The sequence below is a fragment of the Phocoena phocoena genome, chromosome 1, assembly GCF_963924675.1.
Source record: "Phocoena phocoena chromosome 1, mPhoPho1.1, whole genome shotgun sequence".
Classification (NCBI taxonomy): domain Eukaryota; kingdom Metazoa; phylum Chordata; class Mammalia; order Artiodactyla; family Phocoenidae; genus Phocoena; species Phocoena phocoena.
Genome location: NC_089219.1, coordinates 47,391,686 through 47,463,774, shown reverse-complemented (window position 1 = coordinate 47,463,774; position 72,089 = coordinate 47,391,686). Strand labels below are relative to the sequence as shown.

The 72,089-nt window shown below is 42.0% G+C and overlaps 1 pseudogene; it reads right to left on the bottom strand.

Annotated features, from left to right (window-relative positions):
- Nucleotides 1-33,881: 33,881 nt before the first annotated feature.
- On the bottom strand, nt 33,882-34,410 carry LOC136133105 (ferritin light chain pseudogene; annotated as a pseudogene).
- Between the last annotated feature and the right edge of the window lie 37,679 nt (nt 34,411-72,089).

Here is a 72,089-nt window from a genome sequence, read left to right as displayed (position 1 = left end):
CCTGGGCAGAATCATTCATCTGAGGTCAGGTCTCAGGTTAGTCATGGAGCATGTTGCTCTTGCGTTGGGAGCTGTATCTTCAGGGCCTGCACATGTGTGCCTTGCTAATGATTCTGCCCAGGATCCAGGAAACTGGGGAGCAGACAAGTGGAAGCATGGGAAGAGGTGGGCAGGGGGGCTTTCCTCAACAGCACTTATGATATAACTGCATCTTAGTTGTGTTCAAGGCCATTGACAAACTGTCCCCATTCTCACCTTTCAAGCTCATCTCCACACTGTTTTGTTTCAGCCTCATTTGGATACCCTGTATCCCGGGTCCTCTACACACTAGCCTGTTCCAGGAAACAGGGTGTCTTGACATCCTCCCGCCATCCTAATCCTTCCTGCTGTGACAAACAAAGACCTGATTAAAAATTTCTATCTTATTGTTAATTTGGATTAAGCCTGACCAAAGCATCACTATGTGTTGGTTTCATCTGAAACTGCAAAATCTTTCCTGGGGCACATTGAACTTAGATGAAGCAATCACCACAAAATAAAATCGACAATAACTCAACTGCATATGCTGATCTCTGTTATCAAACCCAGAAAGAAAAAAAAGTGATGAAAGAATCAAAGTTTCTTGTCAAAATTGGATCTGTATTCTTTGATGTGAGAAATAAGATTTGATTGAAATAATAACCAGAAAGTAAAATATGCAATGACAGAAGCTACAATTAATAAAATAAGGTAAAGACAGTGAAATGAATCAGTGAATCAAATCTATGTATGATTGAAATGAAGATTTCATTTTGAAGAACATAAAAGTTAAAATAGAGAAATTAAGCACAGTTTTACTTTAATTAGTAATGATTTAAGTGTCCTCTTCTATAAGTAATGTACATCCTTGGGATAAGTAGGGTCAGAATATCTGATGAATCAAAAGTCAACATCTGAAGGGTCAAAATAAATTCCATTTTTCCCAGCACAGTGGTTTGTATGAAATATTAGATGACACATTTCTCTAGAAGCTAATACGATCCTGGCTGGATGTTCCATTTTACATCCTCGTGAAGTGGTCATGCAGCCCTTAATGAATTTACCCTCTGCTGGATGGGATGACCTGTATTTACCTGAAATGATAAGGTCTTTTTCAGTGCTGTGAGCACAAGTGAATAGAATGCAAACACAAAGTGAGCACAGGCTCTTCTGCGTGCTCCAACTCCCAAAGTGTGTGGGCCAAGTCATTCTTCCTGGCACTTTTGCTTTAGAGGCCAAAGGAAGTAGCTTTAACTACTAAAGGTGCTAAAAGTACCTAAATCTCATATATATAAAATCGGCCCATAAAACTTCCTTCTAGAAAGCACCTCCTTGTGTGTGTGTGTGTGTGTGTTTGTATGTGTGCGTGTTGTCTTTTCATGTTCTTTTTTATTTTATTTTAGTTTATATGGGAGTATAGTTGATTAACAATGTTGTGTTAGTTTCAGGTGTACAGCAAAGTGATTCAGTTATTCATATACATGTATCTATTCTTTTTCAAATTCTTTTCCCATTTAGGTCATTACAGAGTATTGAGCAGAGTTGCCTGTGCTATACAGTAGATCCTTGTTGGTTATCTATTTTAAATATAGTAGTGTGTATATGTCAGTCCCAATCTATCCCTCCCCCACACCCTTCACCCCTGGTAACCATAAGTTCATTCTCTAAGTCTGTGAATCTGAAAACACCTCCTTTGAATGTCCTTTGGTGACTGTAATCATTCGCCAATCATTGACTAAGTAGGACACTGGAGGTTAGATGTAATTCATGCCTCCAAAGAAGACAAGACGCAGTCATTCACACACATATAGTGCCATGTGCTAAGTTAATAATAATCTCTACCTAATATGCAGAGGCTGTGGTAATCATCTTTGCCAGAAAAGTGTCAGAAGGGGGTGATACTTAAGCAAAATTGTCAGTCAAAGGGATGAATGCATCCGATATGTTGAATAGCATGGACTGCGTGGAGAGGAAATGACTTTGAGTAGCTGGGGGGTTGGCAGATGGAGAACAGGGTCTGGAGATGAGGGCTTGTGGAAATTATGGTGGTGACCATGACCTCTCCTTCCCAGATCACAGTGAGCTCATGTGCCCCAGTCCAGCCCTGAGGCCCAGGCAGGGGTGCTCTCACAGGTTGGGTACCCACTGGTTCCCTGAGGGCTAATGAGTGTTTTGAGATGTTGCAGAACTCTCTGAATAGCCTCTCAGGGTCGCCAAGTGATTTGGAATTTGAACTTGAGGCACAAGTGGGCATAGATCACATTCTCTCCGTGACTGTCTCGACAGCTGGTGGTCAAATGTCCAGGCTCAGGAAGGCATGGCCTTAACTCAGACCTCAGGCTGGTGGTCTTCAATCTGAGGTTTATACGCCCTTGGAGGTACCTACAGACTTCTCAAGAGATGTGCAGGCATAGATAGTTCTAGAGGAATCAATATCTAGCACTGCAATTTCCATGTGTGTTCTTTCCCAGCATTGATCTTCCCAAGGGCATCCGTACTGGCAAAGATTCTCCCCACTTTCCTAACTCCCTTTTCATAATCTCCATTCTCAACCCCCATTTAAACACCTGTTGCCTTATGGTTTCAGGAAACTAAATCAACTAAAAAAATTACACACACACACTTGACAGAAGTACTGGATGGTTGATAAAAGACTAGATTCTAGCATAAGAATCTAATACATTGGGATAAAATTCTGTGGGTGAAGTGAAATAGAAGGAAACAGGAGTTTGAATTTTTCATAAAGAAACAAAGAGTAATGTAAAATTTCCAACTGTTAAAGGAAAGCATGTTTATACATTTTTAGATGGATTGTGGTGGGTTTGAAGTCACTATGGTATTTAGACTAAACTGGGTACATGCAAAAAGCATAATGTAAGAGTTTTATTTTAAAATGTCAATATTTATAGCATGTTGTTTAAAGTTTTGATGAAAAATTTCAGATGTCAACTTAAAATGTGTGAGGGGGTACAGAACTTTTATAAAATTGTTTTAAGGGTACAGGAGGAAAAAGTTTGCAGACCACTGCTCTACCGAGCCTGCCTGGCAAGGCATTCCTGGCCTGGGGACTGGACTTCGTTCTGTGGGCTAGCAGTGTTCCACTCATTCTCCGTTACCCTCAGGAGTAGTATCAGGAAGCTGGGATCCAGAGCCTCATTCAGGGTCCCTTCCCCCGTCTCCTTCCTGGGGATTGGTTCCCACATTCTCAGGAAACTTCACACACAAAAGCCTTCATTCTGCATGTTTTCTCCCATTATCATGTTCAAAGCCCATTAGAGAGATTAGTGGTTCCTTTGACTAGATCCCAAATTCTTAGCAGCAAAGCTTTAGGTAGAGAAAGCTACATCTTTATGTCTTTAGGAATAAAACATAACAGTGGCCTTGATTATCGCTTTGAAGAGAGAAAAAATGCTTTTATTTCTTTAAGAAGTGTTACCCTGATTCCTCCCCACAAGGGTTGGATATACTGTTCTAACTAAGTGCAAATAGCAGATGCAATAAGAAGGTCCCTGCAGGTCACTGCTGGGTAGAGAAAGAGAGTACTCTGTGATGTCACCCACCACTTCAGGGCTGTGTGATCTCAGGCAGCTGTCTTAACCTTTCTGAGTCACAGTTTCACATCTGTAAGGTGAGATCATAATGTGATCCTCTTATGATTTTTGTAAACGTTACCTGAGATATTTATGAAAGGTGTGAAATGTAGTAGGTGGCTAATAATGATTTTGAGGTTTGAAGTGTTCTTCCTTATACTGCATGTGGGGAAACAAAGCGGAAGAGGATAAGAGCACATTCTCAAGAAATTTGCGATCTAGTGAGTCACGCAAGCCTAGCAGGCAGTTAGAGCAGAGCAGTGGCGCTTACAGGGGCAGAGGCACACGGGGGCTTTGGTGGCAGAATATGAAGAGGATTGCAGATCTGGCATTCGGGTAGGAGATGGTTTCTTAGAGATCCTGATGTCTAAGTGAGGAACTGAAGGGCAAGAAGGAGCTGGCTAGGCACAGAAGGAGAAGGGCCAGTGTGGGCACAGGGGAGTCCCGAGCAAAGGCCTGGAGGCAGAGACTTTGGTGTGGGTTGGGATGGGGTGTGGCGATCAGGCTGGAGAGGCTGCTGAGAAGGGGCCAATTGCCATGACAAGGTGCTAAGACTTACTTTCTCTTCCTAAGAAGGAGCCATTGCAAGGTTTAATCTGGCCTGATTTGTGGTTTACAAACCTCCCGCTTTAGGGAGGAGTAGGTAACTGGGTGTCAGTCTGGAGATCAGGGAGACTGGGAATTCTTCTCGTCCACAAGCCTTTCAAGCGCACAGAGAATGTTTTCCATACCTTTGTAAATTCAGGGCCCAGGACAGTTCCTGTCATGGAGTAAGAGTTTGATGAAATGCTTGTTGAATGAACTAGTCAATGATTCTGTGAACTAATGTCCCCAGTTTTATATTAACTAGGCCAAAAAGTACTGCTGAATATAGTTTCTCATCAATGTCCACTTTGATTGTCCCCTCAATGCTCTCAGCACATTCAGGCCTGTAAACATGACAGCAGATAAAAGTGATCAAACTGCCTGCTAGTTAGCTCAGAAATTGCCCTAAGCATCCCATGCCCACTCGAACATTGAACCGCCACTGACCTCTGGTCTCTGTCTTCTTCGTCCTCGTAATTTCTTTGCTGAGCTCTATTTAGATTGATGGCCACCTTCCATGGTCTGATTTACCTGCCTCCATTCTGGTACTTGCGGAATGTGCCTTCCTCTTCTTGCAAGGCCATTCCCACTTACCCAAGGAAGGTGATCAGACCAACAGCACACAGTTTGTAACATGAACAGGACAGACTGATAAAACGCCAGCCAAAATGGAAACAACAAAAATCCCTTTTCATTTCATTTAGTGTGGCGACCCTATTATGGGTACAATATGATTTCTTTGAAGCTTTGTGCAATTTTGAGAGTTAGGACCCCCTGAGCTACTCCACTTTGGGGAATTTTATCTCGGACTTCCTTCAAAAGTCTAGACTTCAGGGCTTGTAATTATACTGCAGGACAGTGGGAAAGCAGTTGAGGAGGAGAAACCAATGAAAAGGATTCTTATCATAAGCTCCTTCTCTAATTTGGGGAAACAGAAATCTCTGCATGTTTTCTCAATAAGCACTCCATCAGAAGCCTTCTTATCCTGACAGGCTTCACTCTTTCATAAACACAACAAGAATAACCCCTGCACGCTGGCCTATCATAGTCAAGTATGAAAATGTGAATTCCACGGGTCACTGTTTTTGCAACCGCCAGATGTGGATGAAAGGAGAAGGGTGTTTTATTGTGTTTTCTCAAGAAACAGAGAAAGGTCTGTCCTGAGATGGGTCTGCTTTCCTCCCACACAAGTGGCCACCATGTGGCCAGAGGACAGCTAGCTAATTTGCAAGATTAAGCTTTTCCAAATATTTGGAATTGGTCTATTCTGTCTTCAGCTAATAAAATGGATTTCTGCTCCAAAATGGATTTAGGAAGCAGACACAAGAACTTCTAAGGGCTTGTTGGCAAGTTACCTGTTAACAGGGTCCATATGTCAAGTGGATGTACAATGGGTAGGCCTTATATGGATTGTCTCCTACTTGCCCTCCCAAGGATGCCTACCTTCATGCAGAGGTTCTACTGAGGGCAACTGGAAGCCAGTGCCGGCTGATGTTGAGAGATGCTCAGGACGTAAGCTTCTGCCCTCTGTCACACACCCACCCTAGAAGTGCATAAAGAACAAGTATACATTAAAAAAACCAAACACCTACCCACCAAATGAGAAATCTAAATTAACTGCAAATATCTTTATTTGATTCTATGATTCATTCTTTCATTTAATATTGAGTGTCTACAGTGTGCCAGAGATTCTGTTAGGTTCTAAGGAAATAGATGAAGTAAGACTGTGTCTTACTGCCTTAAGGGAGGTGGTAGTTTAAGGTGATAAACATCTATAATATAAAGTACTATAAAATATAAGCTGTTAAAGGAGTTTTTGGAGAAGGAGGTCGAGAGTTTTTGAGAGAGGCAGGGAAATTCACTGTGTAAGTAGCCCTTACTTACACAGTGTTTAACACAGAGTTTGTGTTAAAGAATGAGGAGGAGGTTTCCAGCTGGGGAAGTGTGTTCAAGGCAAGAGGATAACCTCTTTAGAAAGAATGCTGTGTTTGGGGAGTGACATGTTCACGTGGTGGATTGTGAAGTAGGAGGAAAGTGAGAGGTGGTCCTGAGGAAGTGAGAAAGGCCAGAGCCCTGTCACCAGGAATATTAGTCATGCTTATGCATTTATAGTTGGCTCTGCAGACAATGGGGCGGGGGCACGGTGGGACACTGAGGAGTGCTGAGTAGGAGAGCACGATGGCCATTTCATAGGGTAGAATTGGTTTGGAACTGAGTTAGATAATATGTATTCAGTCCAGGGAATGAAGCATACCTGCTGACAGTGAGCTGTAATAAAGGATAATGAACTTTCATATGGTAAGATGGGGTTCTTCCCTTTGCCTCTCATATCTACTCTGCATCCTTCTCCTCCATACTCTGTGCCCCAAGGCGCTGACCTATATAGACCATATCAGTGGTTTCCTAGCCCTCTGGTTCTAGCTGGGTTCTGCTAATGCAAGCCCAGGCAAGATGTGGAAAGGAGAGAGTAGAGTGAAGTCAAGCGGACTTATTCTCCTGGCTCCCTCTCTTTGGGGTTACCTTGGGCTGATTTGTCCCTTGATGGAAGTCACAGTTTCTCTCCACGTGACCCTTTCCTATCAAGATCCGGTAATCTCTCTGTGTCCTCACTCCTTCAGGTGTATGGATGTTAAAAGCCTGTTGGCCCTTGGGTATGTGTTAGTCTTTATAGTTTCTCCACAACCTGCCCACACCTTCCTAAATAATTCCTTCATTAATTTCTCCTTGAATTACCCAAAATTGAGTGAGTCATCAGTTTTGTCGTGGGACTCTGACTGCTACTGTACTAGGTAGCACAACAGTAGAAGGGACAGAACAGTTAGCTCTGTCCAGGGCAGGGAAAAGGGAACCAAGAAGGCTTCAGAGAAGAGGTAGGATTTGAGCCCTGTCTTGAAAGAGGAGCTTGAGTTTCCCAGGTGTCAAGAGTGTGAAAGACATCTGGACTGAAAAAATAGAATAAACAAATGAGTGGCCGAATGAAAGAGCAGGGTGTACAAAGGGAACCATGGTTGATTGGAGGGGAAGGTGCCTGGAAAGTGAGGTGAGATGCAGCAGATGAGGAGGCGAAGATAAAGTGGGTCAGAGAGGATGAACTTTGAATGCTAGCTTAGAAGTGTATGCTTTGATCCCAGAGAAAAGGGACAAGAATGGTGGTAGCACTGGGAATTGAATTAGATGAAGAGTGATAGAAGGACCTGAGAGTGTTTAGTTTGGAGAAAAGACTAGGGAGTGTGATTATTGTCTTCAAATATGTGAAGGATCTGGATAAAAATATGCCAATATGAATCATGGGTTTGTATATTTTTGGCCCAGTAATTCTATGTCTAGGGATTTAGCCGAAGGAAAGAATCCAAAGTTTTGCTGTATTATTTATAATAATCAAGAATTGAAAACAAACTAAATGATAAGTAAAAAGAGGGTTGTTAAATAAATTATGGCAGATCTTTACAATAGAATAACATGTGATTGCTAAAGTGTCTAAAAAATTTAAAAGCATGGGAACATACCTTTAACATCATGTTAAGTAGAAACGTAGGGTATGAAATATTTATACAGAATGATCTCAGGGACATAAAAATATATGAACAAAATGAAGATGTAAAAATCTTACCCATAGTTATTGCTGTTGATGAGTTTGTGGATGACAGATATTCTCAGGTGTTCCAAAGATCATATCTAAATAGGATTTGGATGTTGGTAGTAACACTGAGATATATACATAGCCTCTAGAGTGAAAAACATTGAATGGGACCCTCATTTAAACACACATGTTATGCTGACTGTTCACTACTACCTCCATCTAATTTATTGAGCATGTAATGTGTACTAGGCATGTTTTCCTTCTACATCATGTCTCTTCATCCTCTCAGCTCTGTAAGGTAGGCTTTATTTTAACTCACATTAATCAAATGAGGAAACCAGCTGAGGGATAAGGTCAAGCAACTTCTCTAGGGTCAATTGGCAAGTATGTTTCCGAGTTGGGATTTGAACCCAGGCTCCCTGACTCCCAACTGTTATGCTATCCTGCTGGTCCATTACTTTCATATAGTCCTATCACTATATGTAGTCATATATCATTGGCCAGAAGGTGTTTTTGCAATAATGATCTACAATGCTCACAATGGTACATCTTCTTGCTAATGCCTTATAAGTGTTGACTGCATTTAAAGGAGTTGACCCAAAGGGATAAAGTCCCATAGGAAGAGAAGGGGTCAGAGTAAATGCAGTAAAAACTTGTTTAATAAAAATGTATAGCTAATATTCATTGAGACCTTATCTTGTGCCAAGCAATGTTCTAAGCGTTTTACATGTATTAAGTCATTTAATCCTTATAAACACCCTATGAGTTCAGTAGTATTATAATCTTCATTCTGCATACGAGGACACCAAGTTTAAATAACTTGCCAAGGCCACACAGCTAGACAAGATATACAGCAACAAGACAGGATATATAGCCCACTATGTTCCTTACTACTGTGCAATACTGCCTCTGTATATGTGTGTAATGAAGTAAATTAAAACAAAAAAATCTTAATGTCCATCACCAGAATTCCTCTCAGGGAGATAACTGTCTTTCTTATGAAACTATCTTGATAAACTACTTGGGAATAAAGGTGTTATGAGGAACTTAAGCAAGAAAAGAATAGGCAATCTTCTCCTCCTCAGAAAGTAAGAGGTATTTGTTTTGCTCTAGAAAAAGAGAAGGGAGGGGGAGGTGCAGAGATTCAGTTCCCTTTATCTTTTCCACTTTGTATTGCTATGAATATTGATACTCAGTGAGACATAGCACCTTTCCATATCTTAATGACAATTTGTCTCTTCCTTCATAACTTGCCGTTTCATTCCTTTCCCTTTTGATTTTGGATTTGATTCTTATTTAAATGTAAAATAGAGTTCTCTCATGGCCATGAAGAGAGGTGATTATCCAAATATCTTAGCATCTCACCTATATAATAACTGTCTTTGGCTCCCCCATCTAAAAAGATAGGGAGAAAGTGAGTGAGAGAAATCATGACAGACAGTAGTGTTTGCCAAATTGTTTTCTGGAAAAATAATTCTAGGGGAAGTTAATGGATGGAGTAAAGGGCTCAAATGAGTTGGAAAATGCTGCATTAAATAAAAAAATAATGGTTTCTAAATTGCATCTAAGCTACAGGACTTTTTATAGCATTTTTGGTGTTAATAGGGAATTAAAACTTCTCTAGAAGGGGGAAGAGGGAGTTAGATAACGTTTCCCAAATACCTGGGACCCCATGCCCTTTGGACAACCCTGGTGGGGAGAAAGGAATATAGGCCAGGATGGCTAGAGGCGTGCTCTCTTAGTTTGCCACTAATGTGTTTTATGACCTTGGGTAAATTCCAGCCATTCAACCATTGGTAAAATAAACAAGGATATGTTTGAGATGGGGGTTGAAGGGTGCCTAAGATTTTGATAGGAGCAAAGACTTTCCAGGTTGAGGTAATTGAATGGGCAAAGTACAAGGCACTTTCCTACCCAGTGATAGGAAACCAAATAATTCTGGCCCTGTTTTGTAACAACTCTACCATGTGAGGAGGAAAGGCGACAGACGTATTTACTTCTGAGAAATGGACTTTCAACAAGTTCTTTTTATTTCTGTTTCAAAGCCCCAAAACCCACCTGCCTTTTCCTAAGTGATCCTGCCCACATAGGTAGACCACATCATAAAAATTCACATATGAAATAAGAAACCTCACTACTTCAGTCACTTTGACAGCCAGACTTTGGGCTTATGGAGAAATTACAGATGAATGTCTTTAAAATCCAGTGAAGGAATTTTATGATCCGTTACTTGAATGGCAGGTCTAGAGTTTTCATACATGGCTTATTTTAATTATATAATACATCCAGGAAAGCTTATTAGAAAAGAATTTGTTTTATTAAGAAAAACTTGTATGAATCAGAACATTATTTAGATTGCTAATTGTAAAATAAGTTACTCACTTACAAAAATATCTTGAATTTGCAGCCAATTTACATTTCAACTAACTCCAGTTTCCTCTCGTTTGTATCTGGAGCAGCGTCAGGGCTGCAGAAGTGGGTAATGAAGTCCTTGTGCTATCAAGGCGCTCACAGTTTATGTGGAGACAGACTAGAACATAGCTCAAGATACTAACACAGTGCCCCCAAAGCTCCTTTAGTGTCCCATAACAAAAAAACTGCAGATCCCAAAGGAAAGAATGTCTTGCTTGGCCAAGATGCAGATGACTTCACAGAGATATCTGAGCTGCCTTGTAAAGCTGAATGGGACTTTGTCCTTAAAAGGAAGGACATAAAGGCATTACTAAGTCCAAGAGCCTTCCCTGACCTCCATAACTAAATCAATTTCTTCTACTATGACTCTCATAAACAATATTCTGCCCCACTGTAGCATGTACAACCTCTGACATTTCCATTTTGTGTACCACTTTTTAGTTAATGTCTACCTAGCTAATCTAGTTAATCTTAGACTACATGCCTACAAAGGCAGGGACCACGTCTTTCCTTTTTTCACTGTTCAGAACCCAGGCCTGAGAGGCTCCTGTTCAGTAAATGTTTTTCTTTTTAATGTCTTTATTGGAGTATAATTGTTTTACAATGTTCTGTTAGTTTCTGCTGTAAAACAAAATGAATCAGTTATATGTATACATATATCCCCATATCCCATATCCTCTCCCTCTTGCACCTCCCTCCCACCCTCCCTATCCCACCCCTCTAGGTGGTCACAAAGCACTGAGCTGACCTTCTGCTATGCAGCTGCTTCCCACTAGCTATCTATTTTACATTTGGTAGTGTATGTATGTTAATGCTACTCTCTCACTTCGTCCCAGCTTACCCTTCTCCCACCCCATGTCCTCAAGTCTGTTCTTTATATCTGCATCTTTATTCCTGTCCTGCCCCTAGGTTCATCAGAACCTTTTTTTTTTTTTTTTAGATTCCATATATATGGGTTAGTATATGGTGTTTGTTTTTCTCTTTCTGACTTACTTCACTCTGTATGACAGACTCTATGTCCATTCACCTCACTACAAATAGCTCAATTTCATTTCTTTTTATGGCTGAGTAATGTTCCATTGTATATATGTGCCACATCTTCTTTATCCATTCCTTCTTGGATTGGAAGAATCAATGTTGTGAAAATGACTACACTACCCAAAGCAATCTACAGATTCCATGCAATCCCTATCAAACTACCAATGGCACTTTTCACAGAACTAGAACAAAAAATTTTACAATTTGTATGGGAACACAAAAGACCCAGAATAGCCAAGGCAATCTTGAGAAAGAAAAACAGAGCTGGAGGGGTCAGGTTCCCTGACTTCAGGCTATACTACAAAGCTATAGTAATCAATACAGTATGGTACTGGAACAAAAACAGAAATATAGATCAATGGAACAGGATAGAAAGCCCAGAGATAAACCCACACACATATGGTCACCTTATCTTTGATAAAGGAGGCAAGAATATACAATGGAGAAAAGACAGTCTCTTCAATAAGTGGTACTGGGAAAACTGGACAGCTACATGTAAAAGAATGAAATTAGAACACTTCCTAACACCATACACAAAAATAAACTCAAAGTGGATTAAAGACCTAAATGTAAGGCCAGACACTATCAAACTCTTGGAGGAAAACATAGGCAGAACACTCTATGGCATAAATCACAGTAAGATCCTTTTTGACCCACCTCCTAGAGAAATGTAAATAAAAACAAAAATTAACAAATGGGACCTAGTAAATGTTTGTTAAATGAATGAACAACATGAACAAAGACAAAGAAATAGAAGATGAGGGCATTTTAGGAGACTGAAGAGTGGTTCATTTAGCATGGCTGGAGTAGGATGCAGAGTGGGACAGGAGAGTGGAAAAAACTTCAGCAAAAATTTATGAGTTCTTAGCTACCAGTTTGGAACTAAAGTAACCAGGTGAAAGTGAAAGTTATCCAACCAGCATTTCTTAATACCCAGTAGGATTCTTTCCCCTCCAACTCCTCCCCCAACTCCCCATTAATCTATTGTTCTGTATGTCCTTTATTTAAAAGTCATTGTTTACTCTAAAGACAGGTGAGCAGGCATCTGAGCCTTTTTTGGATTTTTTAAAACTCCTTTTGGGTCAAAGACATCTCATTTGGTGGTCTACTCATTCAAAGTAAAAAGGAGCTTTGGGGTAACAAAATCCTTTTTAACCTTCAAAGTGAAGTTCATATACTGCCTCAATAGCATCCTTGAACCTTAGGGCTCTAAAAGGGACATGAGCTGAAGAAATTGAGGCTCAGGTTGAGGAAGTGATTTGTCAGGGGCCACATAGTCAGGAAGGAGCCACGCTGAGACTGGAACCCAGATGTGTCTGACTCGACTTCATCTCATCAGCCCCTACTTTTCTGAAGCCACTTGTCTTTCATTCAGCAAACTTCTGCACTTCCAGTCTTCCTGCCCCAGAAGAGTTTCCTGTTTCACCTCCAAAGCTATCAGCAGTCCTTAGGGCCCTGCCAAACATCTGGCACTTGACAGGGATGTTCCCTGCTTCCCCCTCTCTGCAGGGTGCTGAAGGGGGTGGGTCATGAATTATGCCTTGATTCTCTCCAGCCACGCAGAGTGTAAATAAACAGGAGCGGGGAAAGCACATGTGTAGATGGATGGTGAACCTTATGTGTCCCTCTCTGAGCGGCTATCTGCCCGAGAGCCCGGGCAGCTTTTCTCTGTAGGAGCCTCAGACATTGCCTCTCTCCTTGGTGGGGATTCCTTGAGCCTCTGCCACACTCTGTGCCCTCAGTTTCTACCCCTCATAAACCTTGTCTTAACCCTCCTATGATATGGAACTGCTTATGCATCCCATAACATGCCTGTCATGTTATGACATGACATGTTCTGTCATATGCCACGTTTTCCTTTCTGCTATGTCCCTTGTTGGGAATTTTCTCTTTTGATTTGTGGGCCTTTAAGAAAGCTCAGTTTAAGAGAAACTTCCTCTGTGAAATGTCCTTGATTCCTTCAAACTTAAGGGCTCCTTTGTTTGTTCTCATTCTGCCCTTTCAACCAGTTTATACTTCTATTATAGCATTTATCTTATTGGATTATACCTGTCCATCTCCCCCACGAGGAATAGAATAGCTAAATTACAATTTGTTAAGCACTGACAGTGTGCTAGGAACTGTGTTAAAAATTTCACTCATGTTGCCACAGTTAGTCTTTGGAATAACCTTGTGAATTTGGTACTCTAATTTGGGTTCCACTCAAAGTGAAGCCTGATACGAGGATCTGGGGACTGGTACAGGTATCCCAAGAAGAAAGAGTGAGGGAACAGGGAGAGGGAGACAGGGAAGGAGGAAAAGGCAAAATGAGTGTGTGTGTGTTCTTTTTGTTTTTTTTTTGCAATACGCAGGCCTCTCTCTGTTGTGGCCTCTCCTGTTGCAGAGCACAGGCTCTGGAAGCACAGGCTCAGCGGCCATGGCTCATGGGCCCAGCCGCTCCGCGGCATGTGGGATCTTCCTGGACCGGGGCACGAACCCATGTCCCCTGCATCGGCAGGTGGACTCTCAACCACTACGCCACCAGGGAAGCCCGAGTGTGTGTTTTGAGGTCATGCTTGTAGGCATTGGGGGTTCAATTCTGTCTCCTAGAAAAGTGGGAGGTTGGGACATTTACCCACCAGCCACCATGCCTTGTGGATTGGGAGCAGTCCTAGAATCCGGGGGGTCATAGGTGCTCCTACACTCTGGGCTGAGTTTACCTACACAGGTAAGTAAATTAAGGCAATATTAGAGAAAGCTCTGGGGGAGGATGCTGAAAGATGGGAAATACTTGCTTGAGGTAGGAAGCTGACAGTACAAGATGATTCTGAGCTTGCATGGAAATACCCATTACAGTTGCAACTGAAATTAGGGGTAGATCAACAGAACATGATGAAAGTACTAGAGACATCTGTTATAGCCTATAGTCACATTTTACAAATGAGAGAACCAAGGCCCCTGACTCTGAAGCTTGGGCTCTTCACTGGTATACCAAACTCTGAGTGCCCTCAGGGTATGGAGTATGTCTCTTTAATCTCTGCAGCTTCGATGCCTAGCAAAGTCCTGGCACCCTCTGGAGGCTTAGTACATGATAGCTGAATAAATAATGCATTGCCTGGGTAGTAATTTTGGGATTTGTAGAGTTGGTTCTTACCTCAAACATTCATCCAACTTATGGTAAGCAACTCAAGGATCATATAGCCAGTTAGGAAAGGCAGACAGTAAACAAGTGTTTTTCAAAAATCTAATGAGTGTCTTAAAAGTAGAACTAGGTGTTATGGGAGCATAGAGAAGGGGTTCCCCTAGTTTATGGGTCAGGAAGGCCTTTGGGAGGAAATGAAGTCTAAGCTAATACTCTAAGAATAGAGAAGTTATGGGGGAGGTGGGTGGGAGGAGGAAGAACATGCAAAGAAAGTTCGAGAAGCATGGAGGGATTGAGGAACCAAGAGAAGACAATATGGCTGTAGTTGTAATAACCAAGCCTGGAGAAGTCAGTGGGGTCAAATTGTGGGGGACTACTTTTTAAGTAAAATTAGGAAAGACCATTCTGTTTATGATAGGAAAAAGTGATTGGAGGAAAGCAAGACTGGAAGTGGGAAGACCAGGTATGGGGCTGTTGCAAATTTCAAGAGGAAAGATGAGAGTAACTTGGTTTCGTGCCACAGGCATGGCAGGGTTGGCAAAGGGGATGGATTTTGGAGATATGTACAGTCAACCCTCAGTATCTGTGACGGCTTGGTTCCAGGAGCTCCCTGAATATCAAAATCTGCAGATGCTCCAGTCCCTTACATAAAATGGCATAGTACAATGAGTGCAGTAGGTCCTCTGTATGTGGGGGTTTTGCATCTGTGGTTGTGGAGGGCTGACTAAACAAAGTTGAATAGTTAGGACTTGGTAATTGTCTAGAGGGAGGTGAAGACAGGGTGACACCAAAGATGATTCCCAAGAATGTTTCTTGAGCACCTAGATAGGTGGTAGGTGGTAGTGTCATAGGGAGCGTTGAAGGACAAGGTTGGGAAGTGGTAGGTGACAGGATCTATCTTAACCATGCTTGAACTTAAGCAGCCTAAGAAATATCCTGGTAGATAAATGGCCAGTACACAGGCTTGAAGGTCAGGGGTCAGGACTAGAGTTAGGAAGCAAAATTTAAGGATGCATTCACTCTCAGGGTCCGACTAGTGCAGGGTCAGTACTTGAGAATGAGTGTTTCCTTAGATTTTTCAGAAAATTAAAAATTTCCTGGGCTTCTTGCTTGCGTCACTCTGGTCCTATCCCTGTCTGAGTCAAAGGAGAGAGGTTTGGGCTGGAATTATGAGTTTGAATGATATAAGTATATAGGTGATGGAGTGGACATTTACCATTGTTTAGCTTCCCAGCATTGATTTCCACTTCCTCACAGGACTTAATTTCATTTTGGGGAATTAGTTTCCTCCTTCGTGTATCTTGGACTTTGTGGGAAACAGGTATTTGTCTCCCACAGTAGAAACCCAAGAGAGCTCTGAGGGAGCATGGTCTGAATATTAGAGCTGGATTCTAAAATCCACAGTACTTGGTGTAAATCCTAAGCTAATGGCTCTAGCTAAACAGTTAAGCAAGATGTGCAAAGGAGAAAATGAGTGAGTGTCGTCCTTTTAAGTTTATTAACTTATCTGTCTGTCCTTTAGTGTCCCTCTTGCCAATTCATGATACTAACAGTAGAAAATATTCCTCTTCTCTACAGTGTGTTGTGTGAGGATTTGAGGTCAGTACTGGCTGCAGAAATTTTTGTTAGTATCAGGGAAGTCCCTGGAGCTGTTTTAGGGCTGGGGGTCTAGGGATCAATTATGGGAGGGGGTCAGGCAGAGTCTGAGAATAAGACAGACACCATTGGAAGCAGAACAGAGACAATGAAAGAAACCAGGTTCTTGGTGACATTGTTGGAAACTGCTGAATCAAGTCTCACCTGAGATTAATTGTGTTAGTAAGTTGGAGGCTAGGCTGCTATTTATATACTCTCCAGCAAAAGGATTTAAACAATATAGAAGTTTATTTCTCTCTCACATAACAGCCCAGAGGTAAGTGGTCTAGGGCTGCCGGAGTAGCTCTGCCATTCTCAACATGTGGCTTCCATTTCTAGGTCCCAAGTGATTGCTTCAGGTGACCCATTTCTTAACCCAGAGGAAGAGCAGAAGATACGTAGAGTGATCAGCTTCATTTTTAAGAAAGTGACCTGAGGACTGTACTCATCTCCTTCATTTACATTCCACTGCACGGTCAGCCTCTGGAGTGTGTGTGGGACAGACGGTCACAACCTTTCCGGCACGGGACACAGGGAGTTCTATTACTAAAGAGAAGGATGGGAGAATAGATCTTGGGAGTATTGATCAGTTTCGCCAAAGCAATTAACTCTTTTTTTCCCCCCCTGAAGCCAATTTGAGTTGGGATTTCTGTTCTTTGCAATAAAAATATGTATTTTATGAGATAGGATCTGTCTCTGAACCTTTGTCCTCCCCATCATACTGTTTCTCTGTGCCCTTGAAGGGACATTCCGGTACTGTGCTTCTTTGAATGCAATTGAGTTTAATTTGTTAAGGGAGGCAGAGGAAAGGAAATCACCTGGAATTACACTCTGTGTGAGCTACTGTTCTTGGTTATTTACACACTTTATATACTTTAGTCCTTTCATTTTCTTTCTTTTTTTTTTTTTTTTTTTTTTTCAGTATGCGGGCCTCTCACTGTCGTGGCCTCTCCCGTTGCGGAGCACAGGCTCCGGACGCGCAGGCTCAGCGGCCATGGCTCACGGGCCCAGCCGCTCCGCGGCACGTGGGATCTTCCCGGACCGGGGCACGAACCCGTGTCCCCTGCATCGGTAGGTGGACTCTCAACCACTGCGCCACCAGGGAAGCCCCCTTTCATTTTCTTTATCTCCAGGTTGCTGGTGCAGAAACTGAGGCTGAGGGAGGTATATACACCGTACAAACAATACATAGGTACTAGTGTTGCAATATAGCCTCTGTCTGTAGGATTTGAAAGCCCCTGTTCTTGCCACTCCATCCCACTGTGTCCCGTGGTGTTGAGGTGCATGACGGTATCAGAATTAGTGGGGACATGAGGGGTCAGGAAAGCTTGGCAGTGGGGAGTGACAATGGGGTGAGTACAGGGAATAAGAGGACCAGTGCTGTGTGTGCGCGCATGCGTGCCTTCATCTACAGAGATGGGGAAACAGTCAGGAGGGAGGTAAGTGTTGAAAGGACTGTGAGAGATCAGTCCCAAACAGCCCTCACTTTCCCAAGACCCCGTCCTTGCCAACCACACTCCTGATTCCTCTTTGACATGGCGACGCTTGCTTGTCAACTGGGCATTTATTTGAGTGGGGTGTCTTGCAGACCCAGAGCCTTCCTTTCTCTGACAAGCTTGGGGAGGCTGGTGGAAACACGGTTGCATCAAATAAGGAGTCTGGAATTTAATGGAGAAAGTCGCTTAAGCCCATCCTGACTGCAAGGGCTGGTGGGAGGCTGCTGCGTTAGCAGAGGAATGGGGGCTGGAAGTGCAGGGCTGCCAGAAGGGGTGGGATGAGGGTGGGGAGGCAATTCGCTAATAAGCTGGACTTCCAGGAAGGAAAGCCCACCCTCCAACCCCCCACCCCCACCCCGCCAGGCTGAATTAAGGTTGCCTTGGGACAACTCATGCCTGAGAAATCTCTCTCAAAAGAATTCTATTGTCTGCCCTTCCAGAGGAAACTTGTTCCTTAGAGAGCACAATGAGGACACGGCCGCCAAGGACACAGGGAGGAAGCAGGGAGTCCTTGAGTTCTCTAAGAACCTGCTGTAGACTGCCTTTTGGCAAGTGTTCAGTGGGTGGCTGGACACTTGACCCTGGTGGAGCAACCTGGGCCTTGGGAACGGTGGTGACATGGAGGAGTTAGCTTTCTGAGGGCTCTGCCCAGGCCAGTCCCTCTGCAGCCTAAGGTCACCGTGACACTGTAATGGGGAATGTGCAGCCTCACTTCTGTGACTCCCCCGTGTGTTCTCTTCTTGGCCAGTCAAACTGCTCACTACTCCTGAATAAACATCCCACACTTTCCTCTTCCCAGGTTCACTCTAGTGTCCTTCTTTTCCCACCTATATCTGTTCATCCTTCAGGGCCTGATCAAACGCCACCTCTTCGGGGAAGCCTTCCTGGATTGCCCCAGGCAGTCATTCATTCCTACTTTCTGCAAGCCTGTATTATTTTCACCTGCATATCTTTACACCTAGCTTATTGTCTTACATTTTGTAGGCATTCAATAAGTATATGTTGGTAAATAAATAGCCCTAACTTTAATGTTGTTATTACTGATAAAGGTTATACATGAAATAATTAAACGATTGTACATGTACATGTTCATGGATGACATTCAAAAGATCTCTTTTTTTTGTCAGTGTCTGTGAGTCTGTTTCTGTTTTGTAAATAAGTTGATTTGTGTCATATTTTAGATTCTACATATAAATGTTATCATGTGGTATTTTTCTTTCTCTGTCTGACTTCACTTAGTGTGATAATCTCTACGTCCATCCATGTTGCTGCAAATGGCATTATTTCATTCTTTTTTATGACTGAGTAGTATTCCATTGTGTATATATATACCACATCTTTATCCATTCATCTGTTGATGGACATTTAGGTGGTTTCCATGTCTTGGCTGTTGTGAATAATGCTACTACGAATATAAGAGTGCATGTATCTTTTTGAATTATAGTTTCGTCTGGATATATACCCATGAGTGGGATTGCTGCATCATATGGAGACTCTATTTTTAGTGTTTTGAGGAACCTCCAAACTGTTCTCCACAGTGGCTGCACTAATTTACGCTCCCACCAACAGTGTAGGAGGGTTTCCTTTTCTCCACACCCTCTGTGGCAGTTGTTATCTGTAGACTTTCTAATGATGGCCATTCTGACTGGTGTGAGGCAGTATCTCATTGGAGTGTTAATTTGCATTTCTCTAACAATTACCAATGTTCAGGATCTCTTCATATACCTATTGGCTATCTGTATGTCTTCTTTGGAGAGAGGTCTGTTTAGGTCTTCTGCCCATTTTCTGATTGGGTTGTTTGTTTTTTTGTTATTGAGTTGTATGGGCTGTTTGTATATTTCAGAAATTAGTCCTTTGTCGGTCATATCATTTGCAAATATTTTCTCCCAGTCTTTTTGTTTTGCTTATGGTTTCCTTTGCTGTGCAAAAGCTTCTAAGTTTGATTAGGTCCCATTTGTTTATGTTTGCTTTTAATTCTATTGCCTTGGGAGACTGACCTAAGAAGACATTGGTACGATTTATGTCAGAGAATGTTTTGCCTATGTTCTCTTCTGGAAGTTTTGTGGTGTTGTATCTTCTATTTAAGTCCTTAAGCAATTTTGAGTTTATTTTTGTGTATGGTGCACTGCTCACAATCTTTCTATGTCTCCCTTGTGTCAAGAAGATAAAGCCAAAGCTTTTTTTAAAATTTTATTTTACATCTTTATTGGAGTATAATTGCTTTACAATGGTGTGTTAGTTTCTGCTTTATAACAAAGTGAATCAGTTATACATATACCTATGTTCCCATATGTCTCCCTCCCTCCCACCCTCCCTATCCCACCCCTCCAGGCGGTCACAAAGCACCGAGCTGATCTCCCTGTGCTATGCCGCTGCTTCTCACTAGCTATCTATTTTACATTTGGTAGTGTATATATGTCCATGCCTCTCTCTCGCTTTGTCACAGCTTACCCTTCTCCCTCCCCATATCCTCAAGTCCATTCTCTAATAGGTCTGTGTCTTTATTCCTGTCTTACCCCTAGGTTCTTCATGACATTAATTTTTTCTTAAATTCCATATATATGTGTTAGCATACGATATTTGTCTTTCTCTTTCTGACTTACTTTACTCCGTATGACAGACTCTAGGTCCATCCACTTCACTATAAGTAACTCAATTTCATTTCTTTTTATGGCTGAGTAATATTCCATTGTATATATGTGCCATATCTTCTTTATCCATTCATCCAGTGATGGACACTTAGGTTGTTTCCATCTCCGGGCTATTGTAAATAGAGCTGCAATGAACATTTTGGTACATGACTCTTTTTGAATTATGGTTTTCTCAGGGTATATGCCCAGTAGTGGGATTGCTGGGTCATATGGTAGTTCTATTTGTAGTTTTTTAAGGAACCTCCATACTGTTCTCCATAGTGGCTGTACCAATTCACATTCCCACCAGCAGTGCAAGAGTGTCCCCTTTTCTCCACAACCACTCCAGCATTTATTGTTTGTAGATTTTTTGATCATGGCCAATCTGATTGCTGTGAGATGATACCTCATTGTAGTTTTGATTTGCATTTCTCTAATGATTAATGATGTTGAGCATTCTTTCATGTGTTTGTTAGCAGTCTGTATCTCTTCTTTGGAGAAATGTCTATTTAGGTTTTCTGCCCATTTTTGGATTGGGTTGTTTGTTTTTTTGTTATTGAGCTGCATGAGCTGCTTGTAAATTTTGGAGATTAATCCTTTGTCAGTTGCTTCATTTGCAAATATTTTCTCCCATTCTGAGGGTTGCCTTTTGGTTTTCTTTATGGTTCCCTTTGCTGTGCAAAAGCTTTTAAGTTTCGTAAGGTCCCATTTGTTTATTTTTGTTTTTATTTCCATTTCTCTAGGAGGTGGGTCAAAAAGGATCTTGCTGTGATTTATATAATAGAGTGTTCTGCCTATGTTTTCCTCTAAGAGTTTGATAGTTTCTGGCCTTACATTTAGGTCTTTAATCCATTTTGAGCTTATTTTTGTGTATGGTGTTAGGGAGTGATCTAATCTCATACTTTTACATGTACCTGTCCAGTTTTCCCAGCACCATTTATTGAAGAGGCTGTCCTTTCTCCACTGTACATTTCTGCCTCCTTTATCAAAGATAAGGTGACCATATGTGCGTAGGTTTATCTCTGGGCTTTCTATCCTGTTCCATTGATCTATATTTCTGTTTTTGTGCCAGTACCATACTGTCTTGATTACTGTTGCTTTGTAATATAGTCTGAAGTCAGGGAGCCTGATTCCTCCAACTCCTTTTTTCGTTCTCATGATTGCTTTTGCTATTCAGGGTCTTTTCTGTTTCCATACAAATTGTGAAGTTTTTTGTTCCAGTTCTGTGAAAAATGCCAGTGGTAGTTTGATAGGGATTGCATTGAATCTGTAAAATGCTTTAGGTAGTAGAATGATTTTCACAATGTTGATTCTTCCATTCCAAGAACATGGTATATCTCTCCATCTGTTTGTATCCTCTTTAATTACTTTCATCAGTGTCTTATAGTTTTCTGCATAGAGGTCTCTTGTCTCCTTAGGTAGGTTTATTCCTAGATATTTTATTCTTTTTGTTGCAATGGTAAATGGGAGTGTTTTCTTGATTTCACTTTCAGATTTTTCATCATTAGTATATAGGAATGCCAGAGATTTCTGTGCATTAATTTTGTATCCTGCTACTTTACCAAATTCATTGATTAGCTCTAGTAGTTTTCTGGTAGCATCTTTAGGATTCTCTATGTATAGTATCATGTCATCTGCAAACAGTGACAGCTTTACTTCTTCTTTTCCAATTTGGATTCCTTTTATTTCCTTTCCTTCTCTGACTGCTGTGGCTAAAACTTCCAAAACTATGTTGAATAAGAGTGGTGAGAGTGGGCAACCTTGTCTTGTTCCTGACCTTAGTGGAAATGCTTTCAGTTTTTCACCATTGAGGATGATGTTGGCTGTGGGTTTGTCATATATGGCCTTTATTACGTTGAGGAAAGTTCCCTCTATGCCTACTTTCTGCAGGGTTTTTAATCATAAATGGGTGTTGAATTTTGTTGAAAGCTTTCTCTGCATCTATTGAGATGATCATATGGTTTTTCTCCTTCAATTTGTTAATATGGTGTATCACGTTGATTGATTTGCATATATTGAAGTATCCTTGCATTCCTGGGATAAACCCACTTGAGCATAGTGTATGATCCTTTTAATGTGCTCTTGGATTCTCTTTGCTAGTATTTTTTTGAGGATTTTTGCATCTATGTTCATCAGTGATATTGGCCTGTAGTTTTCTTTCTTTGTGGCATCCTTGTCTGGTTTTGGTATCAGGGTGATGGTGGCCTCGTAGAATGAGTTTGGGAGTGTTCCTCCCTCTGGTCTGTTTTGGAAGAGTTTGAGAAGGGTAGGTGTTAGCTCTTTTCTAAATGTTTGGTAGAATTCGCCTGTGAAGCCATCTGATCTTGGGCTTTTGTTTGTTGGAAGATTTTTAATCACAGTTTCAATTTCAGTGCTTGTGATTGGTCTGTTCATATTTTCTATTTCTTCCTGGATCAATCTTGACAGGTTGTGCATTTCTAAGAATTTGTCCATTTCTTCCAGGTTGTCCATTTTATTGGCATGGAGTTGCTTGTAGTAATCTCTCATGATCTTTTGTATTTCTGCAGTGTCAGTTGTCACTTCTCCTTTTTCATTTCTAATTCTATTGATTTGAGCCTTCTCCCTTTTTTTCTTGATTAGTCTGGCTAATGGTTTATCAATTTTGTTTATCTTCTCAAAGAACCAGCTTTTAGTTTTATTGATCTTTGCTATCATTTCCTTCATTTCTTTTTCATTTATTTCTGATCAGATTTTTCTGATTTCTTTCCTTCTGCTAACTTTGGGTTTTTTTTTGTTCTTCTTTCTCTAATTGCTCTAGGTGCAAGTTTAGGTTGTTTATTCGAGATGTTTCCTCTATCTTAAGGTAGGATTGTATTGCTATAAACTTCCCCCTTAGAACTGCTTTTGCTGCATCCCATAGGTTTTGGGTCGTCGTGTCTCCATTGTCATTTGTTTCTAGGTATTTTTTTATTTCCTCTTTGATTTCTTCAGTGATCACTTCGTTATTAAGTAGTGTATTGTTTAGCCTCCATGTGTTTGTATTTTTTACAGATCTTTTCCTGTAATTGATATCTAGTCTCATGGCACTGTGGCCAGAAAAGATACTTGATACAATTTCAATTTTCTTAAATTTACCAAGGCTTGATTTGTGACCCAAGATATGATCTATCCTGGAGAATGTTCCATGAGCACTTGAGAAAAATGTGTATTCTGTTGTTTTTGGATGCAGTGTCCTATAAATATCAATTAAGTCCATCTTGTTTAATGTATCATTTAAAGCTTGTGTTTCCTTATTTATTTTCATTTTGGATGATCTGTCCACGGGCGAAAGTGGGGTGTTAAAGTCCCCTACTATGAATGTGTTACTGTCGATTTCCCCTTTTATGGCTGTTTGTATTTGCCTTATGTATTGAGATGCTCCTATGTCGGGTGCATAAATATTTACAATTGTTATATCTTCTTCTTGGATCGATCCCTTGATCATTATGTAGTGTCCTTCTTTGTCTCTTCTAATAGTCTTTATTTTAAAGTCTATTTTGTCTGATATGAGAATTACTACTCCAGCTTTCTTTTGGTTTCCATTTGCATGGAATATCTTTTTCCATCCCCTTACTTTCAGTCTGTATGTGTCTCTAGGTCTGAAGTGGGTCTCTCGTAGACAGCATATATATGGGTCTTGTTTTTGTATTCATTCAGCCAATCTGTGTCTTTTGGTGGGAGCATTTAGTCCATTTACATTTAAGGTAATTATCGATATGTATGTTCCTATTCCCATTTTCTAAATTGTTTTGGGATTGTTATTGTAGGTCTTTTCCTTCTCTTGTGTTTCTTTTCTAGAGAAGTTCCTTTAGCATTTGTTGTAAAGCTGGTTTGGTGGTGCTGAACTCTCTCAGCTTTTGCTTGTCTGTAAAGGTTTTAATTTCTCTGTCAAACGTGAATGAGAACCTATGCTGGCTAGAGTAATCTTGGTTGCAGGTTTTTTTCCTTCATCACTTTAAATATGTCCTGCCAGTCCCATCTGGCTTGCAGAGTTTCTGCTGAAAGATCAGCTGTTAACCTTATGGGGATTCCCTTGTGTGTTATTTGTTGTTTTTCCCTTGCTGCTTTTCATATGTTTTCTTTGTATTTAATTTTTGATAGTTTGATTAATATGTGTCTTGGCATATTTCTCCTTGGATTTATCCTGTACGGGACTCTCTGTGCTTCCTGGACTTGATTAACTATTTCCTTTCCCATATTAGGGAAGTTTTCAACTATAATCTCTTCAAATATTTTCTCAGTCCCTTTCTTTTTCTCTTCTTTTTCTGGAACCCCTATAATTTGAATGTTGGTGCATTTAATGTGGTCCCAGTGGTCTCTGAGATTGTCCTTAGTTCTTTTCATTCTTTTTTCTTTATTCTGCTCTGCAGTAGTTATTTCCCCTATTTTATCTTCCAGGTCACTTATCTGTTCTTCTGCCTCAGTTATTCTGCTATTGATCCCATCTAGAGTATTTTTAATTTCATTTATTGTGTTGTTCATCATTGCTTGTTTCATCTTTAGTTCTTCTCGGTCCTTGTTAAATATTTCTTGCATTTTGTCTATTCTATTTCCAAGATTTTGGATCATCTTTACTATCATTATTCTGAATTCTTTTTCAGATAGACTGCCTATTTCCTCTTCATTTGTTAGGTCTGGTGGGTTTTTATCTTGCTCCTTCATCTGCTGTGTGTTTTTCTGTCTTCTCATTTTGCTTATCTTACTGTGTTTGGGGTCTCCTTTTTGCAGGTTGCAGGTTTGTATTTCCCATTGTTTTTGGTGTCTGTCCCCAGTGGCTAATGTTGGTTCAGTGGGTTGTGTAGGCTTCCTGGTGGAGGGGACTAGTGCCTATGTTCTGGTGGATGAGGCTGGATCTTGTCTTTCTGGTGGGCAGGTCCACTTCTGGTGGTGTGTTTTGGGGTGTCTGTGGACTTATGATTTTAGGCAGCCTCTCTGCTAATGAGTGGTGTTGTGTTCCTGTCTTTCTGGTTGTTTGGCATAGGGTGTCTAGCACTGTAGCTTGCTGGTCATTGAGTGAAGCTGGGTGCTGGTGTTGGGATGGAGATCTCTGGGAGATTTTTGCCATTTGATATAATGTGGAGCTGGGAGGTCTCTTGTGGACCAGTGTCCTGAAGTTGGCTCTCCCACCTCAGAGGCACAGCACTGACTCCTGGCTGCAGCACCAAGAGCCTCTCATCCACACGGCTCCTCAATTTGGGATGATTCATTTTCTATTCATGTATTCCACAGATGCAGGATACATCAAGTTGATTGTGGAGCTTTAATCCGCTGCTTCTGAGGTTGCTGAAATTTCCCTTTCTCTTCTTTGTTCTCACAGCTCCCGGGGCTCAGCTTTGGATTTGGCCCTGCCTCAGTGTAGGTCGCTGGAGGGTGTTTGTTCTTCACTCAGACAGGACAGGGTTAAAGGAGCCGGTGATTCAGGGACTCTGGCTCACTCAGGCCCGGGTGAGGGAGGGGTACGGAGTGAGGGGCGAGCCTGCAGTGGCAGAGGCCAGCGTGACGTTGCACCAGCCTGAGGCGTGCTGTGCGTTCTCCCGGGGAAGTTGTCCCTGGATCCCGGGATCCTGGCAGTGGCGGGCTGCACAGGCTCCCCGGAAGCGGGGTGTGGATAGTGACCTGTGCTCGCACAGAGGCTTCTTGGTGGCAGCAGCAGCAGCCTTAGCATCTTATGCCTGTCTCTGGGGTCCACGCTTTTAGCCACAGCTTGCGCCCGTCTCTGGAGCTCCTTCAAGCAGCGCTCTTAATCCCCTCTCCTCAAGCACCAGGAAACAAAGAGGGAAGAAAACGTCTCTTGCCTCTTTGGCAGGTCCAGACTTTTCCCCGGACTCCCTCCCGGCTAGCCGTGGTGCACTAGCTTCCTGCAGACTGTGTTCACGCCGCCAACCCCAGTCCTCTCCCTGGGATCTAAGCTCCGATGCCAGAGCCTCAGCTCCCAGTCCCGCCCGCCCCGGCGGGTGAGCAGACAAGCCTCACGGGCTGGTGAGTGCTGGTCAGCCCTGATCCTCTGTGCGGGAATCTCTCCACTTTGCCTTCTGCACCCCTGTTGCTGTGCTCTCCTCCGCGGCTCTGAAGCTTTCCCCCTCTGCCACCAGCAGTCTCCGCCCGTGAAGGGGCTCGCTAGTGTGTGGAAACCTTTCCTCCTTCACAGTTCCCTCCCACTGGTGCAAGTCCCGTCCCTATCCTTTTGTCTTTGTTTATTTTATCTTTTGCCCTCCCCAGGTACGTGGGGGAGTTTCTTGCCTTTGGGGAGGTCTGAGGTCTTCTGCCAGCGTTCAGTAGGTGTTCTGTAGGAGTTGTGCCACATGTAGATGTATTTCTGGTGTATCTGTGGGGAGGAAGGTGATCTCCAAGTCTTACTCTTCCGCCATCTTCACCTCGTCCCCAAAAGATTTTTTGTTGAAACTTGTATTTTAATTTCTCAGTTCACGCTGTGTGGTTACTGGCCCTCCTTCTCCAAACCTGCATTCAAGTGACAGGTGACTTCCTAGATGAATGACGTGTTGCTTGTCTTTGACTGCGTACTCTTCACTAAGTCACCTCTCTGTCTGATTCCCATCTCTAAAATACGGGTTTGGCAGATGGAGAGATATACCATGTTCTTGGATTGGAAGCATAAGCATTGTGAAAATGACTATACTACCCAAAACAATCCACAGATTCAATGCAATCCCTATCAAACTACCAATGGCACTTTTCACAGAACTAGAACAAACAATTTCACGATTTGTATGGAAACACAAAAGACCCTGAATAGCCAAAGCAATCTTGAGAAAGAAAAATGGAGCTGGAGGAATCAGGCACCCTGACTTCAGACTATACTACAAAGCTACAGTAATCAAGACAATATGGTACTGGCACAAAAACAGAAATATAGATCAATGGAACAGGCTACAAAGCCCAGAGATAAAGCCACACACATATGGTCACCTTAGTTTTGATCAAGGAGGCAAGAATATACAATGGAGAAAAGACAGCCTCTTCTATAAGTGGTGCTTGGAAAACTGGACAGCTACATGTAAAAGAATAAAATTAGAACACTCTCTAACACTATACACAAAAATAAACTCAAAATGGATTAAAGACCTAAATGTAAGGCCAGACACTATCAAACTCTTAGAGGAAAACATAGGCAGAACATTCTATGACATAAATCACAGCAAGGTCATTTTTGACCCACCTCCTAGAGTAATGGAAATAAAAACAAAAATAAACAAATGAGACCTAATGAAACTTAAAAGCTTTTGCACAGTAAAGGAAACCATAAACAAGATGAAAAGATAACCCTCAGAATGGGAGAAAATATTTGCAAATGAAACAACTGACAAAGGATTAATCTCAAAATTTACATGCAGCTCAATATCAAGAAAAAACAAACAACCCAATCCAAAAATGGGCAGAAGACCTAAACAGACATTTCTCCAAAGAAAATACACAGATAGCCAACAAACACATGAAAGAATGCTCAACATCACTAATCATTAGAGAAATGCAAATCAAAACTACAATGAGGTATCACATGTCAGCAGTCAGAATGGTCATCATCCAAAAATCTACGAAGAATAAGTGCTGGAGAGGGTGTGGAGAAAAGGGAACCCTCTTGCACTGCTGGTGGGAATGTAAATTGATACGGGCACTATAGAGAACAGTATGGAGGTTCCTTAGAAAACTACAAATAGAACTACTATATGACCTAGCAATCCCACTACTGGGCCTATACCCTGAGAAAACCATAATTCAAAAAGAGTCATGTACCACAATGTTCACTGCAGCTCTATTTACAATAGCCAGGACATGGAAGCAACCTAAGTGTCTATCAACAGATGAATGGATAAAGAAGATGTGGCACGTATATACAATAGAATATTACTCAGCCATAAAGAGAAACAAAATTGAGTTATTTGTAGTGAGGTGGATGGAACTATAATCTGTCATACAGAGTGAAGTAAGTCAGAAAGAAAAACAAATACCTTATGCTAACACATACGTATGGAATCTAAGAAAAAAAATAGTTATGAAGAACCTAGGGGCAGGACAGGAATAAAGACACAGATGTAGAGAATGGACTTGAGGACACGGGGAGGGGGAAGGTAAGCTGGGACAAAGTGAGAAAGTGGCATGGACATATAAACACTACCAAATGTAAAATAGATAGCTAGTGGGAAGCAGTGGCATAGCACAGGGAGATCAGCTGGGTGTTTGTGACCACGTAGATGGGTGGGATAGGGAGGGTGGGAGGAGACGCAAGAGGGAGGAGATATGGGGATATATGTATATGTATAGCTGATTCACTTTGTTATAAAGCAGAAACTAACACAGCATTGTAAAGCAATTATACTCCAATAAAGATTTAAAAAAAAAATACGGGTTTGGGAGCATTTGATACTGAAGCTCCTTCAAGCTGAACAATGCTATGGTTCTAGACCTGAAATATTTAAAATGTGACCTCCCAGGAATGTTTGTATTTTAAAGGAGTTACTTAACTAGGAACAAAATCCCTTAGTGGTCGGACTTCACTGGAGGATGAAATAGCATAGTTCCAAAGGCAAATATTAGCAGAACTTTCTATAGAATGACAAGGTAAAGACTCTTTATTCAGCTTCCTTTGAGTATTGTCATTCAACTTCGTATGAATATACCCACCATTTATAAAAACTTAATCAGGGAAAAGACATGGAGAAAATTTAAATGCATTTTGCTAAGTGAAAGAAGCCAATTTGAAAAGGCTATGTATTGTATGGTTCCAATAATATGACATTCTAGAAGAGGTAAAATTATGGAGATAATAAAAAAAAATCAGTGGTTGCCAGGGAATAGGGAGTTGGGATTGGGGGAAGGGAAGAGATAGAACACAGATTTTTTGGGGCAGTGGAAGTATTCTGTGTGATTCTGTAATGGCTGATACCTGACATACATTTGTCAAAACCCATAGAATGTACAACACAGAGTGAACCCTAGTGTAAACTGTGGATTTTAGTTAATAATAACGTGTCAGTATCAGCTCATCAATTGTAACAAATGTACCATACTAATGCAAGATGCCAACAGTAGGGGAAATTGTGTGTGGAAGGGAGGGGTATATGGGAATTCTGTGTACTTTCTGCTCAGCTTTTCTATAAACCTAAACCTGCTTTAAAATAAAGACTATTAATTTAAAAAAAAACTTAACCACACATCTCCTTAATCATAGCTAACATTTATGTAGCACTTACCAGGTGCCATTCTCAGCACTTTGCATATATTGATGCTTTCAAATTTTTCACATCAAATTTATGAGCGAAGTACTATTATTATTCTCATTTTACAGATGAGGAAATTGAGGCACAGTGAGGTTAGGGGAAGTTGCCCAGGATTGCACAGCTAGTAAATGGCAGAGTCCTCTTTGACCCCAGGCAGTCTGGCTGTATTGTTTGTACCATGCTGTACTACCTGCTTCTGCTTCTACCCTATACCCTACCGTGTGTCAGATGTGTGCTTTATTTGCTCAGGTGGCCCTCTCTCAGGGTGCCTTTCAGACCTGCCACAGGCTGGGGTAGGTGACTCTGTTCCATGTTCTCATACGCCCTGCAGACACACCACATTTAGCGTACATTTGTTGAATGTATCTTAAGGGATTGCCAAGGAAGTGTTTGGCACGTGTTTTGTTGAATCCCAGAGAAACTATGGACTTGCGCTAAACTGCCAACTCGTATCTGTCCACAAAAAGGCAGCCAGCTGAGTGAGCTTGCTCTCCTGGTCACCACTGCTTCCTTCTCTGATGTCCTGGGGCCTCCTCCTTGATCACCTGTCTTCATCCTGGCTGGGTCTCGGTGTCAAGGCCACCATTGACATTTCCTGTGTCTACTTTTTTCTCATTGTTGAAAATAAAAATGTTGGTCACACGCCTATCCTTCAACTCTGCTCTTGGTCTTCGTGTTTCCTTAAAGTTTTATCTGCAGAAACTCTCATTTCTGGGACAGAGTTTAATCCAAGCCAGGAGATGAGAACTCATTTAAGGAGACAAAGAGTTCACTTCCAGTGCCCGACTCTCCTGAAGATCATTTCCTTGCCAGCGAAGACAAAGAAAAGGAGCGAGGAAACAGCTCGCCATGTCAGAAACACTGCACCATGGGTCCCACTCGGTGGACCACCTGCGCCTCCCCACTCTGACTATTTCTTCTAATTATGGGAATCTGACCCTGGAGACATGAGTGGAGGTGGTCTGGATTCCCCTCCCTGACAAGTGGCCCCTGGGAAGCTGGAGCTCTCCTGGGACTCTGGGGGCTGTGCTGTCACTGAAGATAGGCCTCAGAGCCAAGGTTACAGGCTAGAAACCACCCTAATGACGGCAGCAGAAATAGCCTGTGTGTTCATTACCTTCGGTGCCCCATTAATGTGTGTTTAATAAATGAAAGAATATTGATTTCACTGTGTTTGGAGGTTGGAACTTCCCATCCCCAAGCTAAGCAGGTTGCAAAGCTTGGAGCTGAAGCAGGTCTGGAGACGTCATGCAGCTGGAAAGCTGGAGTGAGTGGGACAGGCAGCCCTCCCCTGCAACTGCTTGCTCTGCATCAGCCACGCCTCACCCCTTCCACTCCCTACTCCCTCCAGCCCAGGGACAGTGGCTTTCCTTTGTTCCCCTTATTTCCTGCTCCCCCTTCCCTGGGCTAACTCTTAGCCTTCTGTCCAGGCCCAGCTGAAATGTCAGCTTCTCCAAAGATCCTCTTAAATTCCCCTTCCTTTCTCCTCTTACAGAGGGCCTGCTCTATGTTCTCAGAGGACCCTGCACTTCCCCTGGCATTACACTTGTTCCACTTAATTGTAATGAATAAAGTCATGGTTTGACTTTCCAGTTAGTCAATAAACTGTGTAAGGGGAGAGAATGGCTCTGTCTTGTTGGCCATTTTATCCCTCACTATGGTGTCTGGAAGAAGGGAAGCACACATTAAGTATTTGTCAGATAAAGGAATGAACTCTAAAGTACGAGGGCAAAGACATGGGCCTTAGAGCCAAGGTCATGGGCCAAAAACCACCCTAAGGAGGGCAACAGAAATAGCCTGTGTGTTAATTACATTCTGTGCCCCATTAATGTGTGTTTAATAAATGAAAGAATATTGATTTCACTATTTGTGGAGGTTGGGACCCCTCGCCTTCCAACTAAGTAAGTCTTGAATGGAGCAAACACCTTTTCCACCAAGAATCAGAATAGCCCGTGCTAATATTCTGGGAGAGTTTTGGACCACAGATTATAAAAAAGAGAGAGATTTCCCTCCCTTCCAAACCACTTCCTTGAGGATGCACTGAATCACGGTGAATGGCCAATTGAGGTTCCAGTAGGCCCATTAGAAAGTGGGTTGTCATTAGAAAGTGGGTTGTCTCATATTACGTAGGATTAACATTAGGCTTCTCTGTCTCAACCCAGTGAAAGGCCTCAAGTGTCCTTGGAATTTCAGTGACCTTTCCCCATCAATGTTGACATTGTTCTCCCATCCGATGGCTTAATTCACAGGAAATACAACCTACTCCTCAACATCGCTGCCCACCACATCTGGGATGGGGGCCGAGGGCCTGGGAGCGCTGAGCTCCAGGCACTGAGATGTTATATTTCCTTGCACCAAACCTCCCGGGCTACAGGGCCTCCTGAGATTTGTTTCCTGTATCTTTCTGCAATCTTTTTGATGGTCTTAGCTGATAATTAGGAGGCAATGGCACAGGCTCTAGGAGCCTAGCAGGTCTTAAACCTGTCATCAGCGGAGCTCCTCTGATTCAATAGCAATAGGGTGAAGCTGCTGATCAGAAACCTAGAACTCAGGCAATGGTGTGGGATCCAAAGCCCAGGCAGACCATGTTCATTTAGGGGAAGGCACAAGGGAATAATGGCTGTTGACATGTTTGTTTTTGAATCCTCTCTATGGCCTAAAGATTTTGTTGTTTTGCTATCTCCATTGTCCTGATGAGGGGCTGTGGCTCAGAGCACACAGCAATTGGATGGAGTATCTATTGAACACCTACTTGTGTTACATGGTATACTAGGGTTTTAAATTCTTTCCCTCCTCTATTTCTCATTGCAGCCTTGCGATGTAGAAACTGAAGCCAAGGCAGAGTTGGCTAATTCTTTTCTGGTGCAATTCAGCCTCGTTAGGCAAACTTCTCCAGCAGCTTGGCAGCCAAAGCAGAGAAGATGAGTGATTAAGTGGCGCAGAATGAAGCATCCATAGGATGGTGAGAGGAGAGTTTGGGCAGGGAAGGAGGTGAGGCTGGTGGGAAAGCAAGGATGGGTCTTATTCAAGGTGAATCCCTCCTGCTGGGAGCATGATTGGCACTCAGAACATGTCTTCTGAACAGATGTGTGAATGCTAACAGGGGACTGATGGGCAGGTGAACCAAGCTCCTGGAGGGTCCAGGGAGGCCTTAGAGCAGTAGGTATACAAGTGAGCTGCTAGGAGTTGGGAATACTAGTGGGGGAATACTAGGCGGGGGGTGGGGGGGAATACTAGTGACCTTTCAGATTCTCAGAAGAGGAGCCATTTGGAGGGATGAAGTGATGGCAAGGGCCACCGTGGGACCATTACTGGGCAGCTGCAGAAGCATGTGGCAATGGCCACTGGCACTGAGGAACAAGAGGCCAATGAGAAACAGCCTGGAGTGACTCCTTCCATGCATCCCCTGGGTTTTTCACACTATTCTGTGTGGGGATTGGATGGATGCACGTCTCTAACAACTTTGAAGAGTCAAGTGTCAGGCTTCTCCAAAGCTCTACTTCCAAGGGGGAGAAAAGACTATAAACAAAGACTGTAAACGTCTCTATATCAAGGTCCACTTTGCCCTTGTGACGTGAATGTCAACTGTAGTGTGTAACCAGGAAGCTCAGATGTGGGCTGTGGTGCCTCCCAGTGTGTCTATGGATTTGGTCGGTGGAAGGCAAAGACAGTGCTGATCTATGAATACATTTTCTTTTTCATTCAGGCACTGCCTTTACTCAGTCAGCCCTGGCTTCCTGCAGCAGAGGTCTGGGCTGTAATAGAGCTGGTCTTATTTTTTATTAAGTTCATGAACTTTGAAGGAAGGAACTTGGAAAAAAAGGTCTCATTACCTCGGGAATGAAGACTCATGCTTCTTTTAAAGCCAGACATTGGTGTGGCCTTGCTTGTTAAAGACACAAATAATCTGGGTGTAAAATTGCAATGGAGTGGTAAGGAGAAAACAGGATGGCTTCTTGGGGTGAAGCAGGTGGGGTGGGGGAGGAAAGGTCAGTGAAAGGTCAACCTAAAATGGAGAGGTCCTGAGGAAAGGCATGCAGACTTCAACTGTGGCTAGACATTTGTATAGATTGACTTTGTGAAGATAGAATCTGCCCTAGACCCTTGCAGAATCTGGGATAATGGGAAGAACATGGTCTCTGGATTCAGATGAATTTGGCTTTAAATTTCAACTTGGCTACTTACTATAAGCTTCATGACCTACAATTTCCCAAACCTCTTGAGTTTCAGTTTCCAAATCTGTACAATGTAAAAGAATATCTACCTGGCAGGAGTGTTGAGGGGATTGAATGAGACAGTGCAGGAAAAGTGTCAGACACTGAGTTTATAAAGGGCAATGTGGTACAAGGCTTCCAAATTCACATTACTATTATTGTTAGTATTTTTTGCTGCAAAAAGCTTTATTGTTTCCATTTGGTCCAAGGCTTGGGAGAGGACTCCAGGACAGTTAAAAAGCTGTTCAGTGACTGCAGAGAGAGGCTTCAGGCAGAAGCACTGACACCAGAGGGGCTTCTCAAAGGCCGCTGGGCTCCAGAGGCTCCTAGTCATGCTTGAGGGTGGGCCTTTTGAGGAAATACTTGCCCAGCCCCACCTGGGGACCAGCCAGCCTGCAGACGTTGGTCAGGTGGTCACCATCTTCTTGATGAGTTTCACCTGCTCATACAGGAAGCGGCTCTCCAGGAAGTCTGAGAGCTGGGGGTCTGTGTGGGCAGAACCCAGGGCATGCAGAGTGAAAAGCGCCTGGTTCAGGTTCTTCTCCATGAACAGGGTGGCTTCCACAGCATCCTGGGCTTTACCCCACTCATATTGAGATGGCTTCTGCAGGTCCTGGAAGAGGGCATGGCCGTAGCGCTCGTTTTGCATCTTCAAGAGATGTTCGGTGCCCTTGTGCTTCTCCTCAGCCAATTCATGGAAAAAGTCACCCACGCCCTCCAGAGCCACATCATCGTGGTGGAAATAGAAGCCCAGAGAGAGAGGTAGGTGTAGGAGGCCTGCAGATACAGGTTTACCAGGCGGTGGATGGCGGGCTCCACCTGGGTAGAATAATACTGAAAAATCCAGGAGCTCATGGTTGATCAGCAATAAGGAGCTAAGCTCAAAAAATGGTGTTGGCTGGTCCCAGAGGCGGAGGATAGCTGACTGGTTGGTTCTGAAAGTTTTTGCTGGAAAAATGGTTGGCAGGTTGTCAGAGGCTAGAGGAAGGGGTGTCCCTGGGTCAGTTCTGCCCAAACACTGTTGAAGCAAGAGACACCGAGCACACTGCTCATGGTCACCTTCTTTAATGAAACATATCTTCGAGTTATCCAGTGCAGTGGTTCACACGATTTAATTATTAACTGACCAGGAGGCTGACTGCTGCACTGGAGTTTTCCTCCTCTGCAAAGTGTCGTCAGAGGAGTGCTAGTCATCAGGGCCCAGGCTAGCCTAGTGTTCATCAAACTTCTCTGTTGATGGGAATTTCCTGGGGGTACTTGTTAGACATTACAAGTTTCTGACTTCATCCCAGACCCATTGAATGAGGAGTTCCAGGGACCCAGGAGGCTGTGTATTTAACAAGAACCCCAGACAAGTCTTGTCATCAGAGAATTTGGGGAAACACCAGCAATCCTAGCTGTACCATTGACTGATTAGTGATAACAAGCTAGTTTTAAAATACATTTTAAAAATGTAAAGTAAAAATTTACTATAAAGATGATCTCTAAGATCCAGAGTTATTTATAAAACAGCCTTTGACTGATATTTGGGGGAAGAGTGTATCATTATGCTTTTAGGAGAAAGATGCTCTTTCATTCCTCCCTGCCTTTGCTGTTACTGTTCTGTCTGAAATTCTCTATCTACCTTGTCTACCTGGCAAATCCTGCTTCTTCTTCAAGGGTCAGTTCAACAATCACATCCTTTGAAATGCTCCCATGATTCTCTCAGGTAAATCAGCAGCTTCTTCCTCTCTGTGACCTTTGTGCCTTTGTGTTATGTCTTTTGTAAGATGAATCACATCATATTATATGTTTGTTTTTATGTTTCTCTCCACATTAGTTTTTGCATATAAAGGTCAAGAGCGTGGGTTCTGGAATCAAAGTGCCTAGATTTGAATCTCTCTCTCTGAAGAGATCAGAGCAGACAAAACAGAAGAGATCACCTTGAATTGGGTGTTGGAGGATGAGCAAGAATTGTCCAGATGGAGAAAGGAGATTTCCAGTGAACAGCAGGTGCAAAAGTGTGGAGGTCACAGAAAAATACACTTTTCCCATCTTGAACCATTTTTAATGAGAAACTCATTTTTTGCAATAATATCTTTTAAGATCTTGAAAATTTTCCATTAAGTTACTTTTGGTTCTTTTCATTAGACTTTATTTACAAAGGCCATAAAAGGGCCTATTGTAAAATAATGTTTTAAATGGTTAAACCAAAGGGAGTCTGGGTTAGTCCTCAGATTCCCCTGTATGATTTTGCAAAGCATATGACCCTGCATGTGAACGGCTTTGGTTGCAAACATGCCTGGTTCAAAGCATGCCTCTTCCATGTATCACTGGGTGGCTTTGATCAAGTTACTTAGCTTCTCTGAGCTTCTCATGTGTAAAATAGAAAATTAACACCCTTTCCCTCTACTCTCTCCGAGTTGAACGGGGCACTTAAAAAATAGATAACAGTTAGAAAGATTTTAAAATAATCTTGATAGACCAGGGCACTAGGCTAATACTATTTACAAGAAATCTTAAAAAGATAAATGTCAAGTCCAGAATTTAAGATTACACATAAAATGGAACTACTGGCTTGAGAAAAATGAGTAAGGTAGCAGCTCATGTCAGAAACACCAGAAAAAATTGTTAGAAATCAAGTTCAATTGACTCCAATGGGGTACTGGAACACTAAATATGTGCTTTTTACTTTGGCATCATAACTAGGTTGGCAAACATTTTTTAGCTGCGTAATGCCAAGTGTTGTCAGGGAAGAGTGCATTGGGATCCCTCATGCACTGCTGGTGGGAGTGTAGACTTATGCAGTCACTCTGTAGAATGATCTGGCACTACTTGAGCACATTAAGCTTGTATATGCCTGTGATCTGTCAGTCCCACTCTTTGTTTGTGGCAAATTCTGTAGATAGATTGGTTCAGCCAACTTCCTTCTACCTCACTTAGAACGTGATTTCCTGCACCCTAGGCGATGGAAAGGTAAAATCTATATTTTCCAGATGCCCTTATTGTTCAGGTTCCATTAATGACCTAGCTTCCTCCAAGCAATGTGTGTATGTGGTATTTGGAAGGTGGAAGTGATTATCGTGAGGCAGAGGTCTTGTTTCTGATGTGTCTGTTATTTTTGTTGGTACATGTGGTCACAAAGACTTTTAGGTAGCTGAAATTTATTTTTCAGAAGATGTAGTAGAGGGCCCGATATCTGGTCCTAACATGGTGAGTATCAAGAAGCTGGGAAATGGGCCTCCCTGCTTTCAAAGAGGTGGTGTTGGTTTCTAGGTCCTCTGGCCCATTGCTCCCTGGTGGGTCAGTTCTGCTGAACTACACCCTCGTGGGTGTAGTTCCAGGTGTCATTCCTGGAAGCTTGGCCTAAATCCTGCTTTCTTCCAACCATTTAAAACTAAGAATTCACAGAAAAAAAAAAAAAAAGAATTCTCTCTATTATATATATATATATATATATATATATATATATATATGTGTGTGTGTGTGTGTGTGTGTGTGTGTTTTGTTTTGTTTTTTGCTAAGCTAGCTCAAGGAGATTCTGGCAACTAAAACTGATCCAAGAGAATTTCTCATAAATGGGACGTGAATGAGGATGCTCATCACAATATTATATGTAGCAGCTGGGAGAAGGAGGTCACCTCTTTACCGTCATTGAGGGGGTGGATTTAGAAAATGAGCTGGATGTACACTCAGGAATACTATGCAGAAATTATAGTCAAGGAAATGATTGTCCACATAGTGATGTGGACAGATCTTAATAATAGCCTTTAGTTATGTAGTTTATAGCATAATACCATTTATGCAAATTGAAATATACATGCGTAAAAAACAACTACATGATTGACACTGACATAAACCCTCATCTAATCTTTCTCACATTAGACTGAGTGCCTAATCAGGAGGGAGAACTAAAAGTCAGGAATGCAGACAATGAGGAATAAAGAAACAAGGGGGCCTTGTACACAGTGACCCATGATCTTTGCACCTGAGATGGGGAAAAGAAAAGAAGAACCAATGTCATATATCACAGGAGAAAATCTTCCACCTCTATCCTGCAGCATAAATGTTTCTGTGCTATACACTAAGAGGGGCATTGACAAAAAACTAATGGCTATAAGGAGGGAAAGAGGATGATGAGGGGACTACACATGGGTCACAAGAGCAATGATAAAAGATCATGGGGTTGTTCAGCCTGGAGGAGAACAGAGAGGGAGATAGGGTGACCAACCATCTTGGTTTACCTGGAATTTTCCCAATTTTAGCACTGAAAGTCCTATGTCCCAGGAAACCCCTTAGTCCTGGGCAAACCAGGATGGTTGGTCACCCTAGGGAGACATTGCTGGTGTCTGCAACTATCTGAAGCACTTTCCTAGAGAGAGGAAGTAAAGATATGTGACTCTGTGTACCTTCAGAGGGCAGACTTTAGACCACTGGAAAGAACAAAGCTAGAGGAAGGAAATTTCTGGTTCAATTCGTTGAGGACTTTCTAACAACCAGCTGTGAAACAGTGAGCAGTTACTACTCTTGACCACTACCATTTAGTGAGTTCCTGCTGTTACCATGTCCAAACTCATTCTCCTCACTGCACGACAGGCCGGTAAATCGGGAGACCGAGGTGTTAGGGCAAGGAATAATGACTTTATTCGGAAAGCCAGGAGTCTGAGAAGATGGTGAACTAATGTCCTAGAGAACCATCTTACCCAAGTCAGAATTCAGGCTTCTTTTATACTAAAAGGAGAGGGAGTGTGGTTGACTGTTGCAAACTTCTTGGTGTTGGAATCCTTTGTTCTTACAGTTGTCCACATAGATCAGGTCATGATGTTCCTGTAAACCTCCAAGAAGACCAATGTTATTCTCTGTTCTGCAACTTTTTATTTCTATGTGAATGGAAATTGTTAAACCCTTAAAGGGCAGAGCCTTGAGAATGGGCTATCCTGTATATTTCAGGCTATAGGCTACATTCTTAACTCCAAGCAAAAGCAAAAGAATACAAAGGTAAAAGAAACAGATCCAATATGGAGTCAGATCTCTTCTTCCCTGTTACACTGCAAGGTACATAATAATCTCATTTAGTCTTCACAGTACTGTGTTGAACTTATGAAGAAACAAAATAACATTCCCAAGGTCAGACAATTAGGGGTTTGAACATAGGACTGTTTGACTCCAAGAAGCCCAGTCTCTTAACTAACACCTTTTAAGCTAATCTTAAGTGTTCTTTCTACTCCGAGATGGTAAAATTAAGTGCTACATTACATGTTACAGACTAACAATGCTTAGAAGTTCAGAGGTGAGGAATTTCTATGAAAGCCGGTCTAGTCAGGGATTAATTGTGACTTGATTTTGAAAACACTTGATTGTCCTAAGAAGTCTAGCAGCGGACACCATACTGAGAGTCTGCCTCTGGCTGGAACTCTCAATGGCACTTGATAAGGAAAGAGCTCTGAAGAGGTTTACAATGTGCTAACTACAGTAGCTCAGCACAGACCCACCTATTGTGGAGCATAAAAAAGCAGGTGCAGTTTCTGTTTCTAGATGCAGGATGGATAACCAGGATCATTACAAATGGGCTTAATAGTAATAATAGCTACCATTTTATTTTGGTACATATACTGTGTGCTAAGCATGGTGCAAAGTGCTTTAGACATAACCAGAGCCTAACATTGGAATATGGTAGTCAATAAATATTTGATAAGCAGATAATCTCATGTAATTTTCTCCTGCACAACTATACCTGGAGACTCTACACAAGCCTTCTTGGCCAGTCCTATTATTATGCCCATTAGATAGATGAGGACACTGAGGCTCAAGAAATCATATTGCTATGGTCATACTCTTTTATCTACTACTGTAGTAAAGATAGTAAGTTGGAGATATGTGGATTTACCTGCCTTTAACAGATCTAGCAAACCAGATCACATGCATTATTTTGTTGTATAATAGGTAAAGCCCAGTTTTTGCATATTTTAACATTACTAATCATTACATTTCTCCTTTTAGGTTTCAACCCATTGTTCTTGCCAGTGGAGGTATTTTAAAGTTTTGCTCTCATTTTTTCCCTTGATTTTATGTATTCATTGTTGGATAGATATACTTTAAACTTGATTGTGTCATCTACAATCGTTTCCCAGATCTTGTCTGATTACAAGTATTACCTGGGGCTCTTATTAACAACTGTGATTTCTAGGTCAGCCTCCTGAGATTCTGCTTCATTATCTGTGATAGCATCTGTTACATTATAGTATAATTAGCTATTTACTATGCAATGAGCTTCTCAAGGGAAAGCACAAAGCAAGGGCTCAACAGTTGCTTATTGAATGGATGAATGTATTTAATGGGCTTATCTTATGAATCTTTATCAAGTAATTTATACAGTTGTTAAACGGCAAAGGCAAAGAAGTGATGACAGTATTTTCCCTCCAGACTAATCTTCATACATTCATTAATACATAAATTTTACCAACCACAAATTTGTCTCAATGACATTGTCTTCCTGCTAATGTTTTTCTCTTTTCACATGGACATTATACAAGATTTGTCAAATGCTCGAGTGGGAGAGAGAGTTTGGGAGGATTTATGATTTGAAAGACTATGTAAATCCCAATCATCACTTCTTTGCTTTTAAAATGCTCCTACATTTTACTAGTAATCAGTTACAAGTTAATCTGCTCATGGTCTTAAATTCACCTTTAGCTGCTTTTTGAAAAACTAACACTAGTATCCATCTCCTATCTGTGGCATTTCTCTAATTCTCCAATATTTTAGAAATTCCTCAAAATGTTTCTACTATTTCAATTCAGGGGCATACTTGAACTGGATTGGTTGAGTAACTTAGATGTGTTGGTTAGGCATTCATTATTCATTCAGTTTTACTGCCTTTGTTGAGTATCTACGGTCTGCCAGGTTTGTGCAAGATACCTGGGATATGGCACTGAATGGATATGGTTCTCACAGTCGAGGCAGGGCTAACAAAATTTAATCGTCAATTATATTATAATGGGGACTTCCCTGGTGGTCCAGTGGTTAAGACTCTGCGCTCCCAATGCAGGGGGCCTGGGTTCGAAGCCTGGTCAGGGAACTAGATCTTGCATGTCACAACTAAAGATCCCTCAAACACGCACACGCAGCAACTAAGACCCAGAGCAGCCAAAATAAATAAATAAAACTAAATAAAATAAATATTAAAAAGATTATATAGTGATGGAGGTAAACTCAGATTACTTAGAACAGAGAAGAGCTTTGACATCAGCGTGGAGTCAGAGGAATCTTCCCGGAAGAGCTAATCCTTGGGCTGGGGTTCGATGGACCTAGTGAAGCAGAGATGTGGGGGAGGAACATTTTAGGCAAAGGCAGAGCATTTGCCAAGCTTGGAGACCGGGAGGAATAAGGGGGCAACTGAGGAAGGGAATTGGCAGGAATCTTGGGCCTTCTCTCCAAGACCCAATGTAGGATCTTTTAGATCACATAATCATTCAATGATCATCCCTCTGTCCTCTAGTTGAACTCCAGGGGTGGGCAATTCTAGGCTCAAGAGGAAACTACCCACCACTAACAATATATTGGCATGGAATGGGAATTGTGTAGAAACAATATTACTCCAACCAGTGAGCTGGCAGATTCAAACAGATGCCTATGGGGCTGATGGGAGAGAATGAGAAATTTTATAAATTCAACTCTGAGGAAGCCCATATTCGTTTAAGTCTTATTACAAGCACATGCCTTATATAATCACACTAGTTAGTGCCGTGTGCTCCTTATCCATTTCACAAAGCTGTCTGGAAAGCTAAGATTTATATTTATCCATGGCTGCTCTGTCTGTAATCGAGAAGCTTTGCTTTTGACTCCCGCAGAAGTTTCCATTTAAATAAAAATAAAATTGAAATCAAATGCTGCATTAGAAGCTCCTCTGCTCCCTCTGCATTTGCTAATCACCCCTTCCCATTATTTAACCTCAGAAATCAGAGCCTCTGAAACTGATGAGTATAACTGCATACATGCCATCCATTTGTTTATTGACTCTGCTTATTCCCAAGCCCCCCTGTGAAACTGTCCCACGTGACTGTTTAATAGAGAAAAAAGTGTTTCTCAGGGTGTGGGCTTCAAACACTGTGCATAGGAATCACTGGGAAACTTACTAAAAATGAAGATTCCTCAGACCCCACACAGACTTTCTGCTTCAGAAGTTCTAGAGTTAATGTCAAGGGATCAGCATTTTAAATCGTCTCTGGTTGATTCCCATTCCCATTCACCTATTATGTGAATATACTGTGAGCACTGGCTGTATACCAGTGCTGGGATTCAAAGTTGAATAAGACACCATTCCTGCTCCCAAGCCACAGTCTGGTGGGTGACAGATGAGCACCCCCATTTCATTCAGACTGATTAGTTCAAGGATGGAGCACACGCAGCATGAGTGGTGACACAACGGGATGTCTTGGCTTGGTGGTGGGTGATGGAACAGGGAAATTTTGCTATTAGTGAAAAAAATCAAAGGTTGCAAATATTTCTTAACAAAATGTGTATTAAGTCTGATTCTGGATCTTCCCATGTTATTTTAAAATATTGGTATTATAAACACATTCATATATACACAAAAATGGTGGGAATATAATAATAATAATGGTATAATAATAATAATGGTTCAATAATAGTACAATAATAATATAGTATAGCATAATACAGTTCAAGAGTATAATAAACTCCATATAACCAGTATGCATGTGTGGTATGTATGTGTGTGTGTGTGTGTGTATGTATGTATATATATATATATCAAATTATATATATATATATATATATATATATATATATATAAGTGACTTTGCCTCTCTTGCTTCATCACCTGCCCCCCACCCCAACTCCACCCAATTGTTTGTTTGTTCAAATCCAAGATCTCGTATCATTTCACTTGTGAATAGTCCAGGATATGTCTTATAGGGATATGGACATTTTCTGAGCTAACCATAGGGTTATCATCATACCTAAAGCAATTCACTATAAGCCCTCGGTGTAGTATTCAGATTTCTCCAATTATCTCAAGAATGTGATGTAACAGTGTTCACATCGAGATCTAAATAAACTCCACACATGCTGCATTCAGTTGTGTTTCTTAAGTCTTTTGTAGTCTAGAACAGCCCTTCTTTCCTAGGCCCTTTCCCTGATCCCTCCTCTTTTACGCCATTTTTCCTATGGAAGAAATCAGGTCTTAGTAGAAAATCCCACACTCTGAATGTGTCTATTTGTTTCATTGTGGTGTCATTTAACTGATTTACCTACTTTTTCTATTTACAGTAAACTAGAAGCTAGTTCTAAAGTCTTTGCTGAGAGTCGAGTTCAAGATTTTTTCCAAGAGCATTTCATTGCTGGTGCTATGTACTTCACACTGCATCACATTAGAAGGTGCAGAAAGTCTGATTGTACCATTTTAATGATGCTAATTTGATCAAGGGTTTCAGATGGCGGCAGTCTGATATCTCCATTCTAAATTTTCCTTTAAACTTTCATCTAATGGTGTCATCTACAGACAACCTTTGCTTGAATCAATTATTTTGTTAGGGGTTGAAAATGGGCACTTTTTCTAATTCTGTCATCCTTTCCCATGTCTTGGCTGGAATTCTTCTCTAAGGACACATTATGCTGATAAACTATGAGTATCTGTTTACTCCGAAATATTTTCCATTGAGGAAAGGCAAGACAAATGGTTCTGTCCCTTTAACGACTGCTGTTAAGTTGAGTTGGTACCTAGTTACCACTGATGGTGAACACTGTGAGTGCTGAGCTTATTTATTTATTTTTCTATTGGGTATCCTTTTGAACATATGTGTTTTTATATGCAGCGTATTTCAAGACACTTGCCATGAGTCCTTTTATCACATCCTCAGTACTGTTTGATAGCTTCCCTACATTCTGGTACGAGTCTCTGGAAATTCTTTGCCCCAGATCTTAATCATCATCCACTTTTCAGAGGAGTCCCTGTTTCTTGTGGAAGGGAATGGTCTTTATAAGCCACAATTCACGTGCTAGGGATGCTCACTGCCATGAGGCTGTGATTGCTTCTAGACCTTTTTAGTGGGCAGAGCTAGAAAATACCTATTTAAAAAAATTATATTCAAGCTAATCATGGACAATCCAAATATAGTAATATAAAATTTAACTTAATTGGATTTACACTTGTTTCTCTTTTCTCATACACTAAAAATCTTGGTTCTTGATAAAATTAGCATAAATACTTCTTTGCTATATCTAGAATATATTCCTTTGTGGTTGGAGAAAACGTTTGATATGATTTCAATCTTCTCAAATTTATTAAGACTTGTTTTCTCTTTCAACTCTCACTTACTTGCATTCCAATATAATCTCTTGAGCGAGAGTTGAAGCAGTGAAGTTTCAGTTGGCAGCATGCTAGCTACCATTTGTTGGGTGCTTATTATGTGGTGGGAAAATTTTAAATGGCTTATGTTTAAATGATTAACTCATTTAATCCTTATGCCAACTCTATGAGATGGGTACTATTATTATTCCCATGTTACAATTGGCGAAGCCAAGGAACCAAGACATTTAATAAGTTCCTCAAGTTCACACAAATGGTGAATGGCAGAGCTGGACTTTGAATTGATGCAGTTGGGCTGCAGAGTCCCTACTCGTAGCCATGAGAAACCCTGCCTCTCTGAAGCCAACTGCCCTAGGTCAGAGTAAACGAAGAGCTTGGGAAATCTAATCCCCACGGTTCTCCAGTCCCTACCCACCGCTTCTTTCTCCTTCAGTAACTCAGTTTCTGTTTCACTGACTAACTCTAGACCATTCTGTGCTCTCTGCTCACTATTGAAGATAGTAGGCGTTTCATAAACACTTTCAGATCTGCTTCTGGTCATTCATTCAGCAAGCCAGTAACTCTGAAGCACAATCTGATTCATATGTAAACAGGAAAGAAAATCTATTTCTGTTGTGATTTTTAGGAAACTAGAGTATTCCAGCTTGACTGTAAGTTTTGTGTTTTTTTTTTTTTTTTTGAGAACAAGTACACATTTCAGCACAAAAATATTCTTGTGCCCTACAAATCCCCTTCGGCCTTATTAAACCTTAGAATTAAGGCTGGGTGGTACAATGGAAAGTGCCTGGAAGACTTGAGTTCTCATCAGTCTTTTTTTTTTTTTTTTTTTTTTTGCGGTTCGCGGGCCTCTCCCGTTTCGGAGCACAGGCTCCGGACGCGCAGGCCCAGCGGCCATGGCTCACGGGCCCAGGCGCTCCGCGGCATGTGGGAATCGCGGACTGGGGCACGAACCTGCGTCCCCTGCATCGGCAGGCGGACTCCCAACCACTGCGCCTCCAAGGAAGCCCCTCATCAGTTTGATCTTCACATAAAAGAAGCTGGGTGGAGGGCTTCCTTGGTGGCGCAGTGGTTGAGAGTCCGCCTGCCGATGCAGGGGACACGGGTTCGTGCCCTGGTCTGGGAAATCCCACATGCCGCAGGGAAGATCCCACATGCCGCAGAGCGGCTAGGCCCGTGAGCCATGGCCGCTGAGCCTGCGCGTCCGGAGCCTGTGCTCCGCAACAGGAGAGGCCACAACAGTGAGAGGCCCACGTACCGCAAAAAAAAAAAAAAAAAAGAAGCTGGGTGGAACCCATCAGAGGCACTGACCACAAGGAATGCTTTGCGGCTGGAGAATTCTGGGCCCAAGTTGTAGAGGGAGAGTGTGTTCTCAGCACAACTTTACATGGCATAGCTTAAGTGATAGTGAGGGTAGCCAAAATCTTAACCAGGAAGGAAGGAAGAGCGGAACATTAAGAATCATATTAGGGCAAAGACAGCATGGGCAATGGTGAGAAAATAATAGGCAAAGTCAGTAAAAGTTAAATAGCAGGAGAGAGTCAGGTGCAAGTGATGGGCAAAGGGAACCATTCTGGACTAAGATGGTGGATGAAAGAGGACACATGCTGAAGTCTCATTTACATGGCACTTAGTGTAGATTTCCAAGGTGGCTCTGGCCGTTTAAAGGCTTGCTATACAAAATGTAATCCACAGATCCCCATCTCTGTCTCAGCTCAGACCTACTGGGTCAGAATCTCCTTTCAAACAAAATTGCCAGCTAGATTGAGGAGCCCAGTTCGGAGGGACTTTGACAATGGCACCTATGCAACTTAGAGAAGACCATTTCCCTCTCTGGGGCTCCAATTCCTCATTTCTGAAACAGACAGGTCACATTTAAGCTTTCAAAGTATCTTTTAAAAATTGGAATCTCCCTCCTGCTCTGTGCCACTGATGCCACCTCCTCCCCTGCCCAAGGGTAGAGCACAGCATGAAGGGGCTGGAGTGTTCTGGTGCCACCGTGGTGATGGAGATCCCTGAGTTGTCAAGGACTGCAAGGCCCGGGCCTGTCTGGTCCGCATGGCCCACAGGTTCAGCTGGACCACACGGAGGTGGTCCACAGCTTTCCACTGGGAGAGATGAACTGTTTCCTGATCAGCTATTGAGGGGCCACATGATACGACTCAGAGATGTGGGGAATTAGCTCCCCATGGGGTAAACCTTCATCAGTGGGAAAGGGAGACCAGGAGAAGCAAGGCAGATACATTTCTCTCTTTCCTCCCTTCTGGGGAGTGCTGAGTTGCAGTGTCTGTTTGAAAAGCCTCTGGAAATTGATAGTGGCTGAAGGAATGAACGTGCCTTTGCAGGATGAGCATCTCTTTGCAGCTCACCCTGAAGAGCGGTATCATAGCAACGTACAAATCACATTAGCTTACATATTTCTTTCATTCACTTCTGCTTTTCTTCTTCACCTTGACCTCCCTTGGCTTTCACCTCCAACTGGAAGTACCATCACTTTAATCCTTGCCTCAGACTGCTTTCTTGGGGATGAAGACAAAACTGAATGTCAAATACATCGTGCGGTTTAATCTCATGATGTATTTGACATCCCATTTTATAGAATATGTAGACAAATGATGTGCGTGAGTTGTCCAAGGCCATACAATTATGGAGTACCAGAGCTGGATCTTTATCCTAAGTCTATTGGCCCCAAGTCCATGTACTTCTTTACTCATTTAAAAAAACTGAGATTTATGGAACATCAGTTGACATGCCGGTTTTTCCACTCAATCCTCACAACCACCCTGGGTGGTAGGGATCATTGCCCTCAATTTACAGATGGGAAAACCAAGGCTTAGAAAGTTATTGGATTTGCCTGAGGTCAAACAGCCAGTAAGTGGGAGAATTCAGACTTAGTCTGAGTTCTGCTTCATTACACAGCAGTTAACAAATAATCCCTGATGCCTATGTGCCTGTATAAGGGCTTTGCATCCACATTACTCTGACAGCTAAGGCTGATTAAATACTATGAAAATCACTGTGACAGACATCCTTCTGTACAAAAATCTCAGTGAAATGGCTTAAAGTGGTTTTTAAACAAATCTGTCTCATGGTTATGACTCTCATTTCACCAAAATGTTTCCTAAAGAGTTCTTTGTGGTAATGCAGGATCAAAGTGTGTCCCTTGACCCCTGCTTAAAAAGATAAACAACTGGAATTCTCAAAATACAATAATTCAGATCTATGGAATGGATTTTGATGTGTTGACTTCTAATCAACACCAATCTATTTGCATGGCCTTCTTTATTCAGCCCAGTCCCTGGTTCCCTTTCTGTGGATGGTACAGAATTATCCAAACAATCACTGTTGTTTTTCTCTTTATCTCTTCTTCATGACATGTCATTTGTAGGGAAAAAAGTACAGGGGGAAAAAATCTCCTCCCCAGCTGGAGTGCTTTGAAAAGCTGGAGGTTTTGAGGTCTGCCCTGGGCTAGAAGAAAAATAAGAAAAAATGACCTTGACATGTGAAAATGACCTTGAAACAGATCCATAATCCTTTTCATCAGGGCAAAGCCTTCAACCACGATGGATATGTGGAATCATTCCTCACAGCCAACAGCTACAAGATGAAACTGAAGCCACAGCAGAATGTAACAGGTCAGGCTGATGGTTCCCTTACTGGCTGGGCCAAGAAGCTCCCCTTTTACACGGAGTCGAACAAGCTGCACCGTTTGTTGGTAGATGGGGGATGGCGTGTGTGCCTTTCTATATGAGCTTTCATCTGTCCCAGTAGCAGGCCTTATTGCTTGGATGTTGCACCAGCCCCCTATTTACTTTCCCTGCCTCCTGTAAATCTGAATGGTGCCAGGAAAATTCAAATGTCTAAGTACCTCATAAAAGGCCTTTCGTTAACTGACTCCTGTCTCACTTTCCAGTCTCCTTTGGTTTTGCTTTATACTCTAACAACATAAGGCTTGTGCTGGTTAGCTTAAGTTATGTCGCAATAACAAAAGAAATCTCAGAAGCAAGGGCTCGTGTCTTGATTACGCTACATGTTCATTGAGTGTTCGCTGGGCCCTTGCCCTTTGTCTCTCACTCGCCAGCCGAGGGTCATGGAGGCTCTGCCAGTCACCCTAGCGCTGTCCAATATAGCAGCTATCAGCACATGTGGCTACCGAGCATTTGAAAACAGCCTAGCCCAAACTGAGATGTTCTGTAAGTGTAAAATTCACACGTAGCACAAAGCAAACATGTAGTATGAAAAATAATATAAAATATCTCAATACATTTTGTTAGATGACACAGTGAATGATAACATTTTGTATATATTAGGTTAAAATATTTAATGTATTATTAAAATTAATTTTATCTATTTGTCTTTACCCTTTGCTTTTTTTGTGTGTGTGGCTAATATGACTACTAGAAAGTTTTAAATTGCATCTGTGGCTTACAGAAACGACAGCAGTCACTTCTGTTCACATTTCATAGGCCAACACCAGTCCCAGACCCCACCTAACTTCCAAGAGGCAGGGCAGTGCTGTCCTAACGTGTGCTTGAAAGGAGAGGAAGAGGAGATACTGGTGACCATCCTTAGTGACCACACGGAGGCCTTCTACACAAGACACAGATGCCTTTGAAAGGCTGTTCCTTTGGCTGAAAGGTCCTCTCTTCCCACAAACACTTGGCCAACTCGTAATTATTCAGAAAGTGGCTCAAATGTAACCTTTACTGGGAAGCCTTCCTGTACCCTTACCCACCCACTCACCCAACATACATACACCGTGTGGGGTTGATCACACTATTCTCTTGGTCTAACTTGACCTTGAGCACATCTCATCTGGTTTTACAATAAAATGTTCCTGCACGTGTTGCCATGGCAAGGCGGGGGGACCTTTAGGACAGGCTCAGTCTCTCTCACTGCTGCACCCCCAGCCCCTCTCACACTGCCTGCTACAGGGTAAGCACTCAGTAAATGTTAATGACCAAATGTTTGAATGGATTGTGGAGCGTAGTTTACCAACCACTTTTATGTCTCCGCATCCCATGTGAGCCCCATGGCACCCATGATGGTAAGCTTGTACTGGGTTTAGCATTTCCACTTTACAGACAAGAAAACTGAGGTTCAGAGCCGTGCAGAGATTGGTCTAAGTCACACAGAATATAAATTGGAAAACCAGGAACAAAATACAAGCTTCCTAGTCCAGTGCTCTTTCCTCAAATTGCCAAATTGCCTTTTATTTCTAAGGATATTAAAAAAATTTTTTTTCTTCCAGTTTTATTGAGATATAATTGTCATAGAGCACTGTATAAGTTTAAGGTGTACAGCATAATGATTTGATTTACATACATCATGAAGTGACTATCACAATAAATTTAGTGAACATCTGTCATCTCATACAGGTACAAAATTAAAGAAATAAAAATAATTAATTTTCTTGTGATGCAAGCTCTTAGGATTTACTCTCTTAACAATTTTCGTATATAACATACAGCAGTGTTAATTCTATTTATCACGTTGTACATTGCATCCCTAGTACTTATTTACCTTCTAACTGGAAGTTTGTACCTTTTGACGGTCTCTGGCTATTCTTGAAATGGCAGATTTGGATCTGCTTAATGTAACACAAGTGACAATTCTTTCTATGTCCTCAGCATCTTCACACTCAATATTTCTTTCCACTCATCTATCTGTCCCTCCATCCACTGATTTCACAGATATTTATTGAGTACCTACTATGCCCCAGGGACTGCTTTCATGAATAAAGGCTCTTGAATCAGACTGGATCAAGTAGCTCTGCCACTTACTACTTGTGTAACCTTGGATGTGTTTAACTATCTTTGCCTCAGTTACTCATCAGCAAAATGGGAGTTAAAATGACTCTTTCTTCACAGGGCTGTGTTGAGGATTTTCTATTGCTGAAGATTTCATACCTTAAAAATCGTCCCTATTTATTATTTCAAAGGTGAACCTCCTGGCTCAGTTGGTTCTCTGCTCTGGGCTTCACATGGCTGAAATCAAGGGGTCAGTAGCGCTGTCTTCCTTCCTGGAGGACATGGGAGAGGAATCTATTTCCAAGCTCTTTCAAGTTGCTGACAGAATTTAGTTCCTTGTGGTAGTAGGACTGAGGTTGCCATTTCCTTTCTGACTGTTGGCCAGAAGTCGTTCTCAGCTTCTAGGGGCCACTTGCACTCCTTGTGTCACTGCCCTCTTCCTCTATTTTCAAAACATCAACATGTCAAGTCCTTATACTTCAAGACCTCTCCTTATGCCTCATTTCTCCTGCCTCCAGCTGGAAAAACTCTCTGCTTTTAAGGTCTTATGTGATTAGATTGAGCCTATCCCGATAATCCAGAATAATCTCCCCATCTCAAAATTCTTAACTTAATCGCATCTGCAAAGCCCCTTTTGCCATGTAAGGTAATATTCACAGGTTCTAGGGATCAGGGCATGGACATCTCTGGGGGACATTCTTCATACCACAGAGAGCAAATGAAAAAAGGCATCTAATACACTTAATAACATGCCTGGCCATATGGTAATCACTCAATAAGTGTTAGGTATTATAATTACAGTTGCATTACTAATTTTGTCTTTAGCCCTATGAGTAAGTCAGGGAAGAGAGTGTTACCCTATATTATGGACAAGGAAATAGATACACAGAGATGTGAGCTCTCATGGTAGGGAGCATCACTGTTTTTCATCTTTGCATCCCCAGTGCCTAGCATAGCATCTGGTAAACAATAAAAATCACTACTTTTTGAGGACTTGCTGTATTTCAGATGCCTTGCAAAAGTGTTTCACATTCCCATAACAGGCCTGTAAGATGGGTATTGTTAACCCATTTAATAGGGGGGAAATGGAGGGTCAGAGGAATTAAGTGAGATCTCAAGGTCCCAGAGCTTGCAGGTAGTGAAGCTGAGACTTGAACCCGACTCTTTAATTGTAACTCTTTCTGCCCCTGCGTGCTGGCCCACTAGTTTGCTTTACTTCAAGGGACCTGGCTAGTTGCAGGCCCTGTCCCACCAGCATTGTTATTTTAATCTTTTAATGATGGCCTGAAATTCAGAGAGTTTAAAATGACTCACCCAAGGCCACCCAATGGCAGGGGTGGGAATCAAACCCAGGTTGAGCCTAATGCTTAGGTCCTTGCTCCTCCCACCACTGTGCTAGCAGGACAGGGGCTCAGCGCACTTGTGTTGAATGAAGGAAGCTGTCTGTTCCAGGTCCGCCTCCATCTCCTTATTTCCCATGAAGGACAGTCAAGGGGTGCAGTGGACCTCATGAAATGGGAGGGCAGCTGGTCTCTGGAATGCTAAAAATGATGGATATTTTCCTCTGGGAATGAGAATTCTGTGAAAGGACCAGGATTCAGTGGTCTGGACCTCTGTTTTCTCTTCCGGGATTTGACTCTGGGCCATTGTGGAGTTGCCCATCATGCCAGTAGGATGATTACCAGATGATTCTTCATTGTTTGGGTTTCTTTTTAAAAGGACAATTAAAGGCCCAAGAAAAGGTATTTGGGAGGCTGTGAGGCCCTGATGTTGCTTAACGGCTTTGTGAGCTTTTCTGTCTCATTTCTGTCCATGAAAATGCAGTCAGGCTAAAGACTCTGGTACCTCCATTCAGAGAAATGGTTTCAGGAGGTTTTAGTGATCAAGAAGGCAAAAGCAACATTGTGTCAGTTGTTACTGATTGACGTAAAACAGGCTGAAGGTTGTTAACCTCTGAAATCTCAGTAAGGTGTGTGGGGCACTGACTGTTTATTGGTTAAGGTCACAGTCATGGAAGTCATCAGACTCTGGTTTGAATTCTGGCTCTGTTATTTACCATGTGTCCTTAGATGACTCACTTTACCCCTCTGATCCTCAGTTTCCTTATCCCTAAATAAGGATAATAACATCTAACTGGTAGGTCCATTTGGGAATTGCATGATAAAATGTAAGAACAGTGACTAACTCTGTGTCTGGCGCAGAGATGCTTGGTAAAGGCCACTCTTCTCCTTTTCCCGGAAGGCAGGGTCCACAGAAAAACAGTAGCAGAGCAGACTGGCTCTTACGCCAGAGGCTTTAACCCAGATCCTAACTGACTGAAAACTTGAATCCTCTCCTCCAAGCCACTGCCCCATTCATCATCCTCACTTATTCCCACTTCTCAACCCAGTGGAGACATTTTCTGAACTGTAACCATGAAGTAGGTTGCATGAGGCAGACCCATCTCCTGGCATCTGTCTCCATTGCCATGGCCCAGTTTAGATCGGTAGCCTTGACCTAGGTAATTACAAACCATTCTTAACTGCTTTCCCTGTTGTCTTAGCCATACACCACTGCTGGAGCTGCATGCCTAAAAATAATATTACCTTTTTAAAGGTTCTTTACCCAACACCCAAGGCTGAACTCACTCCCCGCTCACAGTGGGAATAGGGTCTCTATTTTGCTTATCCCACTTTTACCTCCTAGCACTGCGTGAGGGGTGTGATCTTCCCCCCATATCTTCGGAATGTAAACAGTCCATCCACCCCTCTGGATGCTCTGGGTTCTCTTCTGGAATCAGCTGGGAATCAGAAGGTCTGAGGACTGCATGGTCAGGACACCTTGTGGAATCAAGCTGTGCTATTTCCTCCCTGCTCTGCTTCAGGGATGCTGTTATGGGGTGAATTTTGTCTCCCCCAATGTGAAGACAAGGTAGAAGAAAGCCAGTTAAAAGCCAAGGAGAGAGGCTTCAAAAAACAACCCTGCCAACACCTTGATCTTTGACTTCTAGCTTCCAGAGCTGTGAGAAAATAAATTTCAAATAAATTTCTGTTGTTTAAGCCACCCCGTCTATGATATTCTCTTATGGCAGCTCTGACAGACCAATCCAGACCCCACTGTGAATATGTTCACTACATCATGTCTTGCCTCCTGTGTGAAACTGGTGGAAGAAATTCTTTTGGAACTGTCCTGGGGAAGTAATTACAAGTTGGTTCTCCTTTTTGCTTTGGCTGCCAGGAAACTGGACGTGAAACTTGAAGCTAATCCAACATAGCCACGTGAGACTTTATGGTCTGGGTTTCTCTGTTCTTTCCCCCCATATTAATCAATGATTCTTATGTATATTTTCTCTCATTCTCACTCTTGATGCACAGTTCCCCAGTCATGGAAAGAATTGCAATTAAAAATAAAGTGGCTGGATTGTAGAAGTTGATGCTGCAGGTAATTATCATAATAATGATAATAAGTAACACTTACTGAATAATTGCTATGGGTGAGGCTTGTTCTTTGTTCTTTATTTGTATTATCTCATTTAATTCTCACACAAACCCTATGTGGCAGGTGCTATTATTGACCCCTTTTACAGATGAGGAAACTGAGACTTGAGAAGATAAATTATTTGCCCAAAGTCACATAGCAAGGAAGCAGCCATGACAGCCTTGGAAGATGGGCCAGTCTGACTCCAGAACCCAAGGCCTGAACTATTACACACTCAGCAAAAGGAAAAAGACAGGACCTGTTCAAGCTTTGAGCAGCTCATCTTTGCTTATGAGGGAAGAGAGATGTGGTTTAGGCAGGAGGTTGCTGAGGCCTGGTTTATGTATTGGAGCAGCGAGGGGAGCCGATGGATCTGAGCGAGGCAGAAGGCTCTTCAAGGCTCCAGAAGCCTCCCTGATGTCTCACTGTGCCCTGCAATGAGGGCACACGAGCAGAGCCAAGGAAGTTATTTTAGCTCTGGGAGCTTCTTCGTACACATCCCACTCTCCCCTGCAACTTGAAGCTTCAGCCAGGCCAATTATTTGCAGCCCCACTACACTGCCAACTCATGCACCCTCCCATCCCTGGGTGTGAATATCCTTCTTGTCGTTCACCCCCAAGCTTCACCTGGGAGACTCCAGTCCATTTTTCAGGAAACAGCTCAGAAGTTCCTGCCTCTGGGGGCACTTTCCTGGGTTAAGTACCTCTGTCACATTCCCCAAACTTGCAACTTGCTGTCTTTCTTTCACTTTCCTGTTGTGCTGAACACATTCTTAAAGTGGCCTCTTTATTACTCTACCATCTATTCTAGACTGAGATTCTGGGGGTAGGGACTGTGCTTTACTCACGTTTACATACTGCACTCAGTTTGATCCAGTGCAGGGGCTTCATAAGGGCTTGTTGAGTGAATGATTTTATGAATGTGAGATCGGCGCATGCAGAGTCTTCCTCTGTGAAGACTTGTCAAGCAGAGAATTCAATCTCTTCGGCACGGGTATTCAGATGACTGTACAGCGTTATTTCACTGCGTGTGGTCTCATGCAAAGCCTCATTGTGAAACGAAATAGAGTATAAAGAAACAAGCAAGCAAATAAGCAAGTATATGTAACTCACATTTGCATAATGCTTTACAGTCGAGGAAATCCTTTCTGGTAGATTATCTCAGTGGGTATAGCATCCTCATTTTATAGACAAGAAAAGAGAGAATGACTTTGCTCAGCGTTGCCCAGCCCTGAGGTGGTTTGGGTGGGCTTCAATCCAGAACCGGGACCTATGGATCAGACAGGTCCTGGGCATTAAGCTTATCTTAATCACTTATGAACCTCATTGAAATTCAATTTCCTCATTCCTACAATGGCAATAATAATAGAAGCTAGGGTAGTTGTGCAGATCAAAGGAGTTACGTTAGGTACAAAGTATCCATAAATGCTTGGTGAGTTAGTTAATATACAAATTGACTCTGTAGAATGTTTTGCAACTAAACGTCAGGCTGTAAGAAAGCATTGGAATTCCTTATGTGTTCCTGACCAAGCTTATTCTTCCCTCTAACTTTCTGCTCATTTACTTTCCTCTAGATCTTGCAGTTGCTAAGATCCTTAGTTCTTGCCACGTGGACTTTATTTCATGATTCTTGGCCTTGCTTTGGACTCCCACTCTCCCCGAGCTCTTTCTCTCCAAGACTTGTTCTTTTGCTGATTTGGAAAACTTTTTTTTCTCCTCTTACACAACTTCTCGATTCCACAGCTGTGACACCCCCACCCGGCAGGGAGCTCTGCTGCAGAGACAGAACTGGCTTGGGGGCCTCAGCCAGGAACACAGAGACCTCACTGCCTTGGCCCAGCGGAGAACACCTTCCTCTGATTCTAGGCAATGCACAAGAGAGGACCTGCATCATTCCAAAGCCAACATTTTTCAGGCATTGGACAATTTGATGGTGGAGTTCTTCCCCCACTCCCATCTGGCCTTGTTCATTGGGATCTGTCAAATGGCCTTGGGGCCAGAAGGACTGCCAGATTGGGTAATTTTCTCAGAAAAGAGCTATAAAGATGAGGGCTTCCAATGTGCTTTCAGCATGAATCATAAGTCACGGGCACCGGGGCCAATGTGAAGCACATGTCCACCAGTGGGTGTGGGGCAAAGCAAGGACAGGGTTAGGTGGGACCTCCTTGGGGCTGTCAGATTTCAAAGGAGAGTTCTGCACCTGTGAATTGTTAGCGCTCATTTTAGGTATTTCTACCAGCACTTTAGATTGAATTCATAATAGTGTTAAGTCAACAAAGAATTATTGAGCCTTGAAACAGATAGATATGGTCTTGGCAGTCTAGTTGGAAAGATAGACACGTAAAGTGGCAATTACAATGCAGTGAGAGATGTATGGACACCAAGGGGGGAAAGTGGCAGGGGGATGGGGGTGGTGGTGTGATGAATTGGGCAATTGGGATTGACATATATATACTAGTATGTATAAAATAGATAACTAATAAGAACGTGCTGTATAAAAAATAAATAAAATAAAATTCAAAAAACAAACAAACAAAACAATACAGTGAGAGAGGGGCCATGGTGAGGGAAGTACAGGGTGGTACAGGATGCTGCAGGAAACGCCCTCAATCCGGCCTTAGTGGGGTTGGTGAAGTAGAGGGTGACAGGTGTTGGGAAAAGCTTGTCAGAGGAATTTTTCATGTAGCTGAGATCTCAGGGATGAGTAGAAATTGAAGAAGGGAGATGAAGTGTAATCCAGGAGGAGGACACAATATATGCTAAACCCTGGAGGTGAGAGAACATGGCTTATTTGAGGAATGAATGTAATTTCCCCCATGGGCCTGGGGTAAAGATGAAGTGAGCACAAGTGAGAGGTGAGGAATCTCACTCCCCACTTTTCCTCTCTTCACTGTATTCCAACTCATGTCCAGGTGAGGTTTGCATGAGGAAAATGTGCACAAGGATATGTCAAATGGGAAATTCCTTACCATCATAGATTCATACACTCTTTTTAAAAAATTATATTGGAGGGCCTCCCTGGTGGCGCAGTGGTTTAGGGTCCGCCTAACGATGCAGGGGACACGGGTTCGTGCCCCGGTCCGGGAAGATCCCACATGCCAGGAGTGGCTGGGCTCGTGAGCCATGGCCGCTGAGCCTGCGCGTCCGGAGCCTGTGCTCCACAATGGGAGAGGCCACAACAGTGAGAGGCCCGCGTAACGCAAAAAAAAAAATTGTATTGGAGTATTGTTGATTTACAATGTTGTGTTAGTTTCAGGTGTACAGCAAAGTGAATCAGTTATACATATAGATGTATCCACTCTTTTTTAGATTCTTTTCCCATATAGGTCATTACAGAGTATTGTGTAGAGTTCCCTGTGCTGTATAGTAAGTCCTTATTAGTTACCAGTTTTATATATAGTAGTGTATATATGTCAATCCCAATCTCCCAACTTATCCCCCCCTCATTTTCCCCCTGGTAACATTCTTAAATTTATGAGGGGATTTTAAAAGCCACCCATCCAAGCCCATGTTGTAGGTCCTGTCACTCCTTCATTGTTTATGTCTCTGTTGACCACAGAGGTCTGAGCCCATTCATTCATTTCTCATGTGCGATACAACTCTTGAGTACTCACATGACTCTGAATGACATTTTAAGAAATTTAAACTTTAAATTTAAACTTTAATTCAATAAAGTGACATCAGAAGTTTTCAAAGGAAGAACAGAGAGGAATAAGTTGGTAATATGAGAGAAAATGGACTGGATGAGGTGAGTCCAGAGTCAGAGAAACTATCTGGAGAGCAACGTCAGTAGTCCAAGGTAGAGAAAATGACCACATGAACCAGAGCATTGACCAGGGGATGGGCAGGGAGGAAGATTCTGAAGAGATGGCTGAAGAGGGGGGGTTATATAATAATCTCCATCAGACTCACCTGCTTGCTTCTTCATTAACCAGGGCAGTGGTCCCCACCCCTGGTTACACATTAGAACCTCCTGGCTGCATCTCAGATCAATGGAATTAACATTGTTGAGGGTAGTGCCCTGGTCCCCTTTGTGTGGACACAAGGATCATCTTGAGAATGATTACCTTAGGGAGAGTTCTCCAGGCCTTTGCTCTCTGGATTGGGAGATGTGACTCTTATTTACATCAGGAAAGTTAGAAAGTTAGAAAGGGGAAAATGCACTGTTATATGGATGAATGGGTACAGTGTGTTAATAGCCACTATACTTAGGATTGTTATATAATTTATTATCCAGACTGGAACACTTTTAACTGGATGTACCACTGGTCTGCACGTGCAGACTGGGACTGCCACAGGCAAACAAAGGCACATGGCAACCCTGTCTATATTCTGTCACCAGTTCCACTCCTCCCATTTGCTTTAGAACCTTCCCCTCAATCAAGCTTACACACCATTATTCACAAAACCTTGTCCAGATCACTGATTTCTACATTGTTAAAACTGATAGTCAATTGTCCACATTTTATTTGGCCCAACAATTGGCGTAATTGATCCCTTCATCACTTGGTTATACACCACACCCCCTTGGTTTTTCTCCTAGCTTGCTGGCTGCTCTTTCTTTGTGTTGGTTCCTCATAAATTCTTGACCTCCTTAATATCAGGTTCAGCCTCAGGCCCTCTTTTCTTATCTGTCTTTACTAACCCCAACTTTGATTAGGTCATTGTGGGTTGAAATGTTATCATGAGGTTGACACATCCCAAATTTATGTTTCTAGCTCTGGCTCCTTCAGTGAACTCCAGACTTTTCTTTCTAATTGCCAACTTGACATCTCACCTGGATGATAAAAATATCTCAGACTTCAGTTTCCCACAACAGAACTCCCGAATCCCCCTTGTTCTCCCACAAGATCTATTTTTCTCATAGTCTTCCACAGTGAGATATCACCTCACACTCATTAGGATGGCTACTATCAAAAAAACAGATAACAACAAGTGTTGGCAAGGATGCTGAGAAAAGGGAACATTTGTACATTGTTGGTGGCAATGAAAATTGGTATAGATGCTACAGAAAACAGTATGGAATTTCCTCAAAAAATTAAGACTGGAACTAACGTGTGATCCAGCAATACTTCTGGATATAAATCCAAAGGAAATGAAATGGATCTTGAAGAGATATCTGTACGTCCGTGTTGGCTGGAACATTATTCAAGATATAGAAACAACCCAAATGTCCACCTACAGATGAATGGATGAAGAAGCTGTGCTATATACATAGTGGAATATTAGTCAGCCATGAGAAAGAAGGAAATCCTGCCACTTGTGACAGTATGGATGGACCTTGAGGGAATTATGCTAAGTGGTTGCAGGGGGTGGTGTGTGGAATGGGAAGATGTTGGTCAAAGGATACAAAGTTCCAGTTATAAGATGAATAAGTTCTGGGGATCCAAAGTATGTCATGGCGACTATAGTTAACAGTACTGTATTATATACTTGAAAGTTGCTAAGACTGTAGATCTTAAATGTTTTTGCCAGACACAAAAACGGGTAATTATGTGAGATGATGGAGGTGTTAAGTAACCCTATTGTGGTAATCATTTCTCAGTAGATAATGGGTATCAAATCATCATGTTGTACACCTTAAACTTACATACTGTTATATGTCAGTTATATCTCAATAAAGCTGGGGACACAGCTTTCTCCACAACAAACCCTTCCATCTAGTTGCTCAGACTAAAAAACTTACCACCTTTCCTGTGTCCTCTCTTTTTCTTATACCCACAGTTCATATGTCAGCAAGTGCTTTCAAAATAAATTCAGACTTTGTCCACCTCTTAGCCCACATCAGCCAGCACTCTGTCCTGAGCCTCCATCATTCCTCGACTAGATTATTGCACAAATCGGTCTCTGTCTGCTTCTGTTCTTACTCCCCTACTGTGTCTCCCCAACACCATGACTATTTTACGTTTTTAAAATACATGTCAGTTGATCTCATTTTGCTGTTCAGAACCTTCCAACAGCTTCCTATGTCACAGACAGGGAAGGTCTAAGTCCTTACTATGACCTTTCAGGCTCTACACACTTTCACACCCCATGTCCCGCCATGTCTGCTACCACTCTGCCCCTTCACTTACGCTCTTCTACCCACACTGGCCTCAGACTTGATCCTCAGACATGACACCCTGGGGCAGATGGTCATGTCCTTTAACTTGGATTATTGGCATTGCTGCCACCTTGGGGCCTTGGTACTAGATATTCCCGCTGCCTGGAGTGCCTTACACTCATATCTGCCTACTCTTTTATTTCCTTTGAGTCTTGCTCCAAAGTCACCTTTTATTAGAGTCTGTATCAGAACACTCCTTAAAATATCCCCTTACCTCCAGGAGGCAATGTATTCTGTATCCCCCTTTGCACTTTATATTTCTCCATAGTATCAATATTTTTCACCACCTGATGCACTTCATATTATACTGAGTCTCCTGCTCACTTAAATATAAATGCTGTGAGGGCAGAAATATTTTATTTTCTATTGTTTTGTATCCCCAGTGCCTAGAAAAGTGTCTAAAATATGATAGGTATTCAATAAACATCTGATGAATAAGTCAATCATCAGATTTGGGGGGAAGGCTGTAGTCTGGTTTTCAAGAGGACAGTATCTTAATGCTCTCCTAGTGACCCACCACAGGAAGTGAGGAACAATATAAAGGGATCTCCTGGGTGGATATATCAGGACATTTAGTCCAGCAAACATCTATCGAGTGCTTACCTTCTGTCGGGAACAGTTTCAGAGCTGCTTCTGACCTAGAGGAATTCACCAGCTACTGAAAGATATGTCGATAGAAACTGTGGCGTGAAGAAGAATGACTTATGTGCACAAAAAGGAAGTATAAGCATGTGGAGTGGCTGCAGGAAGGGAGGAGAGATTCCTTCAGAGGAGGAGGGTACCTTACCACGGAAGTTTCCATAGAGAAGATGGCATTTGAGTTACAATTGAATCAGATGAGAACTTCAGCAGAGGGAGAATGGAGGACAGGGCAGAGCAAGGAAATAAGAAAGGGCAGGACCTGTGTCTGGTCAGTGGGGAATGGCCTCTTCGATGCATGACTGCGTCAAAAAGTAAATGGGCAGATTTACTGGGAAATAAGTACAGACAGATGGCTGAAAGCCAGATCACTTCGGGGAGGGGGTGGTACCTGCTGAAGAATTTGGCTATTTTTCAGTAGGGAGCCCACTGCATTTTAGAGACATTAAGTGATGTAACTGACTTTGTAACATAATAACTCTTAGCCTGAAAAACTAAAGAGACCAGAAATTTTGAGACAAGTTGGGAGACTGTTTCCCAGATAAGAGATCATGGAATGGAGAAGAGGCTTCTGCTTGCCCGTTTTCTTCACCTTTCACCTACCTAAATCCTTACCACCCTGAAGGCCTAACGATTCTTCTAGGAGACCTTTCCACCCCGCTTCTCTCCATCCATTTATGTGCCCTTTATCTGCTCATTTGTTCATTCAGTTAGCTTACAAATGTTGATTAAGCATCTGCTCCTTTCTGGAACTGTGCCAAGTGTGCTGAGACTGTAATGAGAAATAAAATGGTCCTAGATTTCGTTAAGGGCTGGGAAGGAAAAGAATAGAGGGACACAAGGCAATAAATAATGGGGGAACGTCATTCAGTTTGTGGTAGGCAAGTTTTCCCTGAGGAAGTCACATCTGGGTTCTTTGAATGAAGAGTAGAAGTTGGCCAGGCGAAGAGAGGAGGGGAAGGCTGCCCCAGGAAGAAGGGACATGTGTGCGCTGGCACTGCAGCGGGAGGAATTTCATTGGGCTTTCCTGACAGAATGTGAGCCCTGAATCTTAATACCCAGCAGAGCACCTGGGGCATAATAAGTGGTTAGTAAGTATTAGTTTAATGAATGGGTGAAGGCATGAGCCAAATGGAACTATGACTGGCTATTTAATAGACACCCCAGAATTTGTTTAAGTCCAATGTGGCTTCATTCTAATGTAGCTTGTTGAATTATTGATCTGGGCAATAACATTTTTCACTCCTGTTCTCAGGTACAATCTGGTATTAAATGGGAAAAAAAATCTTGTTCAGGCTGTTTGATCGCTGAATCATTCTTCTTGGAAAGCAGAGAATAAGAGGGGCTGAGAGCTAAAACAGGTTTTGTAGATTGGCTCCCCAAAAGCTTCATTATACACTGAGACCTAAAGAGATGCAGTATCTCACCTGTGGTTGCTGAGTGGTTACGTAACAATGGTGGAGCAGGCTGTTGGAGGCAAGAGGAACTTTTCAGGGTCTGAACAGTAGTTCCTCAAGTCTCAAAAGGCAGAAAAAGAGCCCTAAGGGGCTGGAGGAGGGCTGGTGGTGGCAAATGCTAAAACAGAACAAAACAAAACAAAAAAGCAAGTTCTGGATTTGGGTCTTAAATAAAAGGAACTAAAGAGGATCTGTTTTTTCAGATATGGCCAACAACAAAGGTTGTTGTTTGTTTGCACAATTTGTTGAAAAGACTAGTCTTCTTGACAGAATAGCCTTTGCACTTGTATGAACAATCATATATGTATGTATAGATAGATAGATATATTCATCTCCTTGTATCTTTGGACTCCATTCTATACCATTGGTCTATTTGTCTATCTTTATGCCACTACCACTGCTTTGATTAATGTAATGTATAATAAGTCTTGAAATCAGCTAGAGGAAGTTGTCCAACTTTCTTCTTTTTAAAAGTTGTTTTGGTTTATCTAGATCCTTTGTGTTTTCATGTGAATTGTTTGTTTAAACATCTTTATTGGAGTATAATTGCTTTACAATTTTGTGTTAGTTTCTGCTGTATAACTAAGTGAATCAGCTATATGTATACATATATCCCCATATCCCCTCCCTCTTGTGTCATATGAATTTTTGAATCAGTTTATCAATTTACTTAAAAAATTCTACTGGAATTTTGATTGGGATAGCATTGAATCTGTCCATCAATTTGGGGAGAATTAACATCTTAATACTGAGTCATCCAACATATGATTACAGTAATCTCTTTGTTTATTCAGGTTTTCTTTAACATCTCTCAGCAATGTTTTACCATTTTCAGTGTATAGATATTACACAGCTTTTTCAGATTCATACCTAAATATTTCATGTTTTTATGCTATTGACAATGATATATTTTTAAAATTTTAAATTTCTGATATTTTATTGATAGTATATAGATATATAATTGATCATTGTACGATTGATCTTGTACCCTTCAGACTTACTAGTTTCACTCAGTTCTAATAGCTTTTTTTTTTGTAGATTCTGTTAGATTTTCTATATAGATGATCATGTCATCTGTGACTAAAGTCAATTTCACTTCTTCCTATCCAATCTGGATATCTTTTATTCCCCCCCCCCTTTTTTTTTTTGGTTAGGAATCTCTCAATTGAGGTAGGAAACTGAGGCAATTGTGAGACTCAACTTGTTTGTTTCCTATATCTCAGTGACCATTATCCTTTTTGGCCTGATACTCAGTTCCTTGGAAAGCATTCTTTCATACATATATGAAACTATATGTAAATAACATATTTATATAGTGTGTTTCTTGGTTGTATCCAGCGGGAGGGTAAATACAGTCCCTGTTGCTCCATCTTGTCCAGAAGCAGAAATTCTTCCCACTTGGATTTAAGATAAAGACAAAAGATAAGATTTAAAAAATAATATTCAGACCCTTTGTCAAGCTCATAACCACTGCCCAATGAGCTTTCTGAGCCCACTGTGCTTAATTTCTCATGAGAGCAGACCAAGGATGAAGAGACACTGTTACTAAAGAGAAGGCAAGGCCCAAAATATCTAAATTATTTTCAGGGCAATAATTAGTAGCAAAAACAGTTCAGAGAATGTGTGTAGGCTTTCATGGTTTATAAGATGCTTTTACCTTTATGGACTCATCTGGCCCTCAGAGCATCATTGGAAAATAATGGGAGGAGATTATCCCTACATTGTTTGTAAGGAAATGAAAGCTCAGAGAAGTGAAATGAATTTCCCTAGAACATATGGCTAAGGAGAGGAGACATGGGGCTGCTACTTGAACTCAGGACTATCTGACTTATTGTCCAACTCTTTATAAAAATGTGTTATGGAGAATTTCAAGCATATGCTAAAGTAGCCAGGACTGAATAATGAATGCCCACGTACTCATCACCTAGGTTGGACAGTTATCAACTCATGGATGTTCTTGCTTCATCTGTACTATCCCCATCCACTTATTCCCACTCTGTTTAAATAAATCTCAGCTATAATATCAATTCACAGGTATTTGAATATGTACCCTAAGAGCTAAGGAGTTTTTTAAAAAAATACATAAATATAATATGTTCAATTCACACCTAAAATTAGCTTTAATTTCTTAATTTCAGTATCCTGTCAGTTTACAAATTTTCAATATGACAAAAATGTCATAATTTTTAAAGTAGTTTATTTGAATCAGGATCCAAATAAGTTCCACAGTTTGTTATTGGTCTCTTTCAATGCACATGCTTCTTCCCCACCTCTTCTTTTCCTTTGTAATTTAGGTATTGAAAAAACCAGGTCATTTTCCTGTAGTGGTTTCTTAGTCTGGATTTGCTGATTGTACTTCTGTGGTATGGTTTTACATGTTCCTTTGTCTTCTATATTTCCTGAAAATTGGTAGTTGTAACTAAAAGCTTGATCAGATTAAGTTTCAATTTTTTTATTTTAGCAAGACCGCTTCATAGGTGATGTGCTCCTCCTCAACAGACACATATGATCTAGTTGTCTTATTTTTTGTGATGTTAGCAGTCATTGATGCTTGAGGTCTGCATCCACTAATTCATGATGGACTGCAGAATGATGATATTCTAATTCTATAACCTGTCTGGGACTCTTCTCTTTATATTCTCATAAACTTTTCTTAACTAACAGGGAATCAAAATCTGAAAACAATCCAAATCTTCTTGAAATAAGTTAAATAATATGAATACAAATATTAGGACAAAAATTGAGTGCTCTTCCATCTGTATGACGTAAGACTTTATTCTTTACAAAGTGTCTCTAATTATATTAGCTTAGATGTTTTTAAATAGCCGTGGAGGCAGGATAGATGTGTGTTAGATTGATACAAAAAGCTCTCCCGCATCCCCCATGCCACGAATCCCCATGAATCATGCCTCCCTGTGACAATGTCCCTTTTTGTAATTTGACTTTGCCTTTCTCCCGTCGAAGGGTCTAGTCTGTTTCCCCAACCCCTGAGGCTGGGCTGGCCATGTAATTTGCTTTGACCAATAGGATACAGAGGGAAAGACACTGTGTGAGGCTATGCCTTAAGAAGCCATACAATTCCACATTCTCTCTCCTAGAACAGCATTGCCATGTGAGGAGGCCCAGGCTAGCACCTTAAGTGTGAAAGACCCTATACAGAAAAAGAGGCTCAGAGTCCTAGCTGTGTCCATTGGGCCCAAGTCCTAGTTGACTCACCAGCTGGACGCTGCTCTATGAGTGGGCCCAGAAAGATGAGCAGAACTTCCTAACTAGCCCACAGAATTGTCAGAAACAAACTCTTGCTCTTTTACGTCACTAAGTTTTGGGGTGATTTGCTATATGGCAAAGGTTAATGAAATGGGTGGAGATTATCCACATTTTACTGAGAAAAGTCAGGCCCAGGTAGGGAAGATGTTCAAACTAGAAGGCTGTAGAGCTAGTCAGAATTTAGGATTTCTGACTCCTGGTCCAGTGTTCTTACCATCTATATGGTTCTTTCTTTCTTTTTTTTTTTGCAATTTACTGACCATCTTAATCTAAACTCCCTATTATCCTAAAGTAACCTCTGAGGTTGAGCTTCCTGATACCTTGAGAAACCCTATGAATTAAGCTGCATTTAATAACTCAGCTATGAACCAGGGCTCTAGAAACTCCCCTAAGGGAAGTAGAAACTGTAATCTTTAGTGAAGTTTCAGCCTTAGCTATATTTTAAATTCCTATTTTTACTCAGTCTTTGGGAAAATAAACTTGAACATTCTCAAATTGGGCGTGAATTTGGAGAGAAGACTTGGAATATCCATGGGGTTAAGGGCTTAAAAAATACCCAAGCATAACAACTGCTTTCTGTGTAAGTCAAGTAGGTGTTGACTGATTCTATCAATTTGTAAGTCCAAACAACTTCCAGATGGTTCTAATAACAGTAAAAGTATCTTATATTTGATTAGTGCCTTTCAGCTTACAAAGCAGTTTCACATCTGTGTCCTTATTCCAACCTCATGATGGAGCTTGTGAAGAAATAGGCCAGAGATTATTGGTTCTATTTTCTAGATGAAAAAACTGAGTCCTAGAAGGGGAAGTGACTTGCACAAAACCAATGTCTAAACAAGTAGCAGAGCCAAGATTTAAACCAAATCTGATTTCATGGTCAATGAATTTTCTACCCCACTGCCTTTAGTCTTGTCCACAGTTCCCTTAAGATCCTCCATCCATTTCCATTGTAATATCAACAATGAAAGGGGCAGCTATTATGTAGTACGTCTAGGAAATAGGGACACAAAAAGAAGGGGTGCACAGTCAGGCAGAGAGATGGATATAGAGACAAATAATTACAAAAATAGTAATGGTAATAATAACAAACAGTAATGGAGTACTATAGGTCTAATCCTATTCTAAAAGACTTCCATGTCTTATTTAATTCTCAAAACAATCCTATCTGGTCTATACTGCTGTTATCTTCATTTAGTAAATGAGGCAACTGAAGCATAAAAGAGGTTTTATGTAACATCTTGAAGAAACACAGCTTGTAAGTGATGGACCTGGGACTGTAAGTTCTAAGGGGAGGCTTGCAGAAGGTGAAGGAGGTCAGAAAGACATCCTAGTCTTCCAGGAAAAATCCAGGAAGGCTTCATTGAAGAGAATTCCATGAACCAGGCCATGAAGGATCTTGGGTTTGTCAGGAGACATAGTGATGTGATGAGTAAGTGGTGTTAGGGAATGGCATGGTCATGGACCCATGTGTAGTTCAATGCAGTGAAGCTTAATATGACGGTGTTACCACACAGAGATGTACATACACAGACAACTACATGGACCACTGCAAGCCAAATGCTCATATAACAATAGGTGGTTTGGGTGTTTATCAGTCCCTTTTTCCTCAGCACAGCAGCACTCTCAGCCAGGAAGAGCATGGCTCATCTGCTTGTCTTGTTCATCAACCTGCTTCCAGGTCCTTTTGCTAACTCTCACTGTGTTATTTACACCCCAGTTTCATGCTAGTCCATGTCCCATGGACCACTTCTCGGTATCAGGGCTAATTATCATTATTACTGAGAGTTTTAATTAGTGTAATTACCATCAGCCTGCGTTTTGATTAATATCCATTAATAGTCATTTTTAAGAATCATTATTATAGCTGAGATTTAATTATTTAATTAATGTAACAATTAATAATAACTTACATTTATATGGGGCTTAATAGTTTGCAAAGTGGTTCCAAATATAAAGTCCCATTTGATCCTCCCTGAAACTCCAGGTGGTAGGTAGGGTTATTATCCCTATTTTATAGACATATAAAGGCTTAGCTGACAGAGCTGTGGAGACTCATCCAGTTTCCTGGTTTCCAGTCTGATTCTATTTCTTTCTTTATCTCTCCATCTGCAATTGCTCAGAGTTTCACCCCAAGGTGATATTTGAGACAAATCTTAGGGTATGAGTAGCAGTCAGCCAGCCAGTCAGAGAAAGGGAAGATGTATTAAAGGCAGAGGGAAGAGCAATTGCAAAGACGATGGTAGGTGGGCTTCCCTGGTGGCGCAGCGGTTGAGAGTCCACCTGCCGATGCAGGGGACACAGGTTCGTGCCCCGGTCCAGGAGGATCCCACATGCTGTGGAGCGGCTGGGCCCGTGAGCCATGGCCGCTGAGCCTGTGCTCCACAGTGGGAGAGGCCACAACAGTGAGAGGCCCGCGTACCGCAAAGATGATGGTAGGGTATAGAGGGCATGGCTCATTCAGAGAACTGCCAGTATATCCTAATGTCCATGTGACAGAGTAGAAAGAGTTTGGGAGTCAGACGGACATGGGTTTGGGTCTCGACTCTGTCACCTGTGAGATCAGCTGTGTGATCCTGGGCAGTTTCCTTAACTTTCTGAATCTGTGTATAATAAAGGTATAAAATATCTCATAGGATGTTTCTGAGAATTTGTGAAAAAGTGTTCTACAGACTCAGATATGCAGTAAAAGATAGCAATGTTAGTAAGTATCATTGTCATGATGATAGAGTAAGATGGATCCTGATGGTGTGGTAGGCCAGGGTGGCAATGTGATGATGCTACAAGGATGTGCAGAGGTCAAGTGAAGGGGGACACCAGTAAGTAATTTGGCCTTTATTGTCTAGCAAATAGGGAGCCACAGAAAGGTGACCAGCAGAGTTGACCTGGCAAATAGGCAGCCACAGAAAGGTGACCAGCAGGGCTGACCTGGTCAGAATCTATGTTTTTCGAAGATCACCCTGGCACCAGTGTAGAGATGAATTACTGGTTAGGAGGCTATTTAAATAGTCTCAGGGTGGCAGCGTGAAGGCCTGGGCTGAGGCTGTGACACAGAGTGGAAGGGGACAGAGAATGGAGGTGTTCTGGGGAAGTCCATCACCCAGCCTAGTTCCTGATTCCATGCATGGGTTTAGGCGTGGGAGGGTTATGCCACACAGTTCCTAGTTTGAGCAAATTTGTAGCTGATGGGCCATAAACAGAATGTCAGCTGACAAAGGCTTTCATCAGAACCTTGTGGTTGTTTCCTAAGCATAGAAATTATTCCACAGAACCTTAGTTCCTTAAAGGACTGCCATCTGAGGTATTGTAGTGAGGCAGAACTTGTTGACCAAATGAAAGAAAGATTTCATTTTCTTTGTTAATCAGTACATCACAGCATGAGAAAGTTCAGCAGAAACCAATTATAATTCAATGTCACCGAAGTGAGTGAAATGAAAAAATAAGCAGAAACCAGGTGGTATCAGCACAGAAGGAATCCAGAGGAACAATGCTAATGTCTGTTTTGAAAAAAACCAAGAGGAGCCTAACATTTGGGTCCAGGATAAATTAACTCTATTTCTGTTTCCTCTGTTAAATTCTGTCAATCTGGAGTTATTAAAAAAAAAAAAAAACATAGCCTAAAACATTCAGATCTGTCTATTGGCTCTTCACAAACATACTCTTATTTCAAAGAACAGGTTTTGCTTTATAGGAAGTTTCAAAATCATGGCATATTGGAATTAGGAGACATAAATTGATGATAGAGCCTCACCTTTGTTAGCATGGAGTTCTTTTCTAAGCACTTTCACTCAGTCTCACTAATCTGATGACTATAAAAGTAGGCGAGCAGGAATTATTATTTTCATTTTGCACACAATAAAATTGGGGCATGGAGAGCTTAGGGGGTCTTGTCCAAGGTCACACAGTGGCAGAGGTGGATCCTAGGACTCCTGGATTATAACCACCCTTGCTTCAATTCCCAAGGAAGCCGAAGTAGGGGTAGTTAAGCATGAGAGGTAAGGGCATGGCTTTGGAGTCAGTCCAGGATTCAAATCCTACTCCTGCCCCTTACGAGTGTGGGACCTTGAAAAAATTGATAGGCCCCTCTGAGCCTCCGTTCCCTTATATATAAATTAGAGATCCCTACTCCTCATGGTTGTTGGGAGAATCAAATAATGTTAACAAAGAACAATGTGCTTTCTCAGTTCAGAGCCTGCTATGTCTTAAATATCCCATGAATGAAAAATATTCTTATAAATTTCTTAGATAATCTTTGGAGTGGCTTCTTGACTCACCAAGGGTTTTGAAGAATGATCCCCAATCCACAGGGATGAACCCTTGGTAGCCATGTTTGTGTTCCTAGTTGTAGCTGATTGATTCATGGGTGGACACCACCCTCACTGGGCCAATCAGAGATCTTTCCTTGAACTTAAAAACTAAAACAGACAGCATGTCTCTCTGTAGTGGAAAGCCCCAGAACTATGGGTAACCAAGCTCCTACTACATGGCAGAAGGACATGGTTGGTAGTAAGAGAGAATAAATCTTATGGGTAGAGAGTGACACAGGAGAGACAGAGGGCCCTAGTGAGTTCAATTGTTCCTGAGACCCAGGTGAATTCCTGCCCCTCTTATGCCCTAGTGCTAAACATTTCCTAATTATTTCCTTAATTCAGGCATATCTGCTATGTATCATTTACCTAAGCTAGTTGAATTTACAGATAAGAGTCCTGACTAATGACAATCTTAATCACCCACTTGGGTAGTATTCTGGTGGGACGAGAAAGCCCTTGGAAATAGAGGCACAAGACAGTCCCAGAAGTCAGTGAGGAAGAATGAAACATGAATGTGCCCTCAGCCAGATTGTTTCACCTTCTGGTGCCTCAGTTTCCTCATCCATAGAATGGAGCGCTACCTGACAGTATCTGGCACCTAGTAGGTGCTCAATAAATATTAGTTCCTTTTCTAACTCCTTTTCTCTTTCCCACCTCTCTCCCCTCTCATGATGCTGGCATCTGCCTTGATAATATCCACATGAGGACACATCTCCTGCTCTGACTGTGAGTTTGCCAACAGAATACTGTTCTTCAGTACTGTTATTATTTAGCACCAGTGTCGCTCCCTTTAGCATCCCTACCCTCATCCTGGGCCTGCCTTTGTTCTCTTAGTCCCCACAACATCTACAAGCACTTGCAGTTCCCCAAACACGTCACACACTCTCTTGTCTCTGGATCTGTGTGTGTTCTGTTTCCTCCAAACAGTTCCTCCTCTGTTGGATTCTTGTGCATCCTCAGTTCTCAGCTTAGATATCACTACCTCCTGAAGGTGCTCTACAGCCACCCCCGCCCTCGGGCAGTTAAGCTCCCCTTCCTCTCTGTTTCCAGGCATGGTGGTTTACCCGAACATAACACTGAATCGCTCTCCTATAGTTGCCTGCTTTACTCATCCCTCTTCTTCCTGGTTTTCATCAGTTCCCCAGTTTATCTCCCCCACCTGTACTGTTACCCTGTCTTGCCCAGGGGCTTCTTCGGGGATGACTCTGACTTTAATGACAGCACCAAGTCCTCTCCCCCACCCATTTTGCCCACTCATGGCTCCTTGTACCACTTCTTCATGGCACCCACTACAGTGTGAGGGTGTTTTCATGCAGGTCTGCTTCTGCCTTTTGCTCACCCTTTTAGCATCAGCACCTTGCTCGTAACTGACCCTTGAACGTGTTCAGTGACGAACTAACCTATAGAATGAAGCAATCTCTAAATTATCTGGACCTAGTATAGCACCTGGGAGACAGAAGGTACTTGCTTGCCAAAGCATCAGCATATGTGCTAACCAATGGGCATCTGTGGAACCCAGAACAAAATAGTGGCAAAAATTATGATAATTCCAACCAGCCACTAGATTGATGATTTTGGGGTGATGTGAAAAAGTGGAGGTTTGGGGATCAAAGAGTCCTGGGTAGGAATACTCTATATCATTGGCAGGCAACTGAACCTTTCTGAGACTAACTTTCTTCATCTGTACTATGGCAAAGAAGGATTGTGAAGAGGATAAGAATCTGTATATAAAGAAGGCCTGCAGAGCAAGCACTTAATGTTGGCTCTTATAACCTGGATAACTTCTACTGCAACGTGGCTACTTTGGCCTTGACATCTGGATAACTTTCTTTATTTTTCACTCTGTTTGGCATGGACTGGTGTAGCCTCCTCATGGGCAGGCACTTTTTCCATCAAGCTCCACCATGGATTTTCCATGAAAGGCTTTTTTACTGAACTGGCACCACTTTGGCTCTAAGCACTAAGGGTCAACATGTCCCTGTGAAAAGAAGCTGAGATGGAAATTAATTCTACTGTGAGTGTCCAGAATGAAGGGAGACCCAAATGTTGAGAGCCTCCAGAAACCCACGGGCTGTAAAAGCGAGTTGTAAGAGAGAAAGTGGTTCACAGTGGATTTTAGTATTCTGACTTCCACGGAGGATGCAGGGGCTTTATCCAGGCCACCAAATGTGTGTGGATTTTTATTATTGGGTAAGCGTCAGATTGTCTCAGTATGGCCAGAGCCAGGTTGTTAAGGAGTCAGAATAAACAGTGAGGCTTACTTATCCCTAGACAAGGCTGTGGGAGATTGGTAGTGCCACTAAGCACTGATAGGTACCAGATGGAGCATGTGATGTTCCTCTGGGCCTTTGCCTGGGCTGGCTTTTTTTTCCTGACCAGAACACTATCCTCAACTTACCTATGTGCTAGACTTTTGCACTTATTTATAGAAGGCAGTATACCAATAGTCAATAAAGAGCTGGGTGTAGGAATTAGATTGACCTGGGTTTGAATCCTAAGTCTGCCATCTACTAGCTGTGTGGGAAAGTGACTAACCTCTCTAGGCCTGTTTCTTCATCTTAAAAACAGTGGCTAGTAATGGTACCCACATAAGAGGGCTCTTGTGAAGATTAAATGAGATGATGCATAGAAAGTGTTTAGCACATTGTCGTACATAAATGCTGCATAAATGACAGCAACTTTTACTCATTCTTCAAGTCTCAGCTCAAGCTCTATCTCTTTGTAACTGGTAGCTTCAGGTATCCCCCTTTCATATTCTCACTGCTTCTTGTCCAACTTTCCCTCTGAGTACTTACCACACTCTATTGTGACAGTCACCATTGTACAACGCAAGCCTTATTCAACAGGAGCATAAGATATATATATATATATATATATATATATATATATATATATATATATATATATTTTTTTTTTTTTTTTTTTTGGCGGTACGCGGGCCTCTCACTGTTGTGGCCTCTCCGGTTGCAGAGCACAGGCTCCAGATGCGCAGGCTCAGTGGCCATGGCTCACGGGCCCAGCTGCTCCGCGGCATGTGGGATCTTCCCGGACCGGGGCACGAACCCATGTCCCCTGCGTCGGCAGGCGGACTCTCAACCACTGCGCCACCAGGGAAGCCCTAGGATATTTTTTGATACCATCCTTCTCACTCTATGACTTTAACCCATCTTCCCCCACTCCCTTCTCATGATCTATTTCCCAATTTATAAAATAAGACTGTTGGGCTATTCTTTATGATCTCTTACAGTT